The sequence below is a fragment of the Pezoporus occidentalis genome, unplaced genomic scaffold, assembly GCF_034315485.1.
Source record: "Pezoporus occidentalis ecotype Australia unplaced genomic scaffold, CSIRO_AGI_Poc_V1 ctg81, whole genome shotgun sequence".
NCBI classification, from domain to species: Eukaryota; Metazoa; Chordata; class Aves; order Psittaciformes; family Psittacidae; genus Pezoporus; species Pezoporus occidentalis.
In genome coordinates this window covers 9,483,728-9,555,816 of record NW_026916170.1, presented here as the reverse complement: position 1 = coordinate 9,555,816, position 72,089 = coordinate 9,483,728, and the positions used below count along the sequence as shown (strand labels likewise).

General features: G+C 40.2%; 1 long non-coding RNA gene across 1 annotated transcript; it reads left to right on the top strand.

Annotated features, from left to right (window-relative positions):
- Positions 1–14,212: 14,212 nt before the first annotated feature.
- LOC134156010 (uncharacterized) lies at positions 14,213–47,000 on the top strand. The gene is made up of 2 exons (XR_009961801.1): positions 14,213–14,393; positions 46,938–47,000. It is a non-coding gene; the product is annotated as an uncharacterized LOC134156010 (long non-coding RNA).
- Positions 47,001–72,089: the final 25,089 nt, after the last annotated feature.

Genomic DNA, 72,089 nt, shown 5'->3' with positions numbered 1-72,089 from the left:
ATACAGACCAGCTGAGTATGTGACAGTTTTCTTCCGGGGTTATGCTCTTCTGGCTGGGGTCTTCCATGCCTGCTTGGTCCAGATCAGTCCAGGAAATAATTTAAATTCTCATTTTCAAAAGGGGATTTCTGTCTGGTCCCCAGACTCCCTTGAATCTTAGAAACCATCCCTAAAACTGGTACATTTCTATGAAAGGCAGTGTTGATGGCACAATGTATTCCCGTGAGAATCTTTTTTGCCACACTAGTTGCTCTTGAGCTTTTATCTTTCACATCTCAGATAAATTATTGCAATCTGTCCAATGAGCTGAGCAGACTTTCCCACATAAGGTGAGATTCCTCAGTAGCAATGGTTTCAGGGTCATTTTTCACTTAAATGAACATTCAGTTCCTGATATACTGATAGAAACCAGCTTTAATGAAAAAAATTGCCATTGTGCAGTCAATAACCAAGCTATCTGAGTTCTTTATATCTGGAACATAAGGTTACCTGATGTTTTTATTAGAAGCGACATATGTGATGACGTGAGTCTTTCAAAGCAGTGGATTATCTCAGTTTGAAGCTCTGTGTCAAAAAACACTGAACAACCCCTCTATATGAAACTTTTTTCTTTGTACCTTGCACTTCACCGTGACCCCATGAATATCTGGAGTTGTCTCAGTTTACATATGGCTTGTCTGCAACATCACTTGAATGTGCTATATTCTTAACACTGATGCACTGTAAATTTGTCAAAATACTGTGGCTAGACAAGCTTAAAATCAAAATAGGAAAGCAAAGAGAAAAGCTCTTGATTACAGGGATGGAGCTGCTGCTATGAAAGCATGAAATTAAGCATGGTAAACTTGTGTCAAAACCTAATCTGTTCCTCCAGCTGTAACTGAGCACTTTGTGGAAAGCTTCCTTGGTAGCTGTGCCTGAGGATTAGCTCCAAGGGCTCTCCCAAGGTGGTGTCTCCGGGAGTGGCTGCCCCTGCTCTGCATCATCTCATTCCCATGATACCTGTGCAGTCTAAGCATGCATCTGCATGAGAATGAATCTTCAAAGCTTTGCTAGGAAGGTCTGCTTTCCCCTCCTTCTGGCTAATCAATTTAGAGAAGCTTATTGTAGCGCACTTTGCTGTTTGTGCAAATGCAAATGAAGCTTTTGTGGAGCTTGTCTGTGACTGGGATAGACAAAGCCCTTTTGATGTGTTGATTTTCCATACCCTGCTCATCCTCCTTTTTCAGATGCTGTTTGAATTGCAATCTTTCTGGCTCCTCCCTGCCTGGACACAGAGCTTGTGCTCTGAATCTTTTCATGGTGCCATAGCAATTTACAAAGGATTATGTATAGGAAGTTCCTGGTAGTCTTACTGCATGTGATAGATTGATGACTTTGCACAGCACTTGCATGAGGCATATCAAGAATACTCCTATCAGTGTGGTGTTTTTCTTGCTGCCCACAGTTGCAGCCTTTTTGAACTCCTGCCAATCAGCATGCAGTCTTCTGTCCACCCTTCCAAGCAATGTCTGCATGTAAGAACAATTATATATCTGTCTCACTCTCCTTATAACCAACATATCCATGTACATCTGTATATAGAGGTTCAAATAAGGTACTAAGTGGGAAAAGCAGAGACTCATGGATGAGCTGGCCAAGTAAGTTCCTTCAATTAGGTATGACATTTTGACATAGGATCTGCTCAGTGGGGAATGTACAATGGGAGCCTTTCCCCTAAATATTAGGAAGAATATTTAGACCCTGTTAAATAAAGGTTTTGAAAGGTGAGTGGGCATAATAATGAAAAATACATATTGCCCATAACTAGAAAGTTGTGTAATGGTGGTAGCTGTGTAGAATTGGATGGGGTTTTTTTGATAAGTAGGTAGATAAATAAATAAATAGATAGATAGATAGGTAATAGATAGATAATAAATAGATGATAGATACAAAGACAGACACACAGACAGACACATAGCTAGATAATGGTGAATGGAAGCTAAAGCAAATTTTCAGGCATCTTAAGTCTCTGCTGCTATTTAACAGCACAATCAATAGTTCTGAAAAGGGAAAGGCATTTGCAATGCTAATAACAATTCACAAGTGGGGGTGTACTGAGTGGGTGGAAGAGTTAGTTGTTTGCTTGCTGAGGGGCGTTTCAGAGCTGCTGAAGTTCTGATACTCGTAATTCTTTTCATAAAACAATTATCTGCTGAACCCTTGGTTGACTAGAATACAGGAATAAATTCTAAATCAAAGAAATCAAGGAGGGTGGTACTTCCTCAGGTAGTGATTTTCTGGCAGGTTTTGCTTGGTTTTTCAGTGCTCCCACTGAGAGGAGAGATGCGATGGAGAGATGCTAACCATGGACCTTGTGGTACTCACACTCTTTGCTAGCCTTCAGAGGTCTACAAGGGCCATCTTTTTACCTAAGGTTTTGTCAAATATGTCCTACCTTTGCCTATTTTCTGGTATCTACTTTTTTGGTTTCTGAATAATAATGGTTATTTTAACCTGTGGCATGACCTAAATCTGCCAAACTTATTTAAATTATTATGAAAATAAAATAAATGCAATAATTTATCTAAAACTATTTTAATAATCTCCAGCTTTGTCCTGAAAAATATTATCACCTCTTGAGTCACAGTAAAATGTGTTTATTACCTGCAGCAGTATGTGAACATGATAACTATTTGAAGCACAGGAGATGCCTATTACTATGATCTCATAACTGTGTTGCCTTGCGCCGACATGCTGCATAGAGCTGGGTCCTTTTCTGTGCCTTTCTGAGTAAAGCTGGAGTAACTTGAGAGATTGCAGTGGGATTAGAATATATCCAGTACAACCCAGCCATAGACCAATATCAGAAAACCTGTTGGTTGATTATGCAACAAGGAACAAGGATTTAGGATTACTGCGTGATAGTACATAGAGGTGCAAAGGTATGAACAGAGTCTTCCTTTGCTTACCTATCAGAGGATTTCAAGAGTCTTGCTGTTAATATTATTTATCTGTATTGCAGTTTTGTTCATTATCTCCCAGGAGACCTAGTTGTTCCGGCCATGAAATGAGGGTGTCGGGAAGAGGGACCAGGCAAATGGGAACCACGAGGACAACCTATCACAGGGACAATTCAATACCTGTTCTCCAAAGATCCACCTACCCTGCAGGCTCCAGGTGGAATGGCTAGGTTGTGCTTGTGGTTTAAAAACAAAAAAAAGTCTTTCTCTTGAATACTAACATGGAACTGAGGAGTTTTGGAAACACTGGTTGTGCATACAGATCCACAGCTGATAAATCTGTGGTTATGAGCTCTTGTGAAACAGTTGGAGATTTCCTAGTTTGGTTTGTAACAAGATGAATGAACTCCTAGCACTTAATAAGCTATTAGTGGGTCATTATATCCTGTGTAAATATTGAAAAAACAAATAAATACAATGGATGCCACCTTTAAAAAAATAAACATTGATAAATTGCAACAGGTACTGAAGCAGCAGCAAGATTTCTCTTTGAGGAAATCCTCCAAATGGGGTCTAATAATGTGTGTCTTACTATCTGCAATCCATGGCAATGTGGTACTCCTTTAAAAGACTCATCAGTGGGGGCTCATCTGTTCTCTCAAGGCAGATCCAACTGAAGCAGAGGCAACTCCAGGTGGAGGCAGCATGCCCGGGTTGGGAAAAGCAGTCTGTGCCATGTGGGTCTGAGCAGGCTTGCTCAGATCGCAGGGCCAGGTAGCTGTGTTCATGTGATATAGAGGTCAAGTTAATGAGCTGATGAGGCTGGTAGCTTGGAAATAGTGCAGGTACGGTATTCCTGCTCCTGTACATGAACTGTCTGGAGTGGAGTGCTTTAATGCCAGAGGAACTTTCTGAATGGAACTCCCCAGGTACAAAATGGTATTTTCCAATGTAATTTATTTCCTCTGAAAACTTCCAACCAAGTATTCCAATATCCTGTTAGTTCAAGCATGTGAAAGTGTTTCTATGAGTCGCCAGCCACCTCAGCTTGAGGCTTGGAATGCTTTCCTTATTTGCAGTTAATCATAGCTTCATTATTTCTAACAGATTCTTTAGAAGATATTGTTCATATAAATTGAAAGATCTGTGGAACTTATTACAAGATTACAAGGTTAATTTGCACATTGGTATAGAGATTATTGGTTCTAAAAACTCTGATTCTTTCTTAGGTCTTTCATGGACATCGATGCATTATTGAGGGTGTGAATAATGCTGTTCCTGCCTAACCCTACAGGCCATTTCCCTCAGCTTTCCTTAGCTGCATGTCTACTTTTAAATACAATAAGTTTTGACAACCCTTTTGACAGCCAGATGTTAATATTTGGATTAAACAACATTAAGGCTGTAATATAAAACCCAGGCAATGTCAAAAGAAGGTTGACACCATCTCATATAGTCACATGGCTTTGTGTCTTCGCACATGCTTGGTGTGCATTTTCAGATTAACAGTTTCATGGACTTCAGTACTTTGTCTTTCACCTTTAACAGACCTGGCCATCTCTTTCCCCCATAGAGCTGCTCACCAGGGTAGTGGTCTCTTGGGATATGCAAAAAAAGTGTTCCAATCACATGTACACAAGGTGGAATAACATGTCAAAGTGATTTTGAGGAGTACAGCACATCTTCAATTCTTGCCACATTTTGGCATGAGTTGGAAGGAATTTGGGAAGGCAAATTCAAATTTATATATAAGAAATAAATTAGAAATGTAAGAAGCTGGTTGAGTCAGATTTGAACCTTGGAGAATAAAAGCATACAACAATACTTTTAATGTTCAGATACTAGAAAGAGAAGCAAAATTGTTCCCATTTATTTCCTTTAAATAAATATGTCTGCTTTTTAAGAGCTAAGCCATTACATAAAAAAAATAACAATCTCTAAGTTCAGATTCAACTTGACAAAAGCTGGAGGTATCTTAAGAATAGAAATAAGAAAATAAATATGTTTTTATCAGTAGAGCAACAGAGTTTCTTTTGTGACGTTAGAGATGAAGAAACTAGAAACGTGTTTTTCCATGGGATATAGCCCTAGAGGGCAGGGGGACCCAAGACTCTTGGTTGATATTCAAGGATCACCTGCTACAAGCTCAGGAGTGTTGCATCCCAACTAGAAGGAAGTGCAGCAGGAGGGCCAGGAGACCTCCTTGGATGGATAAGGAGCTGCTGAGGAAAATTCAAATGAAAAAAGAGGCTCATAAAATGTGGAAGCAAGGACAGGCTGCCTGGGAAGAATACAGGGATGTTGTCCTGGAAGCTAGGGATCAGGTTAGGAAAGCTAAGGCCCAGTTAGAATTAAACTTGGCTAGGGATGTTAAGGATAGCAGGAAGGGATTCTACAGGTTCGTAGCAACTAAAAAACTGACTAGGGACAATGTCGGCCCCCTCAGGAAGCTCTCGGAAGAACCGGCTACACAGGATTTGGAGAAGGCTGAGGTTCTGAATGACTTCTTTGCCTCGGTATTCACTGGCAAAGGCTCTGACCAAACCATCTAAGTCTTGGAAGGCAGATGCAGGGACTGTGAGAATGAAGACCTTGGGCCCACTATAGGAGAGGATCTAGTCTGAGACCACTTAAAAATCTGAATGTGCACAAGTCCATGGGTCCTGATGAGATCCATCCACGGGTCCTGAAGGAGCTGGCAAATGAAGTTGCGAAGCCACTGGCCATCATATTTGAAAAATCATGGCAGTCAGGTGAAGTTCCCGATGACTGGAAAAAGGGAAACGTAACCTCCATTTTCAAGAAGGGAAAAATGGATGACCCAGGGAATTACAGACCAGTCAGTCTCACCTCTGTGCCTGGCAAAATCTTGGAGCAGATTCTCCTGGATGGCATGCTAAGGCACATGAAAATCAACAAGGTGCTTGGTGACAGCGAGCATGGCTTCACTAAGGGGAAATCCTGCCTGACCAATTTGGTGGCCTTCTATGATGGGGCTACAGAACTGATGGACAGGGGCAGAGCAGTTGATGTCATCTACCTGGACTTGTGCAAAGCGTTTGACACTGTCCCACAGAGCATCCTTGTCTCTAAATTGGAGAGACATCAATTTGATAGGTGGACCACTCGGTGGATAAAGAACTGGCTGGATGGCCGCATGCAAAGAATTGTGGTCAATGGCTCAATGTCCAGCTGGAGACCAGTAACGAGTGGTGTCCCTCAGGGATCGGTGTTGGGACCGGTCTTGTTCAACATCTTCGTCGCTGACGTGGACAGTGGGATTGAGTGCGCCCTCAGCAAGTTTGCCGATGACACCAAGCTGTGTGGTTCTGTTGATATGCTGGAGGGAAGGAATGCCATCCAGAGGGACCTCAACACACTTGTAAGGTGGGCTGATGCCAACCTCATGAAGTTTAACCATGCCAAGTGCAAGGTGCTACACCTGGGTTGGAGCAATCCCAGGCACAGCTACAGGTTGGGCAGAGAAGAGATTCAGAGCAGCCCTGTGGAGAAGGACTTGGGGGTGTTGGTTGATGAGAAAATGAACATGAGCCGGCTTCAGTGTGCGCTCGCAGCCCAGAAAGCCAACCGCATCCTGGGCTGCATCAAGAGGAGCGTGACCAGCAGGTCAAAGGAGGTGATTCTGCCCCTCTACTCTGCTGTCGTGAGACCTCACTTGGAGTATTGTGTGCAGTTCTGGTGTCCTCAACATAAAAAGGACATGGAACTGCTGGAACAAGTCCAGAGGAGGGCCACGAGGATGATCAGGGGACTTGAGCACCTCCCATATGAAGATGATAGGCTGAGAAAGTTGGGGCTGTTCAGCCTGGAGAAGAGAAGGCTGCGTGGAGACCTCATAGCAGCCTTCCAGTATCTGAAGGGATAGGGGATGCCAGGGACGGACTCTTCATTAAGGACTGTAGTGACAGGACAAGGGGTAATGGGTTCAAACTTAAACAGGGAAAGTTTAGATTGGATATAAGGAGGAAATTCTTTCCTGTGAGGGTGGTGAGGCACTGGAATGGGTTGCCCAGGGAGGTTGTGAATCCCTGGCAGTGTTCAAGGCCAGGCTAGATGAATCCTTGGGTGATATGATTTAGTGTGAGGCGTCCCTGCACATGGCAAGGGGGTTGGAACTATATGATCTTAAGGTCCTTTCCAACCCTAATGATTCTATGATTCTATGATTCTATTATGTTACCAAAAAAAAAGGTGCGAACTCAAAGTCGTATGACATCATAATTTTATTTCTCAGTCTCTGGTTAGGAAGCATAGTTCTAATTTGAAAATGTGAAGGACCAAATATAATTCACATGCTTTTTTTCTTTTTTCTTTTCTAATATACTGGAAAAATGCTTAGTACTGTCAAAGCTGTGTGAGCATGAGGGATGTTACTATTTTTTGTTTTGGAGTGGGGATTTTACACTACGTTAGCTAGTGGCTAGCATAACCGGGTCATAATCAGAGTGTTTCAGATGTTGTCCTGTATAATGCATAACACTAGGAACTGGTCCTGAAAACCATCATTTGAGTCTGTATTCTTTCACCCTGTAAAAAACATATCTTTGCAGGAGAGGCTGTGAAACACTCTTCCCAAACAGCAAAACTTCAGCCTGTGACTGGATGCTCCAGAGATGCTACATCTAACCCAAGGGCTTGCAGGATGCCACATAGTTGCTAGAGAATGAGCAGGTCACTCAGGGCTTTTTGAGATGCCACACAGTCACTGTCTTCCGTTTGAATTGCCCAGATCAGCTTTCCAAATACTTGCCTCCCCGTGTTATTCCCTTTATTCCTACCTCTGCATTGGCCTCTGTTCTGCAAAGATGTTCATGTGGTTGCAGTGCAGCATGTGGGTGGACTCTCTAATGGCCCTGAGGGTCCCAGTGTGCTGTGCAGAGCTTGTGGGCAACCTGGGGCACTCTGATTTACCTCTGCCATCTGACGTTTGTGTGTACAACTCCAGCACAGGTGAATGGAATATTGAACCTAATTGTGTCTCAGCACTTCTCTGACTCACAAATTGAATACTTCATTCTTGAGCATCATGAGAGGCTTTTTCAGCAACTGACATATTTGACAGTCCTACAGCACTTCAAAGAAATTCAGAGTTGTGAGCAGTAGCAGGGATTTTCGTGAAGTTGTATTTTCAGTGCAGTCTGAAAGAATGTCTTGACATATAGTACAGTGATCATAACCTTACTCTGAGCACAACAGACTTCTTAATTTATAAATGCAAATAAAAAATTCAGCACAGAATATTAAGCAGTGTCATTGTATAAGAAACACAGAAGCACAGAAATGCTGGGTAAGCACTTGTTAGAACTAGCTGTGACTGTGTTCCTCATTCCCTGGTATGATAGATGCCCTAGTTTTCCCTCCATCATTTATTTCATGGATTTTTGGCTGCTATCATTGCAGTCAAAGATATAGGCTTATAGTGACAGTATGCTGGCAGACTGGTTTAAACTAAATATTTTCTGTAATATTTGGACCAAAGGAAGAATTTTCTGTTCTGGAACATTCATTATCTGAAATCATTTCTAGAGAACAATGACAATATGTTAAATCTGTCTGATGAGTGCCCATGTGTCTCCTTTTTGACTCATCCAGGCATGTGGCCAATGATGAGTATTTTTAAAGGAAAAAATTATGTTTTGAAAATCTAATGGGACATACCAAGGTCAGTGAATTGGCAAAAGTTATTCAACCGTCTCTTGATTACCTACCTTACTCTTCGTACTTTATTCATTCCTTCCTTTTAATTCACCTATTTCTGCCACAAAGTATCATCAATCCTTTCTAGCTGCGTAATTCAATGAGGAACAGGAAACAGAAGCAAGTAGAACATAAGCTGGGGATTTTCTGAATGTACTGGCTTGCATGGTATTGTGTACAGATGTCTTCTCACCTTTTTGTTTCTTTTGCTTTCTTGAAGCAATTTCTTGCATATGTCTCCAACCCACTGTGTCACCTAAAATACGGGAATTAACTCCATGTGTTACTTTTTTTTGCTTTCTCTAGATTGATGTTCATGGCTTTGTTATAGCTTGTGCAAACTCACTGTAAATTTACTCAGCTAATACTGCTGCAAATGCTTGTCTAGACACTTGGCAAATGTTTGTGCTGTATATTCATACTCATCCAAGTATGAGTGGTGAGTATATGTGTGTGGAACAAATCTTTCAGGCTACCATTTATATGGTGGTAGTCAATTTAAATCAACCCTAATCTGAATCATCGTAAACACACTAACTCTACCCTGTACATGCCCTCAGTGGAGAGTCTGAGCCACTGCTGGACCTCTGCTTTCTGCAGCGTGCTCTGTGGGGTGGTTCATCCTCAGGCCCTGGGGGCTTTCATCACCACAGGTAAGAGTGTGTATATGGTGTTTCTAAAACAAGACACTGAGTTGATTTTTGTTGATTAAAACAGGCTAACATGAAACAAGCCTACTGAAAATACAAAGGCTGCAGTAGACAATTTCTAAAGAGAAACATTTTTTCTAAGTGGATCTTCCTGAGTGTTGTAACGCTTTCTTACGCTATGCATATTTGTCAGCAGTACTTCTTGCTGTAGAAGAAGGTACGTAAGTGATATTTCTGTTTACCATATTGCCTTAAATTTAGTTTTTCTGCACTGCTATGACTGTGGAAAATTACTTTCAGGAATACTGATTTTTTAACTTCAGATTCCATACCTAATGAATTTCATGTCTGTCTTTGTTTTGGGTTTGTTGGTTTGTTTTTTTTTAACATTAAAAGGTGTACTGAGTCTTTTTATCTATTTTCCTGGTTTATCCTAGACACACAGAAACACATTTCTAAAACTTAAATAGAAGTATAGTAGCACTGTTTAATGCTTTGTATGGATTTGTCCACCACATTTTATGTTAAACTAGGGGATTAACTTGTGTTTCATATTCTTTCATTTGTCTACAGGACAGAAGACACCAAAAGAAAGGTTTTTATTATTTTAAGGAATTATTGTGAGGTTTTTGCCTTTCCTTTTACAAAGGATATGAAACAATGGAAAACCACAAAGATTAAAAAATGTTAATATGAGTGTGTAGTTCCTCTAAAATTCAGGTATCATTTTCTTGTATCTAAATCCATATTCTATGAATCTTTGATGCGACATAAAATTGTAACTGCTGAGGTGGGGAGTAGGACAGAAAGCCACAGAGAGCAGCAGCTGTTATCTTTCCTACTTTCTACCATAATATGATTGAGGGAAACATCTTTTAAAATTCTTTTATTCTTATTTGTACTTTTCCTAACTACATTTTTATTTATTAAATTCATAGGTCAACTTAAAACAAAGAAAGAAATGAAACAGTCTCTGTAAGTGAGCAGTGTGACACGTTGCACATGTGTAGGCATCAGAGAGCATTTTCTTCTCCACAGCTGCCTGACTCTGATCCTTCTGTGTCTCCTCAGCCTCTTCCCATCACCTTAGCATCAGTTAAGTGTCCCTGTGGACACCTCTGCTTTTTTGTGATGGTTATGTCAGACTGTAGGTAGTGGAGGCCTTATTTTCCAGTCCTGTCGCCTTTAAAAATATCTGGGTTGCCTGGGTTACAGATTGTGCTGTGAAAAGCTGGTACTTACACCATGACCCTGTAGGATCCCAGATAACTACTGGATACAACTTTTTCTTCCATTTACCCCATTCTTAGAAGCCTTGCATGTATTTTGTTAAGCTGTTCACCTCTCCAGATGAAAGTGAACCCTGCTTTGCTTACATTTTCACTTTGACTACAATTTTCTCAGTATGTATATTTTTTAAAACCATGGGTTGTTTTTTTTTATAGATTCAGGTCTATATAGGCTCACTGACTGTGCCTCTGATGTGTACTGCACTAATGGAGAATTTAGTAAGAAATACAGACTCTCTGTGTGTGTCTGGGGAGGCAGTCAAGTTAGAAGGGTAAAAAGTTTCCTCTACTGCTTAACACTAGTGAAGGTACACTGTAAATCTGCGATGTGGTTGTTTTACCATTTTCCCTGGCCACTGAGGCAGATAGGCAGGCAATGGCTTCAGCTCATAGAATTGACTTAGCACTTAGGCCAGAGGGATTCATTTTCAATTTGCAAAAGTGAATCTGGTCCACCAGCATAGAGTATGGTATGGAGCACCTTCAGATGGTGAAAACTGATTGTTGTAGTCTGTTTTTGGTTTCTCAGCATGCCCATGCCTAGGAGGGCAGTGCAGACACCAGGTCAAGATCAGCTAATGTCTCGAGCATGTTATTAACCTTGGCTAGGTGCCATCTCAGCTCAATTCAAGCTTTCCAAATGGCCTCTGAAAATACTGGAGTCCTGTTGGTGAAGCACTGTATGTGACAGAGTAAAGCTCACCAATCTTGGACCAGTTCAGGTTTCTCTCCACAGCTAACAGGGCAACTGCACATTGAGTTATCCACCCCCATGGTGCTTTCAAATTCATCCTTTATTCACAATGTAACACTGGACCTGAAGGATGCTGATATAAAAGCTACTGCTCTTGATGCCAAAATGCCTCTGAGTTGTTGTGCTGATAGTTTGTTGGGACAGAGAATGTGTTTGCTTTTTTTTTTTCTTTATTATGTGCAGATGTAGTTGGTGAGCTGGGGTTTGGATTCTATAAGTAACAAGGAAACCACAGAGAGGTTGTAAGGAAGTACACTGGTGCTTTGAGGTGGGCCCATAATCAATTAGCTGCAGCATAGTTCTTCATAAGCAAAGGACCCTAACTTACAGGCTTTGATGGAGAAGGAGGTTTGTGCAGTCTCTGAGTGTCTGTCTCTAAATATGACATTTTAGCTTGAAATATGTTGCTGAAAAACAACCAAAATTTATTGAGAAAATATAGCAAGCAAAAACTTCTGCCTTTGAATCAAATGAAGAAGGCCAATTTAAACCAGCTGAGTTAGTAGCATTTATGTTCTCCAGGTTTCCCCAGGTTTTATAAAAATCTCTGCCTAAATTCAAAACCAGCAATCACATAGTTTATCAGAACGGAGGAAAACATTCTTTTTCATGATGGGGGTTATAACTTTGTATCTTGATTGAATAATAATAAATCAAGTAAAGTGTATTAGCTAAAAACTAACTCAAAGCTTTAATTAAATCCACAGCAGTTGCTATTTTTCAATGTACATGGGAAGAAGCAAGGTATGATATATTCCCTCTGTTGAAGAATTTTCAAGTTCCAGCTGTACAGCACTTTAATTAACTTTATATTCTCCCTTTTTCCAGGTAAGGTCATTCCATTATGATTCTGAATCAATCTTAAACATAACATTTTGTGAAAGATAGCTTTCTCACTGTGTGACTGCTATGTGTTTTCGGTTTTCTTTTTCCGGAGGCTGAAAACCTTCAAACTTGGTATTCTAAAAGTTGTGGTGTCAAGGGGGATGTGGAGAAGGCAGAGTGAAGACTAGAAATGTGGGAAGTGTGTCCTATTTGAAGGCTGGTGCACAGCACATGCTTTTAATGGAGCTAATTCTGTTTCTGCTATTTGCCAGCTGTAGTGTGACACGGGGGATCTGCTTAGTAAAATGATAACGCTTGCACAACAAACTGTCCCTGGCTGGTTGACAAATGGAGAGCAGCAGTATCATTACTGAGCAAAAGCCCAGACTCTCCTCCTTGTCATCCTCTCACACTGAGCTAAGAGTCAAAAGACAGCATCTATTTCACAGGTTAAAGTGGAAAGAATTTGTGGAAGTACCTGAGAGCCCAGGTCAAGGTTTTCCTCAAGTTTGACTTCATGGGTGTTGATAAATCTTTATGGGAGCTTTGTACAACTCAGGCAATAAGCTGGAGGAAGGGACTTGTCACTAGTGTCAGCCAACACCAATCTTACTTTCCCTGACAGTCACTGGAAACATATTTTATAGCACATTTCAGTGGGTAAAATATGTCAGGTGTTATACATGTAGTAACAATAATTTATCTTCCCAAACAGTTTGGATTTCAAGAGAATGGTACCAGCCAAATGGTGTTGGCCTTTTTAAACTGATGATTTGGGAAGGCTCCATTAGAAAGACAAATGCAAATGCATGGGTATCTACACATTATATAGCCATGACTTTCTATTTACCTTGAAACAGCAGAATTAATACACACTGTGTATCAGATAGAAGACTAATAACATCTAAACCAGGGAGTTGTCTGTGAGTATGGCACATTAGAGAAGTGACGCCACAGCATGTCACGTGTAATCTTAGGGAATGTGATGTTTCAATTATTAAATCAAGGCTGAAACCCAAAGATTGTATTTTTTCCCACTGGATTTTGGTTTAGTAAGTTTCCCTTTCCCCCTCCTCCACCTTGTCAGTATTGTATATAAAATAGTTTGGGTCTCAGTGGCTTTTGTGAAAGCTTCTGCTGGCTCTTGAAATGATCTAATTTACTGAGATTATTCCAGTTAAAGGTACTGAGATATCAGGGGCAATACTACTGCCAATTTATTTTTTCTTATTTCTTTTTGTTGGCGTTGCTTGTAGTGTTACCTCTAGGATAAAAGAACAAGAGGAAGCCTCGAGTGGAGGTGTAGTAGTTTAGCTCTCTATCTTCCTTGTTGAAACAGAGTATGGCAGTGCTGCAGTGCGGAGATACTCAAGCCTACATTAAATTAATTGTGTTGGGTACTGAAAGCATGCTGGCTACAGCAGAGTGGAGTCCAGTATGTTCTGATTTTCCCTGCCAAACAGCTTAGCAACTTGGGCACCAATGAACCAACAGCAATAAACAGCAGTGTCTGGATAGGATTTTACGGGGGAGTTTGTTTTTTCATGTTCCCTGCACTGCTACCTCCCTTGCTGCTGTAGTCTTTTATCTCTCTTTCCTAACTTCAAGGGAAAAAAAAAATGAAGCAAACAAGGATGACGGGATACAGAAGCTGTGGGCAATAGATCATCCAACTGCAGACACCTGACTGCAGCTATTTCTCACAAGGAGTGTCTGTGCAATAATTCCCATGTTAGGCAAAGCCTAACAGAAAATAGTTAGGAGTTGAGTTGAATAAGAAGATAGAATGGATTGAGATGATCATGTGCAGAGCTCAAGCATACTGGCCAGCAACTCAGTTGGCTCCTTTTGTACCCTTATGCTCCATTTCCCGTGCCCGTTCTCCCATTTACCTTGATCATTTCTCTTTCTCTATTATTGTCTCCTCTCAAATCAAAACCCACCCTGATTACTTTTTCCCCATGTCTCACTTTTGCCACCTCTGTATCCAAACCTGATGTTTCTGATAGGGTACCTAGCCAATAAATTTCATGGAATCATAGAATCATTTAGATTGGAAAAGACCTGTAAGACCATCGAGTCCAACTGTTAACACTGCCAAGTCCCACTAAACCATGTCCCTAAACACCACATCTACATGTCTTTTAAATACCTCCAGGGATGGTGACTCAGCCACTTCCCTGGACAGACTGTTCAGTGCTTGATAATCCTTTTGGTGAATAATATCCAATCTAAACCTCCCATTTGGCATCTTCACATCACTCCCTCTTAACCATCTGTGAAATTCAGTCATTCTTCATGATATTACCCATAACACTTGCTAACTTCTTGCTCTGTTTTCTGCCACATCTGGTAATTTCTCATGGTCAGATCACTGAGCTGAATCTCAGGCCATGGCACAATCAATTGCCAATGTACCTTCACAAACTGGAAGGGAGAAGAACCAGACTGTACAGTCACACAAATGGTGGCATTCAGATGGCCACTGAGGAAATTATGTAAGAAAGAGAAGACAGAAAGACTTAGAAGCCCTTGTTGAACAGGAAGATGTGACAGGTTTATTCACAGACAGAAAGAACAACCCACAGGAGCATGTCAACAAGGACAGGGAGGAAACCAGTCACTAGAGGGAGAACTGTGGAGAGGATTAGCTGCTTTGAAGAGCAGTGAGAAAGAGCGCAATTGGGAAATGGGATGTCAAGAGACTAAACAAAAAATCACTAGCCTGACAAAGGAAGCAGATACAACTCCTACAGTCATTGCTTTCTCCAGAAACTGCATCCAATATCAGAGAAATGTATTTAATGAACTATGGTGTTTTAGGCAGTAGAAGAATAATAGATATTTAAAAGAAAAAAAAAAGATATGAGACTGTGGACGGACTTTGCAGTATATCATGCAATACCCAGAAACTTTAAGACTATCTACTTTAAAACTTAGACTTGGGTGAAATAGAAGGCATCTGTATTCAGACCCAGCCCAAGCTGTGGAGTATAGGGGAGCATGAAATTCTGAAGAACATAAAGCATTTTAAAAACTTTATTAGTATTTTAAAAAACTCCTAAGCACATCTGAACTTTTAATTTTTTCTCTGTTCTTAGCAGAAAAATATGAGATGGGAAAAGTATAAAAAAAGGAAACACAGAAGTTTAAGACTCAAGTGTTAAACAGTTTGATTAAAAATTTGAAGATAAGATTTAGAGCTTTGACATTTAAATATCCAGCTCCTTCTGGTATCCTTTGCAGGAGGAAGTGCTGGATGTGGACATAAAATGAGTGTAAAATATGATATTAATTTGCATTGAAGTAGCAAATATTCCACAGTAGTTTCAGGTCATTAATCTATCTTCCAGCTGAGGGAACTGCATTAATAGTTTATGGGATTTACAGGGCAAGCATCAATTTAATGGTTCACCCTAAGTTTGGGAAAAATAGGAAAGGGCAGGATACTGGAGGATACCTTATATCTTGGTGCTTTAAAATCAATGGCAAAACTTTCTTGGCCTAAAATGGCCTCTAGATAATTGCTAATTCCAGTGCCACTGCTGCACCTTAATTTCCTGTCTGCAAAATGGAAGGAACCCTATTTGCTTGTCAAGTGTTAAAAGTGACAGGAAACTTCGTTGCTCTGCCTTGAATAGGAAAATAATCTCACTAATGTTAAGGTTTTCTTGCGTTTTTGGAGATAGATGGTGTGGGGGTTGTTTTTTCTTAAGTGTGGCATCAGTCTGTAAAAGGAAAAATACTTGCAACAAATTAACGGAAGATACCTGCAGGGCCACACAGTTTTGCTTACAGTATTCTCAAACCATTCTAGGATTTTCTAAGCAACTATCATCGTTGGAGTCCTGCCTGTGATTTGTCACTAGTCATTGTGTTCTTTAAACTATAATATTTCTGTGTGCTCTGAAGCTAGCTGAGAAACCCTTTTTGTTCCTTGCTGTTGGAGGTAGGGGATACCTTTGTAAATGGTGAGAGGTGTGCATTGTGTCATTTGCAGCTCATTCATGAGAAGGCACAGAACAAGAACTGGGAAATAATGTCATAACTTAGATTTGATATAAGGAGGAAATTCTTTCCTGTGAGGGTGGTGACGCACTGGAATGGGTTGCCCAGGGAGGTTGTGAATCCATCTCTGGCAGAGTTCAAGGCCAGGTTCGACGAAGCCTTGGGTGGGATGGTTTAGTGTGAGGTGTCCCTGCCCATGGCAGGGGGGTTGGAACTAGATCATCTTAAGGTCCTTTCCAACCCTAACTATTCTATGATTCTATGATTCTAACTTAATAGCTGAAATGCTATCTTCACAGAGGAGAGTTGTGCTAGTACAGCATCTATAAATCAGTGTTGGTACAGTGTATCATCAGATATGCAACCTTTTTTAAGTTAATAACACCCATAATTTGGGTGTTGATCTTCTTATTTGTTGTACAGACTTGTAATCCATGGTTTTTAGAATGATCCCCGCAGGTGGGACACTTCTAATGTGAAGTCATGCTGTGAGACACCTCTGAGTGTGCTGGGAAGATAAATATTCACTGCTTTTGGAACCCTGGGCTATGAATGTTTCAATTTTATAAACTAAACAGAACTGGGCCTGGTCAGGGAAAAAAAAGAAAAAAAACAAAAACAAACAAACAAACAAAAAAAAAACAACAAACCACAACAAAAAAAAACCAAAACCTCACAATTTTGAGAAATCCAGGTCATAAGTGAAGTAGAATGGGTGAGAAAATGAGAGGTTTTCTGCTAGGCTGATTTTGAACCAACATGTAAATTTGATTAGAAGTACATAAGCACAATATAAAATCTAATCACTTATGACAAAACCAAGTCAGGCTAGACTTCCCCTCCTTTGGAAGTATGACAACTGCTTTGTGGTCCGCTTTTACCACTGAAGTATGAAACACAGTGAGCTATAGATTTGGGCTACCTTGCAGTTTGCCTTTCAGGTATGAGGACCAATCATGGGTGCTGCCAGGCTTTCCCATGCTGTCCCATCCCTTCCAATGGTGGCAACCCAACCACCAGCCATGGTAAACATGATCAGAGAAGTGACTGCATCATGGGAGAAGAATCTGGGTTGAATCGTACATAATGCCACTAGCAGCTTCTTTCAACAGCATGTCTGACAAGCAAGGAATGAAGAGCAGTAGAAGCTGATTTCATTCCTTTTCTAATTAATTTGTTCCCCAGGGCTTACCAATCTTAAAGCCTCTTCCTGTTTGTTTTGTTAAATAGTTTGAATTCAGTGGAGAAATCAGGACTGGCTGCCTCAGGGCAGCTGGCAGGAAGTAATTCTCGGGATTTGTCACATGGTAGCATGATACAAAAAAAGTCAACCCTATGCAGTCTTTTGCTAATGCCTTTTTTCTCCTCTCTACATGACAGCTTGGTGTTGCTGGGCAAAAACAAGTAAAGAAATTTGTAATTAAACATGAAAATTTGATAATCCTCAATGATCTATTTTGTTATAAGATTATGGGATTGTGTAAAGCAGTGTGTATTTTATAATGACTAGAGCATAAGTGTGCCTGGGTATATACAGCTGAGACAGCCAAGGCAGGAGCTGACTCTGGGACTTCTCCCTCTGTCTTTTCCTTCCCATTTCTTTTAAAGAAACAGAGTTTAACTGAAATTTCTGGGAGTACATCCTACTGCCACCTGCAGTTGAAGTCCCATCATACTTTAACCGTTAAAAAGACTTTCCCCCTTGGCAAGGGGCACCCTAACTGAGGTGGGACACTTGGGATTATCAGTGTCAGACACAGGGGGTAGCTATTCTATTTCTGCTACTACACCAATTTTCTATTTTTTTCCCAGTGTGCCAGTTGAGCTACTTATGAACATGATGTGGAAAACAAATCGATGAAATGTTGCAAATTATAAAAAATATTCTTTTAACAATTTTTGTTATTATCATTAACATAAAACAAGAGGGGAGAGGGAGAATTGTTTAAAACTACTTTCCCTGCCGGACAGAAAATGATACTGGACCATCTTTTTGATGTGATAGGCTCATTGCATACTATCTCTGTAAGATATGTTCCTCATGCTTGTGGTTCTTTAACAGGGCTTAAGGAAACCTTCTTCCAAAAGAAAAAAAAAATATATATATACACTGTGTACTTGAACAAAGTACAAAGGAAGTGGAGAAACTATTAAAGCCAAAATATCTTTTTTCCCCAGGATCTGGCCTGCAGCTTGTACCCCTTCCAACCTTATGTGATGACTCATGCGTTTACATTCCCCACGCTTCACATGGCATCTGCTGCTACACATTTGTGGCAGGATCTTGTCTTTGAACAGCTGGTGACAACCCACTTCCTCTTGCTTTCTTCAGCAGAGATTTTTCAATTGTTTCTTGTTGTTTTGGTGTGAGACCCAGTGTTGGAGAAACAAGTCCATTTACCCTGATTAGAGCCAGCCATTTAAGTGCTTGCCAGTTAACAACCCATTTGTTATTTTTCTAAGGACCCATGAAATACTTCCCCTTTTTCTCCTTTCACTTTCTTCAGATGTGATTCCACATAAACAGAATAAAATCAAGCATTTCTTATATAAAATGTTATAAACATTTCCCTTGTTCTCACTCTTCTTGTTGTCCTACAGAGCTGGAGATGAAGGGATCCTTTGCTTGCTTTCTTCAAGCTAATCACAATTAGTTTGATGACATGATAACCATGCTGCCTTTTTACATCTAGAGAAACTGCTACTAATGATGAGTGTCATAGACATGACCTTCAGAAAAGCAAACAGGAGAACATCACGCTCTCATTAGCAACAATGATATAAAAAGTAATTAATTTTGGTTACTTGCTGCCAGTTCTGCTAACAGACATCAAGAAAAATAGTTTAACATGCATGTCTTTTTAGCAAACTTAGGGAGAGTCTGGTTTATACTAGTCAAGCACATTCAGTGAAACAAATCTTTTTTCGTGGATTTTATCTCAACTGTGTTTATGAAATCATACACTGTGTTTTTACGCTTTTGGGAAAAGTACGTACTAAAAATGGAGCTTAATGCTTAGCTGTGACTTTTTTCGTTGTTGTTTGATTTTTTTGTCCTCTCATTCAACACATCTATATTTCCTTGCCAGAGACCACTTCTGTTACGTAAATATTTTAAGGAAGTACTAAACCTTCAAGTGAGACCATCTCATTTCCATTTTTGAAAATGCAATTTCTTACTTCAGACAACTCCAGTAGTAGTTACCTGTGAAATTGCATATAATCCTATCAGACCTAAAGGCAATAAAGGTAGGGGCTCTTCTGCTTTAAAATGGTTGCTGTATTTACTACTGATTTGATGGCTATGCCATTCTGTAGGAATTTTCGAAGTTGGGTTTTATTTTCTCCTTTTCATAATTCAAGTTGATGTTAAAAGCTGCATTGTTTAGACTGTATTTTACTGTTTATTTCTATAAGCAGTATCTGCTCATAACTTCGCCTATAGTTTGCCTGTCCCTTAAAACATAGGTATACTTACAGTACATGACTATTTAGATGTTCTGCACTGCTCTGCACAGATATCTTTAACAACCATTGCATACTCCAAGTTGAGTTTTCTGTTGTAAATACCACAAAGCATATAAGTACAGAGGAAGGAGTTTTCTTGGAGGGTCACACTTGCTTCCTGCCATTGCTGGTTGATTGACTCTCTCTCTAATAAATAATTTCCTGGATCCTGAATTTAAATAATAAATAAGCATTTGTATTTACTGAATAATTACCAAATTTGTTTTTTTCTATTTGTTTGTTTCTTGTGGCAAGGGAGGTTTTCAAATCACTTCTCTGCTCAGGAAATTGAAAACAGCATCTATTTTTGGTTTGCATTTGACTTCCTAAGATGGAGCTGTTGAAACCTGTTACAACACTAATTTACTTAAAGATGTATTATGTGCACTTCACTAAAATTCTGAGGGGAAAAAGCTTTGCTTTCACAGTTTGGCCTGCAGCTAAGATTCCCCATGAATTCCTTCATGAAGAAGCCAGATGAGAATTATCCACATATTTTTCTGCATACAGCATTATTGAGCTGATTGGTTTATAAACCTGTGCCCTTCTTAAAATATACGTAAAAGGCAAATGGGCTGAAAGTGCACCCTTTCTTTGTAGCTGTGCAAATCAATGACTGATTTGGATGAATCTGTTCCCCAGACCTGATGTCAAAACAAAACACTACTGCCTTGTAGCCAGAGATGAAAGGTTTCTCATTTCCTGAAATGCAGTATAAGTGTAAAGAGAGATGCTAAAAGCCTCGATGCTCATTTTTTTGGGGAACAAACTGTAGAGGTTAGTTACACATAACTCTTCGATAATTCTTACTGATTAGCTGTAATTTCCACTTGAGCACACCTTTGGTCTGTGGTGTTCTGCAGCTGAATGCATAACATCTCTTGGTCCCTTGGGAAGTATTGGTAACAATTTAGTGTGGCAAGCTGTGTGATGTCTACTGAATGAACAGCAGTGTCATTTTTCATGTATTTGAAAAGACTGCCTGTTCAACATAGCTGACGACAAATTTTAGGTTGGGATAGATTTTTCCTCCCTTCACAGATGGGCTGTTCCCCTCCCCACAGTGTCATTCACCATAGGCTAACTCTTCTGTGCCCTTTCTATTCTCTGGGAGAAAGATCTGCAGATAACTGGATATTCAACACCTGTGTTTCAATTATCATATTATTTGAAGAATCTGGTGATTCACTTAACGTTCCTCAAAAAGATCTCTTGATGAATTGCTATTGCAGAGTAAATGTGTTTGCTTCCCCTTTTCTCTCTGTCTGAATTTGATTTCACAGAGCATTTCAGATAAAAGGTAAAGATTTCAGAGTCCTAATCGTGCTGCTGTTGTTGGCAGCATAGGGTGTACTTTACCTTATATAAAATGCCAAGAGAAAACCACATTATTTTCATTGTGATGTAATTTCTATTTTTATTTTTTATTTGTGAGGTTTTCCAGAATAGGCATATCTGAAAGCCATGATAGTTGTATTCAGCAAAGATTTATCGATAGCATTTAATTCCAAGATATACATGTATTGGAGGGGTTTGTAGTGCAAAAAAACAGCTTCGGGCATATAAGACAACATCTCAGTTCTTTCTCTGTCTGCTGTCAACTACCCTTGAGTCATTCCACTTGCTGAAGCTTCAGGTCAATAAAACAGATTTCAAAGCAGAATCTGGTATCTACTGAGACACTAACTCTATTGTGTGCCTGTAGAAAGTCCATATCTTTTTATTCTTTCCTCCTAATGTTGTTGCTTGTCTAATTTTCTTCTATGGAGGAATACTAATGCATGTTCAATGTGGCTGCATTTAAAGAATTTCTGCATGTCCTCAGTTTCCATCAGCATGTGTTTTATTTCTGGATGTGTAATCCTAGGAAAGAATTGTTAGTTTCTTTTGTACAGTCTGCAAAAAAAACACCAGGTCCAGAAGGGGCAAAGTTTATCAGAGAAGTTTGATAAGATTGATAGACTCCTATTATAGAAAATAGTAAATATTTCAGCATGTGTTCCAGAGCTTACAGTGTACTTTTATTTATTTTACTGTTAAGTTTTGATAACACTATGGTGTGCTATGTGTCCTTGACAGTGTCATTTATTATGAAATTGAGAGTTTCCATCCCGTTTCATATTTGGTTTTGACGTAAAATTAGGCAAAGTGCTGAAATGTCACTGTTCCGTTAAATTGGAACACTGATGAACATTTTCAATCAAAAGAAAATATTTTTATATTCTTGGAATGGAAGAGCCTTTGCAAATTCCTGTAACCTAAAGAGAGTTATAGTCCTCGTCCTTACTCGATTTCATGGTTCCCAACTAATACTACAGTTCCCAAATTGAGCTACAGGATTCTCATAGTGTACCACATGGAAGAAACACATCCTAAGAGATACAGTGTATTACAGTTGGAGTCCTTTAGAAATCCCTGCCCTGCAAAAAGTATGGGCTGGAATTAAAAAGTAAACAAGGCAGTGGAATGGGTTGCCCAAGGACGTTGTGAATGCTCCATCCCTGGCAGTGTTCAAGGCCAGGTTGGACAGAGTCTTGGGCAGCATGGTTTAGTGAAAGGTGTCCCTCCCCATAGCAGGGGGGGTTGGAACTAGATGATCTGAAGGTCCTTTCCAACCCTAACTATTCTATGATTCTGCATTTATACAGGGAAATATAGCGCAAATTACATTTTAATTTTCTGTGTTATCAAGCACACTTCAGTTAAGTTTTTCTACTAGCCACTACTCTATTTCCAGGTATTAGGAATGCTATATTCTATATATCAATTAGTCCATTATAGGTAAAAACTTAAGGGGATCACAGTTTTTCCCTTATTTTGGAGAATACCACAATAGGAAGGTTAAAGTGGGTGCACTCTCATTCCATAAGTATGTTTTCTGAGCATGAACAGCAATAGTTTAGTACAGACTTTAGGGAGAAACACACTGCATCACAGTGGCCCATTACAGAAAAACATGATGACTAAATACTAATGAAATCATTCCATGACAGATTGTCTAGAGTGCAGAGCTGGGTTTGCAGGCAGGCGGGGTAGTTGTCCAGGTTTTCCACAGGCTAGATCAAGTAGTGCTACAACTTATTTTGTGCAGGATGAGAGATAAGGCTTGAGGCTTACCCTTTCTTGAGGAACCTCCTGGGTCTAATGCTATCTCTGAGCACAGCCAGGAGTTCCAGAAGAGTACATACAAAATTCATTGAATCAGAGAAACATTTAGGTTGGAAAAGACCTTTAAGATCATGGAGTCTAAATGTATTTGGACTCTGCAAACTGTATAACTGTGTTGGACGCTATACCTTTGTTGGTTTGGGTTTGTTTTTTTTTTGGAACCAGTTTCAGTTTAACTCCGCCTCCAATGGTGGTTGTCCAATTTAAGGTGGCAAGGGAAAGAGTGGGAGGAAAGGCAGGAGAATGGGACTAAATGAAGAGAGAGTTACATGTTCTTTATTGTTTCTCAGTGGATATTCTAGGTAAAATATGGCATGTCTGATACACCCAAAACATTCAGCTGGCACATGAAGAACATATAACACCAGGTCTTTTGTTTTATTCAATTTTCTTTTTTTTTTTTTCTCCCAAATATCTTTTTACTTCTCAGAAACATGAAAAAGAAACTAAGTAGGCCTCAGTTCCCCAAAAGTATTTTGAATTCTTCAGAGGAAAGCATACATTTGGACACAACAAACCACAAATGCCATTTCATTTTCTTTTTCAAGCATACTCTGGTGAAAGGCCGGCTGACCTTTTGTGAAAGATGTCTTCCTGGAAATATGGTGAATTTTCTTTCAATTCTTCCCATGGTGGTAGCGGTGGTGATTTGTGTTGTACATTGGTTGCTGGACTGTTCTTGTCTCAACCCGTGGGAGTTGCACTCTTTCGATTCTCCTCCCCGTTCCGCCGGGAGAGGGGAAGGGAAGAGCCCCGGGGTGGGTGGAGGGCCCTCGATTGCTCTCAGCCCGGCACCATTCACTGGGAGTGAGTGAACAAGCTGTCTGGGTAGGGTTTAAACCATGACACCATTCTGTGGAGATCAGTTTGTCTTCTGTTTATAGAGTAAATAATCCACCATCATACCTCCTTGAATGGAAGAACCCAATAGCTCCTTGGCCCTTTTAAATTTTTCTTCTCCATTAGCTGTTCATCATTTGCCTTGATGGATAAATCTATCCGTCAAAGCCAAGGATTAGAAGTACTTAGTATTGTAGTAGCATTGCAAACTGTTTTATAGATGTATGGAAAGTGATAGGAAAAATCATCTGCTAAATTGTGTTATGTCAAGAACAACTCATCAGGTAGAATTAGTATATTTTGGGAATTAAAATATATACAAAAAGTTGGAATATAGACTTCATGTTTATTCTTAAACATGCAGAGCTTTGTCTATTTATTCATAGGTAAGTATATACACAATTTTGTTTTAAGCATTAAAAGGTAGCGATCTGATCTTTCACTCCCTATACTGCTGTTTATTCCACATCAGCAGCCTCATAACAAATTCATTGGCCCCTAAACTATGGTTTGTGATGAGCAAGAGACAAATGCTTAGCTTTCCCTCTGTTTGATCCTTGTAATCAACCTTATTTCCTCTACAGAATTCCAATTATCCTATTAAACAATCAGTCAGGATGCTTATATTGATACAGGTGTCTTAATTGGTTAATTTATACTCATGCCAGCCCCAACTAAGAATTCATTTCCCTGAGGCCTCCTTAGATAACCACAGTTCTTCCTAAGCCATAATGGTAATTCCCAGCAGGCATGTTACTTGAGCACAATGTTAAGACCTACATGCAAGCACCCCCCACAACACACTAATCTCTGTTTAGCCATAAATATACATGCTGTTGATCTTTTCTACCTTGTAATTTCTAACCTATTTAGTTTTAATTATAAGACTATGATTATACAACACTGACCGTATGCTTCTAAAACCAATTTTCAAGAAAAAAGTCCTAATAATATTGCTGTTTTTAGTAACACTCCAAAGCAATTAAGCACTTATTAGATGCCAGCAAATTCAGCTGCAGTCTATCACATACACATTTATTTGCATATGCTGTTTGGTGAGTGACATCGTTTCATTATTGACTTATGAGGATGGAAATAATAGATGGATTATTTACTGAACTGTCTTTAACTCTGCATCAACCAAAATAGCTAATTAAATGTGCAACAACTTTCACTGGCACAGGCTGGGAGATTTTAAAATCAAGGTGAAAAGAAGGACAAGTGTTAGTCTGAAGCACTAGTTTGTGCTTTATAAGACTCGTTCTCACCATGGCAAGAAATACTGGATATCTAGTCTTGTAAATCATCAGAGAAACTAGATAGAAATACAGGTAGATTAAATAAAAAATATTCCCTAGGAAATCAGTTTTTCCAGACCAGACAAATCCTCTAGTGCACTACCATTATTATTATTTTTTTCCAGACTTACATCAGATGAATGTCATGAGCAGGATCTTCTGCTACAGTCCTTAGAAGGGCCCTACTCAATAAACTGTAATAGTTGTTCCCTAACTTCATTTCCAGTTTAACTTACTTCACCTATTTAATTTCTTTCCGTCTGCTGATGTAAATTAGGAACTCACCTTCTCCCCTCCTTATTCTATTGTACTAGGTGGCAGGTTGCAGGCAGAAATGTTTGTAGAAGTAGGCAATGTTATCTTTAGGTCATAGACATAGTATTGTACTTGCCAAAGGCAGCAGTCCGTAGAGAGCAAGCCACTGAACCTGCATCTTTTGAACTGCAGACTGACATCCAGGATTTGTGATGATTCTGCTTTTCTGTTCATTGGAATGTATCTGTTTATCCTTTTAGAAGATACATTCAGTTCATATAAAATAACTTAGACCAACAGTTTCTGCCGATGATCACATACAATACCTATTTTGCGTTCTCTCTGTTGCTGGTCACATGGTGGAATGAACCTGGAGGGACGCCAGGTACCCACCAAAGCCACTCTATCACTTCCCTTTTCAGCTAGACAAGGGAGAGGAAAACAAGGCTCATGGGTCTTGATAAGGGCAGGGAGAGATCATTCACCAATTACTGTCACAGGCAAAAGAGAATTGACTGGGGAAATTAGTTTAATTTATTGCCAATCAAATCAAAGAAGGGTAGCGAGAAATAAAAACTTACCTGAAAACATCTTCTCTCCACCCTTCCATTCTTTCCGGGCTCAACTTTGTTCCTGAATTCTGTACCTCCTCACCCCCAGTGATGCAGGGGCACAGGGAATGGGAGTTGGGGTCAGTTCATCACACATTGTCTCTGCCGCTCCTTCCTCCTCAGGGAAGGACTTCTCACACTCTTTCCCTGCTACAGCTTGGGGTCCCTTCCATGGGAAACAGTCCTCCACTAACTTCTCCAACATGAGTCCTTCCTACAGGCTGCAGTTTTTCATGAACTGCTCCACCGTGGGTCCCTTCCATGGGGTGCAGTCCTTCAGGAACAGACTGCTCCAGTGTCGGTCCCTTCCGTGGGGTCACAAGTCCTCCAGCAAACCTGCTCCAGCATGGCCTCTTTCCATGGCGCCACAGGTCCTGCCATGAGCCTGCTCCAGAGCAGGTTTGCCATGGGGTCACAGCCTCCTTCAAGCATCTCCCTGTTCCTGCATGGGGTCCTCCATGGGCTGCAGATGGAAATCTGCTCCACCGTGGACCTCCACTGCGCACGGGGACAGCCTGCTTCAGCATGTGCTGCACATGGGCTGCACCACAGGTGCTCCAGTGCCTAGATCATCTCCTCCCCTACTTCTGCACTGGCCTGGGTGTCTGCAGAGTTGTTTCTCACACATTCTCACTCCTCTCTTTGGCTGCAATTGCTCCTGTGCGGTAACATTTTCCCCTTAAATATGTTGTCAGAAAGGCACTACCACCATTGCTGATGGGCTTGGTGGCTGGCATTGGCTCTATTTGACATAAGGGAAGCTTCTAGCACTTTCTCACAGAAGCCACCCCTGTAGCCCCTCTGCTACCAAAACCTTGTCATGCAAAACCAATACAGCTGAAGTGTATGACCTGATACTGCCTTGAAATGTATCAAAAACTTCATATGCATATATTTTTTAAATTATAAAAAAAGTAGTGTAGTGTGAACTGGAAAACCCCTATTCACTCCAACAAGACAGTATCTGCAGATGATACATTCCAGCAAAACATCTTTTTATACATACAAACTAACAAGGAAAGTTTGGCAATGGCTTAGTCACCGTTCAGCTGAATCACTGATGTCTTTTAGAAAACAACATGGTTGCTGGGAGGGTTGTTCATCTTCTCTATAGTAAATTAGATTAAATGCAGTGAAACAGGTACTCTGCAGAGATATATTTTGGGATAGGAAATAATTTTTTTCTTCTCCTTGTGGGTATTGGCTAATATTTTATATTGCTCAAGCAGCATCTTTGATAGACAAGTGTGCCAATTGCTGCTGTGCAGCAGTATGAATAATGCCATTTCCAAATGTGCCATCTTCAGGGACACTGTTTCTGGAAATGATCACAAAAACAGTGAGGCTTCTTTTCCCGGGCATAAGTGAACTGTATAGAACAAATTCCTGTTGACAAAATACATGAACTCCACAAGAGAATATGACACCTGCCTAAGGTGGTGACGGTCTCCAGGCTAAGCTATCCTTTTGACTAGGCTCCCCAAAGACAGCAGCTGAAGCACCCAGGCTCTTGAACGCAAAGCAGTTCCTAGAGGATGCAAATATATTTTGCAATTTTGCTTCCAAAGAAACTCAGCCAAGATCTGTTCCCTTTTTCCAACATATCCATGGAGATGTTAATTCTGTATTTCTGCAGATGTATGCAGTTGTATCTGGCATTTTGATTCCTTACACACAGTCTGTACCTTTAATGTCTTTCACGAAAAATGTGTTAAGAAAGAAGGAAAACAAATAGGACCAGCCTGGGTTACTTGATGACCTATCCAAGCTTGCATCTCAAAGTCAAAATGCAGCAGTTCTGAAAGTCAGAGCCACGTAAATTCCAGCAGGTTCAGCATATTCACCAGGAATGTCAGATTTTTGTGAATTATTGTCTGTTCTCATTGATTATCTTTGAGAATGTAGAAAAAAAAATGTCCAAAAGTTTCTCCTATCTCTGGAACTTCTACCAAGTTTCTTCCCTGGTTTCTCTGTTATCTTTAAAAATATAAATTCAGACTGAAGGTTTTTCCCCTCAGGTAGGAGACTTCTTAGATCTCTCTGCTTTGTCTGACCACTGCTTTCATAAAAGATGGAGAAATTCAATTTTGGCTCAACTGTAAAGATGCTTTTTTTTTATTTTATATCCATCTTAATTTTCTGCTTTCTTATGTTTCTACTGTCAGGAGCAACCCCTCAAAATATCATGAACTGTCTTTGTGGCATCATAGGCTTGAATTACTGACCTTGCAATGACAGTGCTCTTGAGATTTCTGAATGAGTTTTGTTCCACCAGGGAACTGATTGCAGTGAAAAATTCCAAACATTTTAGTCTTCATTGACAGCATCTTCAAGCCTTCTTGAAGTTTACTCATCAACTGCAAAGGTTCCCATTATAGCATCTACAGCCAGGAAGAAACACCCAGGATGTTCTGTGAATTTGATTTTATTCAGCTTGCAAAAGCCACTGAAACAATTTTATACTTCTACGTAAGTGTTATCACTGCATATTTTCTGCCAGAACAGGACTAAATCCAATATGGCCATGCACCTTTGAAATAAAAAGGGGGTGCCCTTTAATACTAGAGCAAGGATACCCACAAGTCAGAAAAGGTTTTCCATATTTAAACTACTTTTTTCCAGACTGAAGGTTTTTGTAAAGAAGTCTGTGCTGGAAAATGGTGGGGAATCTGCTGGAAAGAAGAAGGACATTGAGAGATCTTGGATAACCTTAAACTAATCCTATCCTTTGTTTTTCCTGGGTTTAGACTGGATCTGCACCAAGGTATATCCATTATAAGCCGACAGGGCAGGGGAAAAAGCATGCTTCTGGGGCAGCTGGACAAGCAGTACCAATGAGGGAGAGCTTGGCAGCAATGGGATTGAGAGACTGGGTTGCACTGCCAGGGGTGTGTATTGTTTCCTGAACAATACGTAGCACTTAATTAACAGGGCCTGAATACTTTCAAGCACTTGCATTGAGTGGAAAAGACTCATATTTCTATTCAGTTGTGTTTTAATGGTTCTATTAGCACTTGCCAAATTTCGTACATGTTCGTTTCAAATACTTGCATCCCACCCTGATGACTCTTTTACAGCTACTGTAACACATGTTGGGTGTGTATCATTGCAAGTTATTCCATTGGATTACAGGTGATCATACTCCTGTGCCTTTTCCACGTGGGTCTCCCAGTAACTGCTCTGGTGCTGCTCAGCGGGGTGGGCCGGGCACCCTTCAGAGGGATCTGCACAGCCCCTCTGGCCCGGGCTGGGGTGTCCTGCCCTGTTTCCTGCTGGCCTGTGTCTCAGGGTGGGCTTTCCTGTGGGCCTGAGTCGAGGTCAGACCCTCAAGTCCCAGTGGAGTGCAGCGTGGTGAATCCTTTCCTGTCACGTTAGCTGCAGTGGCCAGTCATGAGGGCTGGGCAGGAATGCCAGCTGTCCCATAGCTTGGGGTGTGGCTCCAAGGACTTCGTTGCGGCTGTGGGCACTTCTCACTGTGCCCCATGTCCCTTTGCTGCAAGGAAAGCGGCCGCATTACCTTAGGAAGAGGTTACGCTGGCAGCCATCAATTAGGGACAAAAGGCAAGGAAATGAGTCCTAGTAGGCTGCCTGAAACCTGTGTGTCACCCCTTCTGCTGCCAAAACCGCCTGTGAAAGCTCACAGTTTATTAAAAGTACCTGTCAGAACTAGAATGACAAGTTGTGCTTTTCATAGCCCTCCTCTAACGCAGCTGTCAGAAAAAACCTCCCAGCCCATGTGGTTTATGTTTCAAAGAATCATAGAATCATAGAATAGTTAGGGTTTGAAAGGACCTTAAGATCATCTAGTTCCAACCACCCCTGCCATGGGCAGGGACACCTCCCAATAAATCATGTCACCCAAGGCTTTGTCCAACTTGGCCTTGAACACCGCCAGGGATGGAGCATTCACAACCTCCCTGGGCAACCCATTCCAGTGCCTCACCACCCTCACAGGAACGAATTTCTTCCTTATATCCAATCTAAACTTCCCCTGTTCAAGTTTGAACCCATTACCCCTTGTCCTGTCACTACAGTCCCTAATGAAGAGTCCATCCCTGGCATCCCCTATCCCTTCAGATACTGGAAGGCTGCTATGAGGTCTCCACGCAGCCTTCTCTTCTCCAGGCTGAACAGCCCCAACTTTCTCAGCCTATCATCTTCATATGGGAGGTGCTCCAGTCGCCTGATCATCCTTGTGGCCCTCCTTTGGACTTGTTCCAACAGTTCCATGTCCTTTTTATGTTGAGGACACCAGAACTGCACACAATACTCCAGGTGAGGTCTCACGAGAGCAGTGTAGAGGGGCAGGATCACCTCCTTTGACCTGCTGGTCACACTCCTTTTGATGCAGCCCAGGATACGGTTGGCTTTCTGGGCTGCAAGCGCACACTGAAGCCGGCTCATGTTCATTTTCTCATCGACCAACACCCTCAAGTCCTTCTCTGCAGGGCTGCTCTGAATCTCTTCCCAACCTGTAGCTGTGCCTGGGATTGCTCCGACCCAGGTGTAGCACCTTGCACTTGGCATGGTTAAATATCATCAGGCCACCTCACAAGCGTGTCGAGGTCCCTCTGGATGGCATTCCTTCCCTCCAGGGTATCAACTGAACCACACAGCTTGGTGTCATTGGCAGACTTGCTGAGGGCACGCTCAATCCCACTGTCCACGTCAGCGACGAAGATGTTGAACAAGACCGGTCCCAACACCGATCCCTGAGGGACGCCACTCGTTACTGGTCTCCAGCCGGACATTGAGCCATTGACCACAACTCTTTGTGTGTGGCCATCCAGCCAGTTCTTTATCCACCGAGTGGTCCATCCGTCAAATTGATGTCTCTCCAATTTAGAGACAAGGATGTTGTGTGGGACAGTGTCGAACGCTTTGCACAAGTCCAGGTAGATGACATCAACTGCTCCGCCCCGTCCATCAGTTCTGTAGCCCCATCATAGAAGGCCACCAAATTGGTCAGGCAGGATTTACCCTTAGTGAAGCCATGCTGGTTGCCACCAACCACCTCACTGTTTTTCATGTGCCTTAGCATGCCTTCCAGGAGAATCTGCTCCAAGATTTCACCAGGCACAGAGGTGAGACTGACTGGTCTGTAATTCCCCGGGTCATCCATTTTCCCCTTCTTGAAAATGGGGGTTATATTTCCCTTTTTCCAGTCATCGGGAACTTCACCTGACTGCCATGATTTTTCAAATATGATGGCCAGTGGCTTTGCAACTTCATTCTCCAGCTCCTTCAGGACTCGTGGATGGATTTCATCATGTACCATGGACTTGTGTACGTTCAAGTTTTTTAGTCTCAAACCAGATACTCTCCTACAACAGGCCTAGGGTCATCCTCGCAGTCCCTGCCTCTGCCTTCCAAAATGTTTCATTGCAGCGAGACTTGCTGAGAGTACTTTTTTGCTGATTTGTGAAAATTCTCATAAGATGAGCTCTCTAAAGACATGTTAATTTACATACTTTCGTCAACTGCTGCTTGCCCTGGATGGACAGAGAACTGCTTTAAAATGTAGGTGGTGAAAATTTCTTGTGAACTGGGACAGCAGGGAAATACATGTATGTTGACAAAATAACAAAGTGCAGATGTTCTAGGAAAAAACCAGGATGCTCATTTATATGCCTAAATATGGAAGCGGATGTAGAAACTTATCTCTGTGAACTCAAACTTGAATTTTCCCATTGGTCTGCACAAGACAGCAAATGCCATCACCTTAAATAATTTCAAACACACACCCCCACGCACCCCTTTTTTCTTCTTTTTTTTTCTCTTGATGAGGATAAAATAAGTATGAGCAAAGAAAAAGCAATCAGGGAAGGCAGTCAGTGGGAGGGGGAGAGGGGCACCGTGAGGGGTGAGAAGAGATCTTGAAGGGAGAATAGGGGCAGCCAGGAGGGAAGAGTGTGAGGGGAGAGGTGGGGTGGTCATGATGGGTGAGGGGAGATTGTGAGGGGAGAGGAAGGGCAGTCATGAGGGAAAATCATGAGGGGAGAGGTGGGGTTGGTCATGAGGGGGGATCGTGAAAGGATAGCAGGGACAGTCTTGAGGGGTAAGGAGGATTTGTGAGGGGATTTGAGGGGTGGCCATAGGGGGTGAGGGGAGATCATGAGGGGAGAGCAGGGGTAGTCATGAGGAAAGTTCATGAGGGGACAGAAGAGGCACCCATGAAGGGCAAGGGAGATCATGAGGGGACAGAAGAGGCAGCCGGGAGGGGTGAGGGGACAGCATGAGGGGAGAGCAGGGGCAGCCATGAGAGAAGAGAATGAGGGGAGAGGTGGGGTGGTTATGAGGGAGGATCATGAGGGGAGAAGTAGGGAAGCCATAAGGGGAAATTGTGAGTTGACAGGAGGGGTGGCCGTTAGAGTTGAGGGGGGACCACAAGGGAAGAGCAGGGGTGGCCATAAGGAAAGATCATGAGAAGAGAGTTGGGGTGCTCAAGAGGGGAGAAAGGAAACCGTGAGGGGACAGGAGAGGCAGCCATGAGGGATAAGGGGAGATTGTGAGGGGACAGGAAGGACAGCCACGATGGGTGAGTGGAGGTTATGAGGGAACAAGGGAGGCATCCATGAGGGAAGATCGTGAGGCGACAGGTGAGGCAGCCATGAGGGGAAATTGTGACAGGACAGGAGGGGTATCATGTGAGGTGAGAGGAAATTGTGAGGGGAGAGCCAGGGCGGCCATGAGGGAAGATCGTGAGGGTAGAGGTGGGACAGTCAGGAGGAGAGATGAGGGGACAGGAGGGGTGGCCACGCAGGATGAGGGGAGGTTGTGAAGTGAGAGCAGGGGCAGCCATGGGCCATGACAGGTGGCCATGAGGGGAGATCTTGAGAGGAGATGAAGGGTGTCCATGTGGGGGTAGGAGCAGCAGCTATACAGTGTGGGCCACTATGAGGGGGTAGATAAGGGCTGGCTGTGAGCGGAGATCATGAAAGGCAGCCATGAGGGGAGATCAGTTTGCCCTCAGTGATGTTTAGTGGTGGGCTTGACACTCCTGGGATAACGGTTGGGCTCAATGACCTTAAAGGTCTTTTCCAACCTAGTTGATTCTGATTATATGATTCTATATTGTGCATTATTTGAAATATATCATCATCACATGAGCCATAAATTGTTAGTTTTGGATGCATGTTTTAGCAACAGTGGGATTATTATATCAGAATATGATGTGGAATAATCGTAAATATTCATGCAGAGACTGCACTTCCTGTGTTCATGAATCTCGAGTACTCCATAAGCTTTAAAATTCCTCAGGGATGGGAACTACACAGAAAACTTCCTGGACAATTTATTATTCATTAGTTTTGCATGAGGAAACAATAGTCTGAAGACTCAGTTTCATTCAATGTTTAAAATGGAAAGATGAGAAAGCCTTTCCTTCTGCTGGAAGTGAATAGCATATGAAAACCTTTCTGGAAGACTGCACGTCCTTCTCATGCGTTCTGAGCAGTGTGGGTTAAAAGGGTTTGTACCAGCACTGGGGGACAGCAGAATTATCAACTCACTGCTCTCCACGGTTGTCCAAATATGGCCTAAATAGAAATGTCACAAATAAAATTAAAATAGGTTTGGGAAGGTCTGAACAGACCGACATTCACCTTCTGAGGCCATGAAAAGGAATGGTACTGCTGTCACCAAGCCCAAGCAGGACGGAAGATGTAGTGCTTGTCCAGCTGGCTGACATGAGGCAAGAGTCTCCTCCCTGAGATGTCCTCCAGCACAATCACTAAGTTGTAGGAGACCCTCACTTACCAGCTCAGGGTCAGCCCCACCAAGGCAGCTCGTTAGGGGTCTGACTATGTCCTGGGTTCAGCAGTAGCAGCCATTTTTTCTCCTTCTTAGTAGCTGCTGCAGTGCTGTGTTTTTTGACTTTCAGCCTGGGAACAGCGCTGATAACACCAATGTTTTCAGTTGTTCCTCAGTAATGTTTCCTCTGAACAAGGACTTTCTGAGTCTCATGCTCTGCCAGGGAGGAGGGGAAGCCGGGAGGAAGCAGAGAACGGACACCTGACCCAGGCTGGCCAAAGAGGTATTCCATACCACAGCACGTCATGCCCAGTATAAAAACTGGGGGCAGTTACCCGGAAGGGCTAGATCGCTGCTTGGGTCAGGCTGGGTATTGGTTGGCGGGTTGAGTGGTTGTATTCTCTTCCCTTGTTATTTCCCTTCTCATTATTATTATTGGTGGTAGCAGCAGTGGTTTTGTGTTATACCTTAGTTACTGGACTGTTCTAATCTCAACCCATGGGAGTTACATTCTTTCCATTCTCCTCGCCATCCCTCTGGGAGCAGGCAGAGAAGAAAGGTGGGGGAGTGAGTGAGCGACTGCATGGTTCTGAGTTACTGGCTGGGTTTAAACCATGACAGACTACTGTGTGGTTCAAAGGGGACTTAACAACTAAACCAGCACAGCAGTCCTGGGCTTCAGCGAGTTTGAGGTTTTGCTTGTGTCTAACAAGAATCTGGTATCCAGTGGTTTTGTAAATGGCTATAAAATGCTGCAAATAACCAGCACTGTGCTCAGAAGGTATTTCAGAAGATGCACATAAGGAGAGCACTGATTTTTTGAAGCTGAATTAGTAGTGGTCTCTGGAACAAAACAAGGTATGATTCATAGAACTTTTTTCCTTTGCAAAATGTTATGGAAAGACATAAAGAAAGGTTTCTGGTGGGTATAATTCCCACTTCAACTGGGGCTTTAGACAGTACAAAAGGCAAAGATTTAACTGTCCAGATTCTGCCCAGATGGTTTCATTATTTCTGAGTCTGTCTGAATAGCCATATGACAGATTTGTCTGCTAGCTAGCCTTCTATGAAGAAAGTTTTGATGGTAGACTAAGTTTTCTACATGTCTGTTACACACTCTGCACAAAAATAGAGGGGATCCAACTCACAATTTCATCTGCCTTTTGCAAATCAGGGCATCAGTATGGGTAAAGTAGAGTGTCATTCTAGAGGTGTGATATTTTAGTCAAGAGTCAGCTTGTTAAATAGAACTGGTATGACTGGTCAATTCCAGATGCTAATAAGAAAAAGTTAGAACTTGTGAATTGCTGCAGTATATCTTCAAAGATGGAGATGCTGAGCTTGCTTGCACTTTCTGCCCAAGGTGGACCATCTTGTTATTGCAGCAGGGCCACACACGTGTTCCTTGGTACAGAAATCAGTGCCCAGAGGGGGAAGCTCTTTCCCCAGTGGCAAGGCATGCAAGACCTAGAAGTGAGAAATGTTCTGTCTTGCCATGAGAAACTCCTTTTTTCTGTCCCTCCAAGGTAACCAGCATTATCAGCTGGTTTGAGAGCCCATTTGTGCCAGAGCAGTACAAAAGGAACAAAGCATGACTGAGAAATTCATGCAGTACAGTGCTTTTCAGAGCTTACTTTTAGACTGGAAATAATGTTGGATTTGATCCTCCTTGACAGCTGTTTTCAAAGGCAGACAGAATGGACATTGCTATTTTACCTGTCAATTCAACCTTGTTTAAAAAATCAAGGAAACATTTAAATGTACCGAGACTGTAGACTGTAGCTTTATTTCCAGTCCTTTTCTGACTCAGCTAACCAATCTTCCAGTAACTAACTGATTTTCACAGAATATGACATTTTCTTTGCTGTATGCAAGGAGAGTGAGGTATTGGGTTAGAGCAAATTTCCCGTGATTCACTTGATCTGTGTAGTGGGCCCCTGCAGAAGATGGGGTAACTGCATGATAAATAACCTGAGCCCATCTCATGGCTATCCTTATCTCGTTCCTGTGGAGATACATAGGAATATACCACTCAGCCAACTTGGTGACTCCTGGTCCAACTTAACTGATAGAGATGTCTGCGTGCGGGTCCCACACAGTACGTGGACAACTGCATCTACATTCTTTGTCTTATCTTGAGATGAAGCAGCATATCTTCATAAGTATTCCTTTACCTGACAGCAGAATTCATAAATAGAATTGTTTACTTCTAAGAAAATCCTGTGAAAGCCCTACACCACAATGACAATTAACCTGGCCACAGACAGGATATGTACATTGTGCCATGGTTCATGTGAAGGGCTCTTCCAGTGCTGTCATAGTTGGGGTTTCCAGCATCAGTAGGTGGATAACATTGCCATTACCTTTTTTATTAAATCTGTTAGCACCAGAAGTGCTGTCACCTTCTCTATTATTGCTATCACCTTTTATAGTACTTCTATTCTTTATACCAGAAGGTACTTATGCCTTTCTTATTCAGATCCCATCAGAATTGGCACCTCCTTGGTGCAAAACAAGCTCTTGGGAGGCCCTTCTATTTTCAGCATCATCTTGATTTCATAAAAAATTCACTGGTGAGCTACATGTTGTGGTGGCTGAGCATTCTTTGCTACTGATTTTCTGAACTTTGAGAGGTTGCTGATAAATCCTTTGTCAGCTTCTTTCACTGGCTCAGAATGATTGTTCTTATGGTTTCTATGCTGAGTTGACTTACCTTTGCCTGTTTCCCTTCACTGTTTTGGGAGTGCATCCAAATTGTTTTCTTATGCAGAAAGGCAGACATTTTACAACTCCCTGAAGTAAGTGTGATATGCTAATCTGAGCCCAGCCTGTTAGCAGTGACAAAACTTTTAGTCCCTGGGTGGTGAGGAGGAGTAGGTTGCACATGCTCTGAAATCTTACCCATTTGTTTCTTCTGCTTAAATTTGACTAGCATGGAGACCAGTTCTGGCTAAGGTACATGAGACATAGTTCCAACAGATGATTAAGAACAAGTCACAAATGGCTAAGGCACCAGGAGCCTCAGCTGCCCCCCTTTTCCTGGTCTGTATCCATGTTCCCAGAGCTCTATGAGGTATGCAGGTGGCTCTCTGCCAGGTTAGGAGGCATGAATCCAGTAGGGATTCCTTCAGAATTCCTTCAGGGCTGCTTTTGTTGTTTTGCTGACCGGGTCAAATTAGCTGGAAAAGGGCTTGGTTTGAATGTGCAGCAGTAGCAAAACAGGTAGTCAAAGACAGGGAGAGAGGACACTCCTTGGAGAATCAGGTCAGGTATGGTAGTTGTAACCTCTTGTTAATGAAGCTACCAGTGCTGTAAATGGCAAAAGGAAAAAGTCTCAGGCAGAGCAGCAGGAAACTGGAGGAAAAACACATTTTAAAACTTTTCCTGCTATCTCAGTAGATGTCTTTGATCCTTTCCCAGAAACAATGGGAAAAAGAAATGACACCAGAGAGCAGAAAATCCATTTCATCCTTTTTTAATGTGCTGTCCAGTACAGATGTTGCAAAGGTGCAGGACAGAAGCAGAAAGACATACACATAGTGACTGAGAGAAAAAGGGATATCTTCAGATCTCATTCCACATCTTTTAATCTCAGGAATTCAAGTTTTAAGTTGAAATCTGTGATTTCACTGAAATCTGGGGATAAGTTTAAGAAAAGGCAAAGAGAGAGAAGAGAAATGGGCAGGGACTAATCAAGGACTAATTTCTTTCAAAGATTGTTATATCCAAATATGACAGAGAAGATCCTTAACAAAAGAGATGTTCCATCAAAGGAAAACCAATGTGAGATCATAAAACAAAAGATGAAAAAAATGTCTTAATAGAAGATTAATAGAAACATAAGTATTCTCAAATTTGCTAGAGAAGCAAGAGAAAGAGCCTCATCAGACGAAACACTCAAAGGAAAATATTGTACTTGGTAATCTTGAAAGAATGGTAACTGCAGTTATATCAATGCAAGAGAGCTAACTCCAAGTTAAAACTTTTCTATCCATTTTTTCTCCCACCCTGCTCTAGGGTTGCCATCTCATGTTTGCTAGCTGCCATTGATAAAATAACTGTTTGGAGACTTTGCCAGTACTGGTGATATATTGAGACTTCAGTTCATAAAGGGTGAGGTCCATGCCACTGAAGAATGCCCCCTGAACTCTGAGATAAGACAACCCCTACAAGCTCACATGAATCAGAAGCAGCACCACAGAGTTTTAAGGAAGAACAGGCACGGTGGAGGCAGCCATGTGAGTCACACAGCTTAGGGTGGGTTTACATCCAGCCAGAGTTTATCAAGCAGCTTCCGCAAAAGCAGCCCAGGAGCTGAGTTCCCCAATACCGCTGGTGTTTCAAGAATATAACAAATACAATTACACTGAGAGTCACTGAGCTGGAGTATAGCTGTATAGTATAGGTGAGCCAGAGTCACAATTGACATCTTGTGCTTCCCACACCAGTGATCTCTGGCTTGAGGAAAAAATTGGACCATGAATAACAAGGGATCTGAAGAGTTGGCGATTCACTGAAAAGTCTGTGGTCTAAGATACTGACAGTCTGCCATTGATTTTATCATAGTTGTCACTGAAGGGCAAGGTATGAACAAGCCCACAAAGTGTTGTTGTTTTTTTAAAGGTCAGCATAACTATAGTTCAAAGTCACTGTGGGTGGAATCTTCTGGATTTTCAAAGCAATTTTACCAGAAAGGGCTAAATAAAAACTCTAGATTACCTGCTCTTAATATAAAATACCTATGAATTAGTGTTCTGAGTACAGGTTAAATTAGTCTATCAGTGGTCCAAGCTTAACTACAAATTCTTATTTGCATTTCCAATTTTTAATTAGCTTGAACTTCTAAACATTTTTCATCAATGTCATGGTGTCAGATAAATTTGTGCTTGTGCTTGTAAATCGCATGTGTTTGTAGTTTGCCATCCCTATTGAGGAAAGTGGGAGAAGTCCAAGAGCTATCAGGTGTTTCTGAAAATAATGTTTTCCTTTTATTCCCGGTCTGTGCCAATGGTAGATTTCACCTTGCTGCCCTACTGATCTTTTAAAAATTAACAAAATGTCATTCAACTGGTTAAAAAATGCTATTCATTGTATACATTAACACAGGTAATACAATTTGGGTTTTCATTTGATACAAACCAAATTTAAAAAATCAAATTATCCTCAATACAAATGAGATATAGTATGCTCATGGTACTACAACTCACAGAAGAAATGGAAGATTATAAACTGAGAAAAGTCAAAGCTCATGGGAGATCTGTAGATCCCTGAGCTTGAGATTGTTAGATGGAATAACTTACCCTTTAGGTGAGTCTTTCCAACTCTGACAGTGGCTGTCTTGTTATTCCTCTGCCCCCTACTATATATAGCTCACAGGTGTTACCCTTACTGCCTTTTTTGCAAGCTCATTTACGTAATACTTAGATCTTTTCCCTTTATATGTCTTGTTCTGTTGAATTACTCAGTCAAGAACATTTATTAATCAACCATATTTTCTACATTTTGCTCCACAGATTTAAACATTAATTTTCACTTAAAACACCACCTCTTTGAAGAGTAACACAAATAGTTCAAATATGCTCCAATTTAGGTACGTAACCCAGATGACCTATTAGATATTTCTACACTCTTTCTATCTTGATGCAGACTTGAAGCAGAGTCATTAACATAATCTTCTAAATACGGGGAAAATAGGAGTAGATACTGAGTCTAAACTGAAATAAACCACCAATTCTCCCATACTGAGAAATTCCTCACTTTCTGTAAAAAGTTTTGGAGCTCCTTTGGCACAGGATAATTGAGCTTAAAACCCAAGCCTCTCCCACTGTCATTGCATTGTGCAGAATATCTGCTCATTGCAGTAGTAGAACTGCATTCTGTAAAGGTGAGAAAAAACATTGTTCATCTTCATACTTCCATGCATTGAATAAATCCCTGGCATTGAGGTTAAGATACAGAAAAATAATGTATAAACTTACATTGTGCAGCTGAGAGGACCACTCTAGTGCAGTCTCCATATTTCTTTACGATTCTTTAAGACCTTTGTAACTTCCTTAGGTCTTCACTGCCTTGCATATACAGCATTTTGTCAGTAGAATAACTGATGACGAGACCTTCTAGGGTTGTCCTGACTTAAGTTATCAAAAATATGCCTGTGTCTCTTGGTAAGGGGAAACTCAGCATTCCCTGAAACACATTTTTCTATAGCCCTTTAATTTATGGCAAACCTAATTTCAAAGTCACACTAAAACTCAAAGTGGAGGACCATTTAGTCAGATAGCTGACTGAAACAGTATCATTGCTTTATAGAATAAGCTGCATGGACTTACTGCCTTTTCTTGCCTTCCTATCTTTTTTTTATCCTCATGAACTTGTAACACCATGCAGAAGAAGAAAAGTGGAGCTCTTAGAAAAAAAACAAAAGAATTTTTCTGTTGTTTTTTTTTTTTTTTCTTTCAAAAAACACAAGACTTTTTAGGAAAACATACAGTAGTTGAATATGCTATAAAATTTCCTAGAATACTGTATTTATGTGGTTCCCAAACATGATTTCTTCTTAATGCCTTCTTGTCCTGCAACACTTCCTTGTGACTGTATGCCAGAGAACATACGTGTCGAAGGATTTGGTCTTAGCCTGGTTTCCTGAAGGAAAAGTTTTATGCCATGGTGGTTCATATGCACATGTGTCCTGCCCATCCTTAGTAACTTTGAAGCCTCCAATCACTCAGTGACATATGGCTGAGCAGCAGAGTATTCACAGAGATCAGTTCTGGCAAACATCCTGAAGGGACACATGGGAGAGACCTGTTTTGAGGGGGAGGACTTCAGATGTCTACCAAAGCTGGAAAATGTGGGGAAAGAGTGGTCAGGCACTTCAATGCATGTCTCCTCCTTTTTTTCTCGTCCTCTGCCTATCCCCTCCTCCACTTGTTGATCTTGTGTCTAATAAGTGATAGTAAGTCTAATAAACTTACACTTCAGCCATGACATAACATGACTGAAATCTTTTTCCACCACAAGATATAAAGTAATTGAAACCCAGGCTTTCTGGCATCCGACTGGAGACATGAGGTCTTCAGAGTGTCTCAGAAATTTAATGCTTCTGATGTTCCACTAACCAAACCTTTATTTTATATGCATTAAGTCAAATTTTAAAGAACAAACAAACTTTTCACAGATGTTCAACAGTAAAGACTGTAATTTGTAGATTGTAACATCCTTATTCCTTTGAGAAAACTCTTACTGGCATCAGGCAATCCAACTCCTGCAGTTTTTTCCAAACCATATGGGAAAAAGTTTGCTTTGTCTTGCCTTACAGGTATTTGTTTTGTAGGGTTATGATTGTTTGTTTGTTTTTTGTCTTGGCTTTTCTGTGTTTATGGCATTTTCTTCTTTAATCCTCCTTAGATTTAGGATTAAAACTCAATACCCACACTAGGTGAAGAAGTGTGCTGAATTAATCCATTTCTGGTTGGATCCCTGATGTGGGTTCTATTTTGTTATTGAATGCTTAGGAGTTACTGAAACTTCAGGGGAGACTTTTAATGAGAAGCTGGAAGTCCACTCATTAATTAATATATTGTAGTATCTTTCACTTGGTTTAAGTTGTATACCACTGCCTGGGGGGACATATCTCTTAGGCTGTCTGGCAGCAGCCTCATTATTCACAAAAATGTGTAACTTCTTCAAATAAAATCTTTTCATTGATCTTAAAAGAGAAATTTTAACTTTGAGCTCTTTAGTTTTGTTATTATCTTTTTGTGTTATTGTTGTAACACCAGGACCCCGAGGTCTACTCTAAAAGGTCATACCACTTTGTGCTATGTATCATTAGGACTTGCAGTTCAAATATGTTTGGATCAGGAACTACACAGAAGTGAAACTCTAAACCAGCAAATATTGAAGTTTAAGTGGATGAAGTTCCTCCCTAGCAGTCACTTCAGAGACAAAGCGCACAATGCCATTTTAATTCTGGAGGGAGCAGCTTTCAGATACCTTTCACAAAACCCGCAATTCAAATTTATAACCTACAGTCATTGGAGTTCAGATCCATAGAGAATTCTACATGTTCAGTTGTCCTGGGTTCAGCAGTAGCAGTCATTTTTTCTCCTTCTTAGTAGCTGCTGCAGTGCTGTGTTTTTTGACTTTCAGCCTGGGAACAGCGCTGATAACACCGATGTTTTCAGTTGTTCCTCAGTAATGTTTCCTCTGAACAAGGACTTTCTGAGTCTCATGCTCTGCCAGGGAGGAGGGGAAGCCGGGAGGAAGCAGAGAACGGACACCTGACCCAGGCTGGCCAAAGAGGTATTCCATACCACAGCACGTCATGCCCAGTATAAAAACTGGGGGCAGTTACCCGGAAGGGCTAGATCGCTGCTTGGGTCAGGCTGGGTATTGGTTGGCGGGTTGAGTGGTTGTATTCTCTTCCCTTGTTATTTCCCTTCTCATTATTATTATTGGTGGTAGTAGTAGTGGTTTGTGTTATACCTTAGTTACTGGACTGTTCTAATCTCAACCCATGGGAGTTACATTCTTTCCGTTCTCCTCCCCATCCCTCCGGGAGCAGGCAAAGGAAGAAAGGTGGGGGAGTGAGCAAGCGGTTGCATGGTTCTGGGTTGCCAGCTGGGCTTAAACCATGACACCAGTTTATACCCAGAACTTCCCCTTGAAATCAAGAAGGTAATAGACACTCAAATAAGACCCAGTGGTTAGTTTTGTAAGGGCAGTCCGATTCAAAATCTGTTGTCAGTGTGTGATCTAAAAAAATTCACGAAAACCTACCAGCTGTGATTTTCTGGCCATCGGAATGGCTGTGGGGGTGCTAACTCCAGAGACCAGCTCCAACGCTGAAAGATACCCTCTGTCTTACTGAGTCTCCTTGTACTTTCAGGAATGTAAGAACTCACTCTACATTTTGAAAAATTATGCTGACTTTTTAAAACACAAATTAGTCTAACATGAAATTGTGTGTTTATATTTTCAGGAGTGCATTCTCTGCAGAATAAAATAATTGTTGAAAATTTGCAAAAACTATTTAACAGTTTTGAGTCATGTTATGTAACATTCAGGTGAAAGATTTTGACAACGTGAGTTGATAAGTATGATGTAAGAGGGAGAGGAGAGGAGAGGAGAGGAGAGGACAGGAGAGGAGAGGGCAGGACAAAGAGGACAGGTATTCAAATATGTTGCTGAGTGCCCTGAAAGGACACAGTTTTCATAGGGCTGTAATCTCTACTCACATCAACTGGTAGAATAGCAATAGGTATATTACATGACCACGTTTCTTCAAAGGGGTTTCATTTCTCAGGGGTGTGAAAATTGCTGTAGGTTATTCAGCAATATGGGGCTATTCCATCTGTTTTACCAGTTCTTTTTCCCCCCTTTTCTTATTTCCCCAGTAATTTTCACCTCTGGTACTTTACTTTAGGAGGTCTTTGTCTTCACTGTCATTGACTTTTGGAATCGTTTGTTCCCTGTAGTGTAAACTGTACTTACGGAAATGTGTCATCATTTTGCACATACCTCCTGCAATATGAAGAAATCATATCAAATACACCATGTTTCTTTATATTGGATATTCTCACTAGGACATTTAAGAAACAAAGTGAAAACCAAGTTGAAAGATCTTTAGTTGCTTGATCCAGAAGCTTCCAATAAAAGTGCCCCTCAGCAGAATTTGTGCGCTTCTGCTGCATAAACTTGTGTTAGCAGTTGTTGGCATTAAAGGCTGGCTTTGACATATTCCTCTATAAACAGTTATTTCTCACTAGGGTATTTGAAATTCCCTCATGTTATAACTTGAATTTTACATTTCTAGTACCTTAAAACAGCTCAGGAATGATCTACAGAATCAGTGGGTATTATAGAGATGTTTAGGAGAGAAAAATAGTGTCAAAATTTGGGAAATGATGAAAAATTCTCCAATTTCCTTCATAGCTGTAAGATTTATTATTCCCACCATTCTCTGTGTGAAGAGAATATACATATATATATAATTCCTCCAATAACTTTCAAGCTGGTTTGCAGAATTTGACATGGAGGTAGAGGAATTAGATACACCATTTTTTAACAGGTTTGAAGTTGATAAGTGACTGGGTAAAATGGGGACCACTAAGAGACAGACTGACAAGTTCATCTCCAGTTGTGAAATAGGTGTTCTGAGTTTCAACAGAAGGAAAAGCATTGATCAGAGTTTTGTTAGCAAATTCAACCATAATTCATCTGTAATAAATCACACTTTGCTGCTTCTACTGTTCCCAGAACTGTTCTGTATATGTTTATTTTAGGGCTCTGTGCCTGCCATAAATTTGGGGCTTTTTTTCAAGCAGTGACAGTGATATATTGGTATGACTATGCTGGCTCCCACAATTGGGACCATAGACATGCTGAACAAACAGAACTTCATGTTTCCTTTCTTAAAAAAATATCACCTATCATGAGATTCATCTATGGTCAGAGTCCATAAACATGGTTTACTGTTGACCACAGGGGCTATGAAAGAGTACATTCAAGAACATTTGCTGCAGGGTGAATTTCAATTAGGAGCGTGGTCCAGCTGAATTTCTTTTCTTTTCTTTTTTCCTTTTCTTTTTTTACTTTTTTTTTCCCTGATGATCTAAGTTAAGCAGTATCAGGGTTTTCTGAGCAACATTGGACTGTATTAGATCTTCTAGGCAGGCCATCAGTGCAAAAACAAATGACCCTAAAAGCAGCCTTTTCCTTTCCAGACTTTTCTCTATTTCAGCTGAAGTGAGAGAAATGTTTCATAGAATAAAATTAAGGAAAAAATATTTTGTTTGTCCTGAAATTGTAGTATCAAAAAAGTGTCCATCACTGTCGGGAACAAGGTAGGAGAGAGTAGGGACATGGTCAGAAATGTAGTTCAGAAGTGGGGAGCAATCAGAGACTGATGTTTCCTATGTTGGCCAGCAGGATTTTTCTGTGCAAGTCTTAGTGCTCAGAAAGTGAAAAGAAAGGGCACAACACAGGATAGGGAGACAAGGGGAGGAGCAGGGGGAGACACAGGAGATGAACCATCAGCACACCAGTGGGATAGGATGACCACGAAAGCACAAGCCATAGCAGGCTGGGTATTGCAGAAGGAGGAACGGATCAGGTGCTAGTGCAGGTGTACAAGGAAGAAGAGAAAATGAGTACCCTGGAAAGCAGTGAGAGGGTGAATGGCAGAGACACAAGGATATTGAACACACAGATGAATGGAACACGCAGAGGAATGGAGGACAACAGTGTACACTGGCTTTTGCCAGCAAATACTTTCAAAGCCTGCTAGCTGACCACATTTCTTGTCCCTGGCAGCAGCTGGTCCATACAGAATAGAGACTAGTTACTTCTTAGGCAGGGAGATTACATACCAGGATGGATTTGAAAGATGTTGCTTCAGTTCTATGCCCACTGATACTAATTTTTGAAGACAACCTGAATTTTGGTGTTCCAGTGCATTTGAGTAGCTGACTTTGTAAACTTAACCTTGTGTTCGTCTCATACTGTGTGTGTGTGTTAATAGAGATATATGATTAAGGGGAAAATGCCAGAAAGCTAAGCCTATGTATAAACTATGCAGCTGGCACAAATCCTGAACTAAGAGAGATACAAGGTTGTTGCTTCTTGCTCCTTCTCTACCCATCACCAGATAAAATGGGATGTTTTCCTAAACTGATACACATTGTTGGCAAGGCTAATTGAGAACAGAAACTCAAGGACAGCTTTTTTGTTGTGCCTGCTGTTTAGATGGACCAACAACTCACTGTTATAAACACAACTGTAGTCCTTTCATCCACTAAAAATGACTTTTTAAATTATGAAATGTGGGTTTGGAAAAAAAGGTGGAGCAGAAATGATTGTGAATGCTGCTTATATTTTTATGATGATGTTCTGAAGTAAGGCTAGAACGTTAGAGAGCTCTGAACGTTACAGTGAGAAAACACAGACTGAAATAACTTTAAATCTCCTTCTCCAGACCGCTTTACATTCTACCTTGTCTATGATAACAGCAGACTCTCTGATCTTCCTTCAAGCTATACACACACAAATTGCTAAAGCCATTTTTTCCCTTTTGACCTGATTGTGACACTTCCAGCTTTGAAACATTATTTATGCTGCTGTCTTCTCTCTTTTCTCTTCTGTGCTACCTCCTTCAAAGACCCACACAATTCTCTTATTCCTTATTTAATCCCTCTGACATGCTTCCAAATGCCCTCACTCCTTTGCAGGTGCTTCCCAGTCTTTTCTGACAGCTTAGACAAGAGTTGGCTTCTATAGTTCCCATTATTTGCAAGATTTTACAGTGTTTGGGGTCAGATCGGGACAAGCAGAGAAAATGTCTTGCATTGTGTAATTTTTTTTAGGAAGATTTTTTTAAAACTTCCTGTGAAACTTTTTGCTTTGCAAAAAGGAAAATATGGAAACAAAATTGAAACATATATGAGTTCTTATGCTGATTGTGGAAAGGCTGGGTAGAAGCCTGTTGGAGAGCAATGGTGTCCTGAGATGCACACAAACTTCGCCTTTGCCTGGAATGAGTCTTTTGAGGTTTATCGTTGGCATGAACTGCACTTGAAATAAAAAAGTGCCAAAATTATCATCTCACACTTACCTAGATCTCATGATCACCATCTAGAGAAAAAGCTTTTCCTACCATATGTGAAAACAAAGCATGGTTGATAAAGATTATATTTGACAGAAAGAATACAGTCACTAGTTAGACACCTGGTAAAACTGCAATAGCTGTCTGTTCCAGAAACCCTTTCCTTTCAAACCGTGAGGTGTTTTGGATGAATGGTGTGATACCACCTCTTCTAATATAATGAAGAATAAGTAAAAATATTGAAATGAGAATTAATTTTTTTTTATATGTCTTCAAAGTTTGTCTACGCATCACCATGACCTTTTCTCTTTCTAATCACCAAACATGAAAGGCTTTGCTTTAAGGGACCAATGTCACAGGCGCCCTACTGGTGAGGTAGAAAGTGTGCACCTAAGTCAGTGGACTGGATCCCAATTTTTTGCTGCAGGTCATATCATACCTGATTGATTCCCTTTGACTGTATGGTTCTTCATGGGAGACAGATGTTTCCATAATTACGACAAACCAAGTTACCCAGCACACATGCTCCCAAAGTGTGCCTGCTTCTACAAAGTGAAAAAGCTTTGACCAATAGGAATACCACTAGACTTTAAGGTGCACTTTATTTCATTGATGAACTTTTAGGTGTCTCCTGCAGTAATGGTTTTATAAACTGTAATCATTGACATCACTTACTCAGGATTTATAAGAGAGACTAATGTTGCCTATTTTTTCAGACTGCTACAGGGACAAATAGTTGGTGTTGAAGAAGCAAATCAGGATCTTCATGGAGAAGAAAATGAAAATAATTTAAAAAAAAGAATGGTGCGTGGGTTTTATAACCAGCAAGGCATTTTTCTAAAGTGCCTGTAAAAGGACATGGTGTGATGTGACTGTTTTATAAAAGAGGGAAGGGTGATGTGTGGGATCCATTACATAATATTATTGCAGAGTTAATCAGCAAAAGGACACAAGGGAAAAAGGATATCATGGAAATCAATTCACATTGTATACCACTTCATAAAATCAAAAAATTACAGTGTTTGCTCAAAACCTCCTCTGTAGCAGGATTAACTGCCAAGGAAATTAAAAATTATGTAAGAGGAAAAGCTGATAATCCAGGATGATCCAGAGGATTTTGAAGATATCTCTGTACTGTTAACAATCGTGTCATTAAATCTAGCAATTTAATGATCTACATTGTCCATTGGTACAATTAAGTACAGTTCCATGTACACACTTAATACATTTTTTACTTTGACATAGATCTAAGAATGATATTGAATCATAGAATAGAATCATAGAATAGAATCATAGAATAGTTAGGGTTGCAAAGGACCTTAAGATCATCTAGTTCCAGCCCCCCTGCCATGGGGGCCACGGGCCATATATTTAAGTGTTGTGCAGTGTACTCCTGTTGAAGGCAGTATATCTGTGTTGATTAAAAAGCCAGGGATGTGGTTCATAAACCATTACTTTTAGGGATGTCTGAAGCAAGTGTTGGAAATCCTGCTTTGTACTCTCAGTGATGTATAGCTCTAACTTGTTTCTGCAACTCCATCTTTGTGTTGGTGTTTGGTGTCAGCCATTTTGACATATTCTACTATTTTTATTGCCTGAAAGACAATGTAATAGTAAATAAGAATAAAATAAGCCAGTTGTCTTCACGAGAAAAATACTTTAGGAAAGGTGCTGTAATTTTCTTGATAGCTAAGTTGTGCCTATTGAATTTGCATGAATATCCTTGAGGAGTTCTATGAATGTATGAACATAGAGAAGACAATTTTGGTCCATCTTCATGTCACAGGTCACTCTAGGAGCAGCACGTAAATAAGAGCTGATTCTTGACTAGTTTCTTATGTGTTTTGTTACAGTTAGTCTGATGTGCTAGGAACGTGTTACAAAAGTCAATGAGTGATTGCTGCCCTTCCCTCTGTGTTTTGTTTGCTTTTTATTGTTTCCTACTCCTGGAGCTTTCATGAAGCAAATTTGATGCTATCCTTTTTATCTCTCCTTGAAGTTTGTTGCTTCAATCAATCTCTTCTTTCCATGAATAATATCCACTTTTTTTCTTAAGATATTAATTTGTGTTCACTTTGGGCTTGTCTTGCCTCAGCCAGTTCTCTTTGCAACTCAGCATATGTCTCTTGCTCTAAATGTGAAATGGATACAATCAGTTCTGTGTTTTATAATATCCTAATTACTGTACTTACAGGTTACTGGGTTATAACAGTATGCTAGAGGGTCAATGAATCTTTTAAGTAAAATTAGGAGATTCATCTTTATGAGATCTAATTAGAAGGTGAAGTTGATAAGGATGAGGGGGGAAGGGGGGTGGGGCGGAAAGGGAGAGAAAGCCAGTAATAAAATCTGATGCCTTCAAAAGCTGTCAAAGGAAGTCATCTACTTTCTTTCTTAGCACTAGCTGGACTTCCCCAAGAGGTGTGGGGATCTTTGTGAAAGCACCTCGGGAGCTGGAAGTTCCCAAATGGCAGTTCCTTGGGGAAGCCAGGGATCTACAGATGTACATTGTTATGACAACTCCCAGCAGGAGGGACAGAAAAAGACAGAGAAACAGTAAGAAGCTTGAATGTTTGATTGCATGGTGTTGGTGAGCTAAACAGACACTGGAAAACAATGGAAGTATGTTTGCTGATACCTTCTCTGGTAATGTTTCCTGGGCACCATGTGTCAGAGGAGGGGAATCTACTTATTGACATGCCTGTGCTGGAGAGCTGGAAGTAGAGACAACTTGTAGGGCAAAGAAACCCACATAGCTTCTATTGGAGGCTGTAGACAATAGACTTTTACTGATACCATATACAATGTGACCTGTACATTTTTATGGATGCTTTCTGTTGGGATTTTGAAACATTCTGAAGCACTGGGAAAAATAATTGCTCCAAGATTGAGTAGTTCTGAATCATTTAATTATGGTGGTGTTTTTAAGAATTGTACATGGACTAAAAATAGATGTTTTCCTCCTCCATGTAGCCTTAGGCAGAAAAATTCATGTTAAGTTTTGATAGTGTTTGTTGACACCTCTGAATTGTATATGAAAAAGAAATTGCAGTGTACTGATTTCTTTCAATATTACTGATTCAGTACTAAAAATAGAAAGAAATTATTACTATTATTCTGTGTTCATATTCTTCACTGGAGTTTATGTAAGCATATCCCCGTGTATATGTGTAGAAACCTTCTGAATTCTGTGTGAACTGAGATGTATTTTTTTTTCCACAAATGCCGTTTGCTTAAAAAGGCAAGACTGTCATTTTGATTTTCATATATAAATCTCATTTCCCACTTTAGATGTGTGCATTTTATTCTCAGATTTTTTCATCCTTTTGTCAGCAGTGCACAGTTCCTAGATATTCTCTGGACCCTAAGCACAGATAGGATTCATACCTACTCTGTAGTATTTGGGTATTTGCTAGGCACAAATAAAATCTGTTATATTTATGAAATTATTTGTATAAGAAATTAATTTTCCTCATTTTTTTTTCTGGCTTTCTGTGGTTTTGTTAGTTAGTTTGTTTTGTTTTAGGAAGAATGGAATTAATAAATCGTCTATGATTAATTTTCATCACTTCTTGGCCCCATAATTACAAAGAGCAAAGTGTCTGTATTCATTGGAGGAAATTAATCTTTTAGAAAAATTCTCATCTGTTATATCTTTGTGGACCATGCATCAAAAAAGAATTTACCAGGTGAGTTCATGGCACTGTCTGTCAGGATAGGTCAACAAAATTATTTCTGCTTAGCCCAGTATATGAGCCTGGTACCTCAATGCTTTTAAAGTGTGGGCACCTTGCTGGGGTGGGTCAGCCATGGAGAAAACAGCAACCATGATGCTCTGAGAATGCCAACTAGACCTACAGCCTTCAAATAACCATTGAAAAACTTTGTGTGCTTTAAGAAAGATATAGAAGCCCATAGGTACCAGCACTATCCTAAATTTTGGGCATTGCTACATGTGGCTCATCTCAGCTGGCCTCTCTGCAGCAGCACTTTGTTGACTTCTGTTGGCAAGCATGGTGTGCAGAGGAGAATGTCTAGTTGAATTTCCTTCTTACTTCAGTGTGCCTCAGGGTGTTCTGTGAAAAAACATTCTCTACCAGAAACAAGCAGCAGTTTTGAACTTCAGGTGAAGAGAAGTCAATATATAAAGGTCAGTATTAAAAGATTTTTACTTGTAATGTGAACATATTATTCAGAACCATGTAGAGAAATGTTTGGGCAGCCAAATTTGCCCAGCACATCTGGGGTTGAAAGGTTGCCTTAGGTGAATGATACTGACCTAAAATGGCTGATGATAGGGCTATGCAAGCAGATTATCAATCACTGTGGGGTTTTTGTTTTGTGTTGTTTTGGCTTGGTATGGGGTTGGTGTCGTGGTTTAAACCCAGTCAGGTAACTCGTTCGCTCACTTCCCCCCCCTTTTCTTGCCCTCCCCCTGCTCTCGGAGGGACGGAGAGGAGAATCGAAAAGAATGCAACTCCCACGGGTTGAGATAAGAACAGTTTAGTAACTAAGGTATAACACAAATCACTACTGCTACCACCAATGATAATAATGATAAAGGAAATAACAAGGGAAGAGAATACATCATCTCACCACCAGCCGACCGATAACTTGCCCCCCCAGCCCGACCAAGCTCTGACCGATACCTCCTCCAACCCTGCAGTCTCCCAGCCCTTCCGGCTAACTCCCAGTTACATCCTGGGCATGATGTGCTGTGGTATGGAATACCTCTTTGGTCAGTTTGGGTCAGGTGTCCTGTCTCTGCTTCCTCCCAGCTTCCCCTCCTCTCTGGCAGAGCATGAGGCTCACAAAGTCCTTGGCCAAACCAAAACATCCTTGTTATCAGCTCTGTTCCCGAGCTGAAAGTCAAAACACTGCACTGCACCAGCTACCAAGAAGGGGAAAAATGACTGCTACTGCTGAACCCAGGACAGTTGGTTTGTTTTTGTTTTTTTTTTTTTGTTTGTTTTGGTTTTTTTTGTTGCTTTTTTTTTGTGTTTTTTTTTTGTTTATTTTTGTTTGTTTGGTTTGGTTTGGTTTTTTGTTTTTTTTTTGTGGAGGAGAAACTTCAGCAAATATTACATCCCTAAATCCTCTGCATGACTGAAGTCTTTCTAAAGGAGCTGAAGCACTTCAGGGTTTGTTGTAAGATGACATAGCTCAGTGGAGCAGCAAACACAGCTGGTGGGAATGACTGTTTATATAAAATTAAGATAAATCTAGATCTATAAGATTTGTCCTTTAGCAAGATCCTTGAGATACCCACATTTGTGAGAAAGGATGGGGAAATGGGAGAATAATAATGAAGAGGACTGAGGAAATTATTCCATGCTTCTAAGAAATGGGGGTGATTTCTGTGGATGTCACACGTGTCAGTGTCCTTGAAGCAGCCTGCCATCACTGATCAGATCAATTCCTAGTCAAGAGATGCAAAAGACTTCTGTAAATCTAAAAGACAGAAATTGAAATTTTTCCTATTGTAACAGAGGGGAAAGAATTTGGGTAAAGTTTGAACAAAAGTGATGGTCTCACGTGTGGAACTGACCTGTGGAAGTACTCAGCTGAAGAACACAGAATACAACACAACAGTCCTTCATAAAGCAGTTTTCTGTAGATTGGATTAAATATACTTTTATCTTGCTGAAATATAAGTTATACTGCTATAAGACTTGCACAGCTGAGATGTCTGTAGTGTTTCACATTTATCTTTCCTGTGCTTTTGCTAGAGTTTTACCAGTCTTCTGCACAGCAACATTTTTATTAGGCTGGCTTACGCGGTTCACAAGCCTGTATTTATTGTCCATTTTATGATAAAGCAAGGGGCCTACTGTCATTGTTCTCTTTTTCAGATGTTGGTGTATCACCACTGAAACTGTTATTTGGATTAGGTTTGTAAAAAGGTTAAGAGTTGAACTTCCACTTATAGGGGAATAATGTGTAATAGTTTGTATATCTTCTATGAATTTTCTGAATTCATTGAAGCAGTGAATTTGACCTCCGAAATTAAAAAGGTACTCTTTTGAAGTTATTTGGGAATTTGGTCATTCATTTCTGAGGACCTGCAGTTTCAGCTTAAATACAGACTTGATTGCCTGCCCAAAAGCTTGTCCCTTTAAGCTGTCTGCGTTCACGTTGTATGTACTGGTATTTTCAGGGCATACATTTCCTCATACATTAATAACTCCATTTTCTTAATAAAGCAGCGCCAGTTCAATCTTTAAGACTTTATGGACAGACAAGATGGAAGACTGGTTAGCAAACAGTGAATGCCAATCCTCACCTGTACTGAACCCCTTGAAAAGTCCTGTTAGCCAAATACTTAATGCTTAGCCTTAATGAAATGGTGCTGTCTTGTCATTACAGTGTCTGAACAGCTCTCAAGGCTCAATGGCTGTATGGGGGAGGGTTATTACCACATCTTTTTCATTAGGGAAGAAACATGACTAATGAGGTTGTCCTTTAGAGAGTAAGATTTGTCCAGAGGAAATTCATAGGCAGGCTGGGAATTGAGTTTACCTTGAGGGCCAGTCCAGTGTTTTAGCAGAAAGACCAGGGATATTGCAATTACACAGTCAGAAGAATAAAATGAAATCAAAAAGGTTTCTAGTTCATAAAAGACATATCACACATAGATGACTAACCTAAACCTTCCAGACTCATTCTAGGCAAAACATCTCATTCTGATCCACAGTTCTGCTTTTCCAAATTGCAAACAAGTTATCTGCCCCTAAGTCAAATGGCCGTAAGAATGTGTGGGCTGATGGTCTGAAATAAAAATCAATTCCACTGGTTAATTATCAGTTAATCAGTTACAGTTCTTTCAAAAGTGCACTAATGAAGTTGCTGTGATTATAAATATATGGATATTGGGTCCCTGGGATTTCCAAAGTGACAGATTTTTCCATCCCCTTAGTCATACTAGGAGCTTTTTTTAATTCCCTTGCTAATGTTACTCAAGACATTCTACTGAAATGTGCCCTCTATTTCAAGCTGGAGGCAAATTAGTGCCAAATTATGTGCTTTCTCTGTGCTTAGCTGATGCGTAATATTTTAAAATATCATTCTGAAAAGACTCTAACTGTCACAACAAATCTTTTTTTTTGGTAAACAGAATCTTCAAATTTCTTTTAGTGCTTTATTTTCAGGCAATGCATGCTATTGAAATGCATGAGAGGAAACAAAATGCCTGTAATTTAGTAAAATGTTCACTTAAGGAACCAGTGCTTTTGCTATAAGCATTTTGTAACAATTAGGATGTTTCTGCATTTCAGTCAAGGCAGTATATGCTTGTTCCATACACCTGGGTTTTTGTTAAGGTTAATATATCTCGTTCTTCCTTTCAAGACTGGCTTGAAAAATTTCTTCAGTAATTTCAATTTTCTTTTTTTTTATTTTTAATTTTTAATTTCTTTTTTCTTTTATTTTGGCACAACTTCTCTAAGCTCTAGCCAAGAGGAAAGTATTACTATTCTGTAACATGCAGGATTAAGGCATCCCTTAGAAAGCAGGTAAGTTAGCACAAAGTTTTGCAGGTATAGGACAGGGAGAGAGGAAACGAGTGACAGGAGAAAAAATGTGAAGAAAAAGAAGAAATGTTTTTTCTAAGGGATCAGATGTTTGCTTTTTGTTTGGGCTAGAAAGTAAAATCAGCATGAAAATTTCCAAAGACATGTAAATGATGTGAGTTTGGAAGGCTTCATCTTTACACCTGCAATGGAAATGATCATTTGAATTCCTTCATCAGATCCAGTGACACCTCCTGCAGTGCCCTGGAGCTTCTGCCTGTGCTCCAGTCACTGCTGTGAATCACAAAACTCCTCAGACTGTGGCACACACACAGCGTCTCCTCTCCTGGGTAAACAAAATCAGAATCACAGTATTGCAGAATGGTTTGGGTTAGAAGAGACCTTAAAGACTATCTAGTTCCAAACAGGACCCATGGGAGTCCTGAGAGACTACTGTTCCCGTAAATTGAGCTGAAGCTTTAATAGCAGATTGGTTAATGTCAGCTGGGTCTGAGTCCGTATGTTGGATGTTTTTTTTTAAGTGGAAAATTCTCCCTTATCTCTACCTTCCCTAAAGGTGAAACAACAAGCAAAATAATAATTACTGAGGTATCTTCAGATTATGCTATGAATAAGCATAGTTCCAAATGGTAATTGGCTGTAGTAGCACTGCCAGAACACAAATGAGGCTTAAACACGAAGTGACTTGGCGAAGATCATGTAGAAGCCAATAGTGCAAATATTGAGCCACAGATCTTGAAGATCTTGTCCATACAAACCCTTATATTGATCTAAAAGTTGGAATTCATCTGGTACCATCTCCAGGGAGATGCAGGGAAAATGATTTTTTTAGTTGTACAGTCTCTACTTACATCTTCAGAGAAAGAAAAAAATCCTGAATGGAATAAGAAAAAACTTTTTTTCCTTTCTCTTTGTCTTTCTTTTCCATTGCTTTTTTCTTTTTCCTTTAGTTTTCCATTTCCTTTGTTCTTTTCAGATGTCAGACTATGGAGTATTTACAGTCTATTTATTAGCAAGGGTTATTCCCCATCTCTGCTAATACATTTAGTGAAGACAAACATGCATGATTTCTGCCAAGAGATTTCATATTGGGCAGAGGATAATGTTAAATTTCATAGATGCCAGTGATAATTTCCAATGGGAGTTTACTACATTAGCTTCATTTTGTGTTTCTGAGACTCTCATTACAGTTGTGCCAGGCTGTATATGGCAGTTCTGGAAAAGCAAGAGGCTCAGTGGGGATTTCAGAATCCCCAGATTAATGGGTTTTGTTAACAAAAAATAAAAGCAGAAAGCAATCAGGTTAGCGAGCTGCAAGTAGTCTAACAGGGGATACCCATGGTGGGGATGACTTGAGTTGGCTTACTCCCCATGACAATAGAAAACCTCTGGAAATCCTGCTGCTGCCTGTGCTGCCCATGAGCACAGGCATGGAGGGCTCTGGGGCAGAGCTGAAGGCAGGCAGAGAAGGAGGAGGAGAGGAAGACACTTCTATCAGGGTCTGCAGAGGGGTAGCTAGGATCACCAGCTAAGGGCAAATCTTGAAAGAGATGTAAGTAAATCTTGAACTTAAATTATAGGTGTCTTGTGAAGCGGTACTGCTAAAGCAAATGTTCAGTTTCTCAAGTTTAAGCAGAGGGGCAGCTGGGCTTTCTTTGAAAGCCAGAGAAATCCTGGCTGCCTGTACTTTCTGAATTAAGTGCTTGGTTCCTCCCTAAGCTGAACCTATAACTCTTCAAGCTTTAAGCTGCACTGAGTGGAAAATAGGAACAGATGAATGAGGCAGAAGTAATAACTTCTTGCTTCTGTAAGAAAGTGTGTAATACAAGTACTAACCAAGGAGGGGAGAGTCCTAAGCTCTCGTGCTTTTTCCCAGGCTTTTAACTCTTTTGTTTTCTGGGTTGCAACCCATGATGACTCTGGCATAAAACACATAGCCAGTTTAAGGGCCAGATGCAGGTTTCTATCTGACAGGAATGTGCCCAAACTACCCCTAACCTAAGACTCTTAATTGTCCAGGTGAACAAACCGGTGAAGCATGACTGAGCAGAGAGCTTTCGTTAACCAGATCTGCTGTCCACAGTTTTCAAGAGTTTTAAGTATATTCTGGAATGAACCACTAAAAATCAATTTTGTACATTCCTTACATTTAAATTGTGCTTGTGATAACCATGACAACCAATACAGCTAAAAAAATTCAAGTAGAGAAAATGCACACTTGTTTTAAATTAATGGATGGAAACTAGAACAGGAAAATGTGGTAGAAAGAGCCTAAAGCAAGTAATTGTTACAGCTCAGGACCACTTTGGTGTTTAGTAGAATCTTTTTACTTCATTGACTTTCATTTATATTTCTATACATTCCAGATAATTTTCCGCTAGTATGCCAGAATATTAGAGTTGTTTTTGTAGTCTGCTTTCTTTAATTGAAAAAAATCCAGGTATAGTCTAATAAAAGGGTTCCAATTTCTAACCTGATTCATGCACCAGAGCTCAGACTCTGAAGGCTACAGAATGAGATATATATGGCTTTCAAGGAATGAAGGGACAAAGAGATGCCTACATATCCTTCAAGAGGTAGTCACACCATAAACAAAGTTCAAGTGGTTGTAAGGATATTTATGCTTTAATGGAGCAGTTTTAAAGATATCTAGAAACCTGCCAATGTAGGTACACATTGAGGAGTGTGTACCACAACAGCTAAGCAGGCTAAGTAAATAACTTGTGTAATTTCTGTGGTATTTAGTCACCTACCATATTGAGCCAAGTTAATAAATCTCCCTAGCTGTTCTCTGTGCCTTGATATATCAAACATGCCTGTGTTCTTATAGTTTCAGCCTTAAGTACTAATACCAACTACAAAAACAACATCTGAGCATGCCATACCCTAGCCACCCTGCACAGTATTTACCACAGAATTGACGGATAAAATTAGGGGCAAAACTATGGTATTGTAGCTAAAGTGAAAATACCTTGTATAGCTGTAGATGTAAGACACCATTTAGGATTATATCAATAGCAACGACTCACTTGAAATCCATGCCAGTGAATATGGAGTGGTGAGGGATAAGTCCGGTTGTCCTGACAAAATCTCACAAATCCTGTTGGGCAAGAAAAAGCTTTTCTCTCCAGAAAGTCTTTTGACTGCAACTGGCTAAGAGAAAATCATAGCCACTGCTTGGAGGGGAGACTACAATTTGTGCATGTCTGAGTCCCTTAAGAGAGACACTGGCAAAAGCTGGAGGGCAGGCAAAAAATGAGAAGCAGAGAGTTGAACTGAAATACTTTACCAGCAGGCTATTGCCTTTAAAATATTCATGGTTTTGTTTCACTAAAATTTTCTCACTTCTAATTAGAATTGGATAGGCAAGTTCTGTAAGAATGATTTTGGTATAAAAAGCTGTTCCTCCATCAGCATGTTACTGCATGTGAGTTGCATAAATCTCCATTCTCTCACATGGTATGGGCTTACCAGGAGAGAAAATAAGATCACTTGGCTTCTGAAAAGAACAGAGTGCCATGAATGGGAAATAGAGTTTTGGGCTGAACTGACATTTAACTAGAGTTTGAGGAATATCCAATAAACCAAATGATTTTTTTTTTTTTTTGTTTAACTTGGGAAACACTCTGTCAACACAAACCCTTTAAATAGATGATTTTTTTTTCATCTGTTCAGCAACAACCAAAGAAACTCTTTTCACTACAAGCTTAAATAAAAAGACTTTAATACCCCCTAGGACTGTGATTCTGATATTAAAAACTCCCAAATTACTGAAGAAAAAATACCCCTTCCCCAACCAGGCCATTCACTAAAAGAGTCTTTCTGGTCTTCTGCAAGAGAGAGCTCTGAATGAGCAGCTCATGAGCCCTAGTTGTAAACACATCAGTGCAGGCCCAACAATGGCAATGATTTCTTCTCTTTTTTTGCAAATGAAACCTAGGAATTCTCTTCCTGGATAGCTGCATGAGGAAACCATTGTTAACTCCGGTGATTTTTAATTGACAAATCTCACAAAACATTTAAGGACATATGTGTGTTAATCCAGACGCTGGAGTGAGAATATAGGCCAGCTAAAGAGTCAGCCTTTCATTTTTGTGTAAAACTTTAGCTTTGAATAGAACTATTCTAGATAAACTTACTATCTGATCATAACTTACTTAAAAAGTCTAGTTGGAAATTCAGGATATTTACATCCAGAAATGCAGGGGGTTTTATAAATGGTTTAAATATTTTTTTTTCAGGTAGTGAATAGACTCAAAAAATTACAAATTTTTTTGTAACTTATAAGAGGCTAAATGCATGTAGCATATTCCCTAGAAATTGTTTGATGGTGTCCACCACTATATCTTTTTTTTCCATTTGACAATAACGGTGAAAATTATTGAATTGAAATTCTTGAAAAAGAGTTTCACTGAAAGAGAGATTAAGGCAAAATCACCAAAGGGAAATTGAAACAGCCCCTCCTTTATATCTGTTTCTCTGCAGCACAGTTACATTTCAGTAATTTTGTTTAGCATGTTTTTATATATTGCTCATTTGGGGCCTGCTGAATAATTATGTAGGAAATAGTGTGCTGTTGCTGGAAAAAGTTCCTTGCAACTGCAAACAGCAGGAAAACATAGTTAATAAAAACTGATAAAATATCTGTATTTTTACTGCAAAATAACTAGTAGCTATTATTGACACTGCTTAAAAGTCATTTAATTTACTTTGCTTTCAATTAGGGTTGTGCATACAGAAAAGTTTGCTTTGGATTTTGCTGCTAGCTGAAAAAAAGCAGAGTGAGAGATACAGCACTTCAATGCAGCATTTATGGAAAACCCACCATATATTACTACTAGAACTAGTAAATCTGCCTATGGCTAAGTTTGTTTAATGTTTGCCGTTTGCCCTATTTTCATTGGTTTATCGCTACACAGGATTGCTGAAGCTGAAAGCTGCCATGCCTGCCTCTGCCTTAAGTAGGGGGTTTTGAAATATTTCAGCAATAATTCCTCTGCTGTTTCCATGAATTAATTTAGAAAGAATAAGTAATGTTTAACGGCGTTCTGCGTTCTCTTGGGCTAACTGAGCTGTGCTGCCTCTGGAGAAATGCTACTCATTACCCTTTGCCAGGAGAGTGCGCTGTCACACATCTGTCTCTCTGGAGGCCACATCAGGATCTGTAGGGCTGGGTGAGGATAGGGGTGCAGTTTGGCAAGATCAAATGGACAGAGGGTGTGGACCCAGCTGTAGCTGGAAATTCAGATGCAGAAATAGAGAAGGGCTGTCAGAAGAGGTGGGAGACCAGGGTGACCTTCCGTTCCTAACCCATTTACAGTGGCAGGGCAGTGGGCACCTCCATCCATCTGGGAAGGTATCCAGGGAAGTCCCCAGCATGTCTTCCTGGCCAAGGTACCACATGGAGGCACTGAATTCCTGCAAACACCAGGAGTGTGGTTAGTAACAGAAGATTGCTTTAACAAGTCAACCAAAACAAATGTCATGGTTATCCCCAGCACAGTGACTTCAGCTGCCGCATAAATACCAACCAAGCATTCAGTCCCACAGGCAATCACCAGCTTCTAGTGGTTAGTGCCACAGATCTTCACGCCAGGATGCCCACCACTTGAGGTGAGTCACTAGCCCTGGAAATCATTGGTATTCAGACCCATTTGTTGGCATCCTTCTTCAAAGCTGCTGCTGTATATTCACATGATGTTCCTGGCAAGACTCCTCAGCAGCAAGAAGCTGGTTTTGACCTCTCTTTCCTCCTGCTTGGCACACAGCCTGCCCAGATGACACAGAAGTTTGAGGTCAGAGCCTCCTGGCCTCTGCTTCTGCCTGTGGACCATTCCTTAAATGAAGTCCCAGGATTATGATGGTGGAGGCATTGTAAGTCCTTCTGCTCTGACTGTTAACATAACCAGTTGGTACTCTGTGGTGGGTCAAGATCTAGCTAAATGATCAGTCTTTGAAAAAACTTGTTCAGGTCCAGTTTTTAATGCTTCTCTAAACTATCTTTAAACAAATATGTTCTTCTGTGTCTTGGCTCTTTCTGCAGGCTGCACAAAGCTGAACTGTCATGTAGGATTGACACCAGAGTTAAGGCAAAGTAGGGCAATGAAGTGTTCAGGAAGGGTCTAGAAAAAAGTCATTCTACTGCCTGTTGTTACCTCTAGTGAAACTAGCAGTTTTGTGTCTGTCTCTCAAGCAAGCGAGGACTCCTACTTTTATGACAGATGGATAATGGAAGAGGCTGCAGACAGTCAAGTCTGACACTTGTTAGGGATATGACCTAATGCCACTGTTACCCTGTTCAGGCCATTGGCTTTCAGAATAAATTTGTCAGCACTGTGTTTACACTGGAGTTGTTTATAACCTTTCCAGCATGTGGAAAAAAAACCTTCATGACTTCAGAGTCTGCTAGCAAATGGCTGTGTAAATCACTGGCAAGGCATGAGCTGTTTCTTCTGTCTAGCAGTTCGCCCACCCCATCTATAATGACCATGACCAGTTTGTCTTGTTGGACCAAGACTCATCCTAACTGTTAATTAAAGTTCCTCTTCACGTGACAACTTGGGAATTTGCATTAATCCACTTCCATAAAAATGCTTTGTTCCTTCATAACACAGACAAGGGATGTTCTTAGAGAGTTCACTCACTAATACACATCTTTAATCACCTCTCTTTTTGGATTCATCTACTTACTTAGAACAAAAGACTGATCATATTACCAGTCCTCAGAGTTCAGGATATTTCTACAATTAAAAAGTATTTCTGCAATTAAAACTGACTTTAAAAGGTGTCCTAGGGTGTTTTTAATATTATTATTATTCTGATTTCCTTCTCTAAATAATTTTCTTTTCTGTGAGTGAAAAGAAGGCCTGTGCACAAAACTGAACAGTGGTTTTATTGTTACCTTACTTTTGCTTCCTTGGAACAGAAAACCTAATTTTTTATTGTTACCTTTTTTTCTACCCCTTTTATTACCATCAGATAATTTTAAATCTCTTTATAATAACATCCAGGCTTTATATTGTTGTTGTTGTGAATCTCAACTTAATGCAGGAGGTCTGTGTTCAAAAAGTACCTTAAGCTGGTGCAAGCTGAAGTCCAGGAGGCAAGCTCTGATGAATTTTTCTCCAGCTATTAGTATGTTACCAACCCATGTCCACTCTGTGACAGTTACAGAGTCAATCCTTATTTTAGGGGCTTAAAAGGGAACATACTTTCTGCACCTCACCTGCAGACCATCATTTGCAACTTTGAGCACAGTATTAGGAAGTGCCGCGTGTAATCCCCTGCGTCTGGCTGATCTGACTGAGTGCTCCCTCTTCACCCTCTGGCACTGAGCTGCAGAAAACAAACACTAGCCAGCACCTCGTTGCATCACCCTAACACCTGGGCAGACATTTGGACTGATGCAGCTGAAATCCAGCCAGGGTTCTGGCAGATAGGGCTAATTAAATGCCCTTATCGCATGGGTGTAGAGGAAAAGAGCTATTTTTAATACCTTGGATACTGAAGGCTAATCCAACTGTACCTACACCTGGTTGGAAATGAATTCAAATTTAGCAAACCCCCTAGAGTGTGGAGATCCCCATGTAGTGCCCCACACTAAGTGATTTCTCACTCTTCCTGGAAAAAAACTTTACAAATACTAGTTCACTTCACAGTTAACCTTAATTATGTAGTCAGTATTTAATATGTCCATCAAACATTTTATTTTTCACCAGCTTTTTGCATTACACAGGTAAAATAGTTTGTCTGCTAATCATATGCCAATTTGAATGATTTCTATTTGGTACAGTTTAATATAAGCATGCTCTGATTATTGATAGAATTTAATTTATTTCAATCTGTATCTGCATGTTCCACATGTGATAATCACTGGTCTTTTTCTTTCTCTGTCCCATGGGAGACAATGACCTTATCACTTCCTTCCTTGCTAAAATCCTGCTCTGTTCCCCAGATACCAATTGCATTTCCTTTCAGATTTATCTAATTGATTGATGGAATTAAACTAAACTCAGAGCAATTGCTCCCAACCTTTACATAGCAACTGGATTGTTGCTTCTATTTCAGACCTGAAGAGGAGCCAGTGGTCCCAAAAGAAGGGCTGTTGTGCCAAAAGCCTGCCTGCTTTTCCCAAGGACTAGTTTTCCTTCTTCCCCAGAAGCCTTACTTCACATACCCTATCAGACCATTAGAGCTACAACACTACTATTCTAGAGTCTCTACCATTCTAGGCAAAATTGGCTTTATAACAATTCATATTGAGAAAAACATTTTTGAAGATTGCAGCCTCCTGGATGCTAGCCAAAACTGCCTGCATGCTGCAGCATAGCGTACAAACTTCAGAAAGGACTAATATGTAGAGTCAACACATATCATATTAAGTTCATAGCATCAGTTTGATTTTTAAAGGCATAACAATAGTTTAATATTAAATCAGGTCTATCTATTTTATGCTTTCAAATCTGTTTCCAGAAAGTAACATGGGATTTCACTGTGTTTTTGCAAGAACTTGGTTCAGATTCTCCTGCTAGCATAACATGCCCTTTAGAGTTGATGAATTTATTTCTTGTACCACTGTGGTGGTACTGCACATAACACTGAGAAAATACTTCAGTAATAAGAATCATGAGCTTTTTGAAGCTGTGCTATTCCATTTTATTGCATGAAGATGCTGTTCCCATTATAAGCTCAGAGATACTGAATCATACAGGGAAGTATTGCCTTGGGAATCCCAACTATCCAGAGGCAGAAAAAGCTTACAATATTTTAGGAAAAAAGAAAACTATATGCATTTCTGATATTGCTTGTAATGCACAGGATTTCAACCTTGATGTCCACTGCTCACCTTTTAGTGTTTAGAAGGGAGTCTGTGTCTCCCTTAGGCAGAGTGTCTCTTCTGTCTTCTTTTAGAGGAGGGCTTGGGCCCTCCTCTAAATAAATAGATATTCCTTCTGTAGACCACCTCTGCCAAAGGTCAGGATTAGCCCCTGTTATAGTCCATCAGTTTTATGATGTGAGGGAGTTGTATTTCAGTTTGGAAAAAAGGAAAAGAAAAGGAAATTTTTATTAGCACACTCAAGAAGAAAGGAAATAATTCTAAAAAAGTTGTAAAATCTCAGATGTCTCAATAAATGAAGATTGGAAATCTCCTTCAGTCAGCACTAGAGTTCAACTTTACGGCTTAAAAAGGCAAGTACAACTATCAGCTGCACCATTTAATATTTCACTGATGTATATCTGCTTTGAAATGGTGAAGTAAATGCAGAACTGGCTTTATTTGTCTTTCAGTTGCTTTCCTTAAAGGGTTAAAAAGAATTCAGGCTTTCAAATTGGGGCTGTTTTAAAAGAAGTGTCACCCATCTCAACTGAAATAATCTCTCTGCCTTTTGAGAGCCCTTCTAATTATAGGTGTTCCTTGAGTTTTGAAGCAAATGCTGTTATCCAGTTCAATATATTGTACATTGCAGATGATTGTTTTGTCTTTCCATCCAAAAGTACATTTTCAGGTTTTGGTCATAGGTTCACATCAATTACATCAGCCCTTGTAGAGATGGAGGCTCTATAAAGCACTTAAAAGGACAGGCATAATTCATTTACAAGTACACACACAATGAATTTCTCTTTTTAAAAGTGTTTTTTTCCAAGCAATGGGTTCTTATTTTTCAGCATTGTATTCACTTGAGCACTGGTTTCATGGGAACAGACTTTGCCCTTTGATCACAGTGACAGAGTTACCGTTTTGTATCTGCTGACCTGCTGTATGAATGTCTTGCCTGAAGAGGTCTTAACTACATACTTCCTTGACGTGATAGTTTAAAGAAACTTTTCATTGTGTCTGTTATTTTCTGTGTTTTGAAGTACATAGTTCTGTGGGTGTGGAAGAAACATGGGTAGTAAGAAAACAAGCCGAATTCACAAACATACCTAAAAGAATTCTTCTAACACAGCTCTAAAACAGGCAAAAAACTTTGTAAACAGAAGTGATATTGGTCAGGCTTTCTAGCACGATTTATCTCCTTTCAGTCTGGAAGCAGAAATCTTTCAACTAGGTAGGGTGGAAAGTATTTGTTCTAAGTTTAACTTAATTATGTTGTTCAATTAATTAGTAACTGCTGTATTCCTGGTGCATATAAGTGACCTCCTGATCATCAGGACCGAAAGTCTGGTTTCACTCATTGACTTCAACATAAAGTCATTAATCACCACTCTTTCTTCTTCTACCAGCATGAGCCTTCTAGACACTGCAATGAAAATAAGCAACAATAACCTAGCAATTACTGAAATCCTGTATCAAACACAATTACAACCACAAATCAGCTGTCAGCCGCAAGTTGACAAAAGGTCAGCAGTGCAAGAGCTGGACCCACAGATGCTGCAGTGATTGCTCTTTGCAGAGCTTTGGGGGCTCCACCTCTCAGTGAAAAGGGACTTCTGCCCAGGGAGGACTTTCCTCTGGGGTGAGAAAGTATACTGCTTTTTCCAACAGCTGTGATAATGCATGTGCTGCTCCCTGCACATTTTTGTCACTTGCATTCTTGGGCCACCAGAGCTATGATATCACCATTACCACTTATTTAACCTGTCAGAGTCTTTTAACAAAATACACCTTTTCAATTCTAATCTGTGTATATTTTCTGTGCTTGTCAGTACTCTCTCCAAGAAAATATACAAAGACTCCAAACGAAGAAATACGAAATTCCTCAGGATGTTTTACATCTATCTGTCAGTTCCAGAGGGATATCACTTATGCATAGTACTCCCTTTAACAATGTTAGTTACTTTTTAATTTTATTTTAACACTTCTGAGAAATACCAGACTCTTAATGATAGAACTACACAAAGCTTTCTGTGGTCACCTTCTTAAGTCATTGAGAGGTTATATACAATGAATAAATTGCAACAACCTGAACATTACAGAAATCTTACATATCAGGAGCAACATATCTTGTGTTGTACAAATGTATTTTAGGGATGACAAAGATGACAAGACTGGCACTCTGATAGCTACACTGGTTGAGCTCCTAAACCCCTCTTCCCAAGTGAAGCTTGGTAGCAGGTACTGTAAGCCATAGCTCAGAACACCGAAGGCAATTTATTCCACACGCTCTGTTTGACCGCAGATTAAATTGTATGTGAAGAATGAAACCTTCATGGAAAGTTTCTTTGTGTTCTCCCAAGAAAATGACTAAACTGAATTTTGGTGGAGCCACCTTTTCCAGCATAAATTAATCACAGAATCACAGAATCCTAAGGGTTGGAAGGGACCTCAAAAGATCATCTAGTCCAACCCTCCTGCAAGAGCAGGGTAACCTAGAGTACATCACACAGGAACTTGTCCAGGCGGGCCTTGAATATCTCCAACGTAGGAGACTCCACAAACCCCCTGGGCAACCTGTTCCAGTGCTCTGTCACTCTCACAGTAAAGAAATTTTTCCTGATGTTCACATGGAACCTCCTATGCTCCAGTTTACACCCATTGCCCCTTGTCCTATCACTGGACATCACCGAAAAAAAACCAGCTCCATCATCCTGACACTCACCCTTTACATATTTGTAAACATTGATGAGGTCACCCCTCAGTCTCCTCTTCTCCAAGCTAAAGAATCCCAGCTCCCTCAGCTTCTCCTCATAAAAGAGATGTTCCATTCCCTTAATCATCTTTGTAGCTCTGCGCTGGACTCTTTCAAGCAATTCCCTGTCCTTCTTGAACTGAGGGGCCCAGAACTGGACACAATATTCCAGATGCGGCCTCACCAAGGCAGAGTAGAGGGGGAGGAGAACCTCTCTTGACCTACTACCCACACCCTTTCTAATGCACCCTAGGATGCCATTGGCCTTCTTGGCCACAAGGGCACATTGCTGGCTCATGGTCATCCTCCTATCCACCAGGACCCCCAGGTCCCTTTCCCCTTCACTACTGTCCAGCAGGTCAGCCCCCAACCTGTACCGGTACATGGGGTTGTTCTTCCCCAGATGCAAGACTCTACACTTGCCCTTGTTGAATTTCATCAAGTTCCTCTCCGCCCAACTCTCCAGCCTGTCCAGGTCTCGCTGAATGGCAACACAGCCCTCTGGTGTGACAGCCACTCCTCCCAGTTTAGTATCATCAGCAAACTTGCTGAGGGTACATTCAGTTCCCTCATCCAGGTCGTTGATGAAAATATTAAACAGCACTGGTCCCAGCACCGACCCCTGAGGGACTCCACTAGTCACAGACCTCCAGCTAGATTCTGCCCCATTGACCACAACTCTCTGCCTTCTTCCTTCCAACCAGTTCTTGATCCAAGTAATACCTAATACCATAGTTCTGAAGATTTCCTATATTGTTAAAGTGGTTATATATTCCACATGCAGAGAGACATTAGTTTCATTTTCTGTGTTTACAGAACACCCAGGCCTGTTACAAAAATGTTAACAACATGCAAATAAGAAATTTCAGTTTCATATCAGATAACCTATACTGGATACAGGCACTGCTTAACAAACTGCATCATCACTGCCTCTATACCTGGAGCAGTTAGTGTCAATTTTGTTACTAATTTATAGAAAAGAATGCAACCATATCAATGACATATTACAAAATCAAATTCCAGTTCTCAAATATTTTAGTGGTTCTGCCTGGCTGCAGAACATAAAGTACATAAAGTACTGTCACCTAGGACACACAGGTTGAGTGCTGTTATTGTGCTTGGAGTTGTTAACAAGGTGAACTTCAAGTGTTCCATCTCTGGTTTATGGTTTTCCAAAAAGGAGTAGATACTGTGAGCCATTTATCTGGAAGTGTTTTCTCACATGATTTATTTTAAGAGAAAGCTTTTACTTTTTCAGCAAGTAAAATATCCCAAAGACTGAAATCTAGGAAAGGAACAAACTAAAACATACGTGGCCCTTTATATAAAGAACATATAGCGTCATGTATTTATTCTCACTTTTCTTTTGTTGTCGAATATCACACAAGCCAAACAAAACATAGGTAGACAGGATTTGCTTATTGATATTGCTGATCATAGATTCATTTCAGTTGGAAAGGACCTTTAAGATCATTGAGTCTAACCATTAACCCAACACTGCCTTGTCCACCACTAAACCATGTTCCTAAGTGTCACATCTACATGTTTATTAACATGGTGACTCAGCCACATCACTGGCCAGCCTGTTCAGTGCTTGACAGCCCTTTGGGTGAAGAAATTTTTCCTAATATCCAACTTAAACCTTCCCTGGTGCAACCTGAGGCCATTTCCTCTTATTCTATATCTTGTTATTCAAGTAACAAGGTTGATAATCCTGTCCCTAATTCAAATCTGAATCCTTCATGAAAAAGCAAAGAGATCAATTTAATTAGCAGATACTAAGATGTCATTATATGCCTCTTCCCATTCATAGAATTTCTCTCAGAGATCTTAGGACTGGCAGCTCTCGAAAGGTAGGCTGTGTTTGTGCGTACTTTCTTCATTTGATATTTTGTGCAGTTCTACTCAAAAATATCAAAAATAAGATCAGACATCAGAGCACCAAAGTTTATTTGAAGAGAAGAAAATCATAATTACATTATCATTACATTCTCTATAGTATTGTGGTTTGTTTTGAAAATGAGTCTAAGCCATCTTCCAAGATCTAATTATTTTTGTTAAATGAGGATAAATTAAAATAAATTATTAAAAGTGCAAGGAGTCTTCTATGTCTGAGAGTCAAAAGAGCCAGAATTCTGAACATGAAGCCTATTTAACTTATTTCGAGTTGCTCATTTGACTCAGATTATGGTCCTCAGCTTCCAAAAGAAAATTAGCTATCCAAAATTCAAGGTCACTTTTGAAATCTTCATCTACTGATATAAAGTATGTGATTTGGAATATATATTTTGGTTGAGAAGAACTTCTCTGTATTGGCAATTTCCAATTTCATAGGAGTAAGGAGAGTTAGCTGCAGTACTTGCAGAACAAGAGTTCTCCTTGGCAATTAACCAAGTGTGTTAATCACTGAAAACAATCCTGCAACAGTAGGCAGCACAGACACATTATCCAGCTTGTTTTTAATTCTCAAGCATGCTACATTTGTATCCACTTCATATTGCTTTAAGCGCGTCCTCACAGCAGTCAGTTTTCTAGCTTTCTAACAATTTGACAGCTAGTTGAGATTCATAGTGGTGATAACATTAAAACAGATAAAGCTATTGCAATTGAGGAAAAAGAAACAAGTTCTTGGGCCTATTCTACTGCATCAAATTCAGCCAGTTCAAATACTAAAGAACTAATGAAGACTAGATGAAGCTATAAATACACCTTTCATCTTAGTAAGTAGTATTACTTATTACTGCAGTTGCCCATTATTCATTTTATATTGTATTCTTGCTAGTCACTGACCATGTAGGCCTATCAAAGTGCACGCTGTATCTCTCTCTAGCAATCATATGGGAAATCCAAAGGGAAGAGTCAGGCTCCTGCTGTCTCCAGACTCCTTCAGCGGGTTTCCATGTCAATGTAATAAAAGTGAGTGAAAATCTGTTCTCTATTATTAAAATTGTGTAGCCATCCTAGCTACAAAATCTTGAAAGCTAATAATTTTTGCATGTTTAGACTCTTATGTAAACCTTAGAAAACATGGTTGCCAAGTGTCCAAAAACCAAAGACTAGAAAAAATCAGGGTAGTCTGAAAACCCCCTAGAAACACAGTTATAAAATGTGTTTCAGTGGATGACTTCAATGTTAATATGGCATTTTTAGGACATCCTTAGCACAGTGTGGTTACGAGTTTGGTCTGCCTTTCACCTCAGCAAGGCCTGCCATGGAAAGCATTCCCAGGGTTTTGAAGCAATGCAGCTTCCCCAGAAAGACAGAAATCAATGTGGGAAGGTGGATCACAGGACCTCAACGCAAGATATTTAAAGAACGTTGAAACATGAGAGAAGATTAAATTGTCTGTAAAAGCAACCAAGAAATGTTGTCATCTAAATAGATGATATGCTAATATTTTCTCACAGATTTGACAAGAATAAATGCACCGTCATAAAGTAAAAGACATTCCTTGTTGTCTCTAGGCTGTTGGATTTCTTTCTGTCTAAACAGCCCTGACTTTTAGCTCTCATGTATAAAAGAAATACATTGGTTAGCATAAACCTGGGGTTTTCTACATTCTGTGACAGACTTTGATAATTAAAAGGCAGAAATTTCAAAAGAAAAGAAAAATTGAAGCTGACAAATACATTGAAAGAGAAATACGTAATAAACTCAAGGTAGTATCACTCTATTTTACACCCTGCAACCCCTTAATAGATACTGTTATTCTAGAAATCATGCCCATTATTTTTCAAAACCTTTCAAAATCTTAGGCAATGTTACTAGGAAGCAGTAGAAGCCAAAGGTCAGTAGAAATACAGCAAACCTGTAAAAAAATGAAAGTACTTTCTCCAGGATGCTCTAGTTCTCCACAAGTTTCTTTCCATTTCCAACAATTAACCTTGTTATACATTATCATACAAATTTGGGGGCTTTTTTCAGCAGTCCTTTCATTTTGTTAAATCAAGAAATGTGTCTGGATTAAGAGGAAACAGGGTCTACTGACATCCTTGGAATGACATTGTTAGTAGGGTTGAAGAGTGAGGAAGTTTGTGGATGATAACTAGAAATTATGCAGGAAGAATTTAAGTAACAAAACTAGGAAAGACATTGTGAGGAAAACTAAACCAAAGATACTGTGTTTAGAAGTAGTCTAATAGCCTGGATTTCGTTTGCCATTGTATAGTCCCTCAATGATTTCAGTACCATAAAGATATATTCCACTGGATTGTTTTACATAAAAATTTTACTGTCTTCTCTACAGATTCAGACTGGATTTTCATTTTCATTAACTACTTTCACATTGTATTTTAAGATCCCAGGTTAAATACTTTATTGGAATTTCTTCATTAAGAATAAAAGTAATTTATTTTCTGACTGTATTCTGCCAGTTTTCCAAAGAGGCTGGGGCAGTCTCAGAGGCAAATCAGTACTTTAGACACATATTAACTTCTCAAACAGCTAAAATAGTTAAAGACTTTATTTGGCTTAGCAATTATTGATTCCAGACTGCTGCTTACAACTCATCTCCAAATCCGTCCTTCCCACTGCAAGGGAGAGGCTAGAGCATCCCACAGCTTCTCCAGCACAACCCAGATTCCATGTGTCATCTTGGACAGGGAGGAGGTGGTGTGAGCCACATGGCCACCTACAAGGTGATGCAGGTATAGGTGTGCTCAAGTCTTCCCTTCCAGCACTGAGCTAACTGTAATGTCATCTGACTTGCACAGCATGGCATTTTGTCTCCAAATGAGTAAAATAATGTTCTACCAAACATCTGATTTTCCTGCTTGGCTGCTTGAGATCTGTTTGATTCTTGCATGGTCAAAGACTACTCTGTGTTGTGCCAGGCCACTGACTAGCATTTCCTACACACATTTGAGGAGCACTTTGGAAAGAAAATGACTGAAAAATCTTTATCACAGATTTAAAGGACTGTAATTGATTGGTTAGCATGCTTTCTTTCCCTTGCTTTCTTTCTGATTCCAAGGTAAAGGTCTTGATGACCTCTGGAGGCCAAAATGGGAAATTTGTGAAATCTTTACCATCTGTTTCTGCAAGAAAAGGATAGAGCCGCAACCAAGTATAAACCAGTGCTCTCCACTGCATCAACTAGGATATTCCACTAAAGATCAGTTTCAAGATATAGAAAAGGACTGAGGACGGAAGAATCTGGAAAAGCTGCAATTCTAGTTTTATCAGAAACAAACTGTTCCTGACACAGGCAGAAAGACAGTATTTGTGGCTCTGCCGCAATATACATAGAATATATTGTGAGACATACTGAAATAGCATGAACTTAAGTATGACTTTTCAGGTTTTTTCATACTCTTTCATGCCACAGAGTTTCAACTAAGTTCATAAAGCCTCTTTTCCACATCTACCTCTTGCCATTATAGTCATCCGTCTGCTTTGCCAAATCCCTGTTTTAATAATTTCTTTGCTACGAAGAGGTTTAAATTGCTGTAAACATGGGATTCCGTCTGGTTCTCCATTCCTTAAAGACAGTGAAAATCCTGTCATGGTCAGTGTCAAGTGATAAATTAGGCAGAAGGTGTACTCCAATATTCAAAAAGGAAATTTCACACCCTTAGTTATTCAGGTAAAACTTCTAACCAATACTGAATTTAGAGTTTAAACAGGTGCTTCAGTTCTATTAAAACATGGAGGACCTAAACACCCACATAAAGTCAAAACCATGCTTAAGAGCTTTGCAGAATCAAAATTATACTGGTGTGTATCCAAGATGAGGTAATTCCCAATATTGTTTCTGTAATTTACATGCTTTAGCATCCCCTGATACTTACTTTCAGCCTTTATCCTTCTGAAACTTATTTGTCTTGCCAGGCTTCAGTGTTTAAGATTAAAAGGGAACCTTTGAAGAAGTAGTTTGACTGTCTGCACACAAAGGCTTTACATTAGACCCATTATTCCTGCCTTGAGACCAGTTACACCTGGTTAACTGAGGCACAGCTTCCAGAAAGCCACTTAATCTGGGCTTGTTATCAACTTTATTCCTCTAATGTCTTGCTCCAGTGGTCGAGGCCTGCCATTGTTAGAAGTGTTTCAACTGGCTGTGGCTTGCCTCAGTACCAGCTGTTGACTCTTGATGTGCTGACGTTTGCTAAAAGTAAGAAAGTCTTGCATCTTTCCCCAGAAAGGCACTCAACTCATCATGTCTCAGTCCTCTCTTTGACAAGAGACTCTCAGTTTTTCACAGTAGGAAACTGTAGCCATTTTAATGACCTTTAATTTGATTTAATTTAACCTAATAATTCTCAATAATTTTAGTAATTTTTGTGATCCCAAATAATTTGACTTTCTCTTTAAGATGTAGGTCACCAGAACACTTCTGTGCTAACATTCAGTTTCTCATTTAAGACACTTAAATCCTTTTCAAAGTTCCTTGTGCAAGGACAGAGGGTCTCAGTCTTTCTATATGGCCTGCACTCCATGTTCCCACACATACAGCTTTTCTTTTGGCTTTGTTAAAATGGTTTGGACTGAACTTACAGTCTACCGAGAGCATTCTCTCTTGGTGCCCTGCCCTTATGCACAGTAGACATCATTAGATGCATTCCTGTAGATAGGCTTAAAGCAGTCAAATTGTATTAGGAATGATTTTATATTTGCTTCTAGAACACAAATAGAAATGATGAAGAGTATCATTTAGAGCTAATTTTGGTGAAAACCACTTAAGAGATGCCCTAATGGATTGCCCTTTGAGATCTTAAAACAGTTTCATGTAAGGTCATTGATATTGTTATAGTGCAAATATCTCAGTCAA